The sequence below is a fragment of the Ochotona princeps genome, chromosome 4 (genome assembly GCF_030435755.1).
Source record: "Ochotona princeps isolate mOchPri1 chromosome 4, mOchPri1.hap1, whole genome shotgun sequence".
In the NCBI taxonomy this organism is placed as follows: Eukaryota; Metazoa; Chordata; class Mammalia; order Lagomorpha; family Ochotonidae; genus Ochotona; species Ochotona princeps.
In genome coordinates this window covers 53510721-53562231 of record NC_080835.1, presented here as the reverse complement: position 1 = coordinate 53562231, position 51511 = coordinate 53510721, and the positions used below count along the sequence as shown (strand labels likewise).

General features: G+C 51.5%; 3 protein-coding genes across 3 annotated transcripts; 2 read left to right on the top strand and 1 right to left on the bottom strand.

Annotated features, from left to right (window-relative positions):
* The first annotated feature begins 8106 nt into the window (after positions 1 to 8106).
* On the top strand, positions 8107 to 14379 carry UCP3 (uncoupling protein 3). The gene is made up of 6 exons (XM_058663573.1): positions 8107 to 8540; positions 8662 to 8872; positions 9146 to 9346; positions 11116 to 11217; positions 11565 to 11745; positions 13980 to 14379. Exons 1-6 carry the CDS (start codon positions 8415 to 8417, stop codon positions 14092 to 14094), a joined length of 936 nt encoding a protein of 311 aa, XP_058519556.1. The 5' UTR covers positions 8107 to 8414; the 3' UTR covers positions 14095 to 14379.
* Positions 14380 to 26299: 11920 nt separating this feature from the next.
* Positions 26300 to 32686, top strand: UCP2 (uncoupling protein 2). The gene is made up of 8 exons (XM_004589898.3): positions 26300 to 26438; positions 27061 to 27217; positions 29974 to 30198; positions 30316 to 30526; positions 31110 to 31304; positions 31395 to 31496; positions 31746 to 31926; positions 32298 to 32686. The coding sequence occupies exons 3-8, from the start codon at positions 30073 to 30075 to the stop codon at positions 32410 to 32412; spliced, it is 930 nt and encodes a 309-aa protein (XP_004589955.1). The 5' UTR covers positions 26300 to 26438; positions 27061 to 27217; positions 29974 to 30072; the 3' UTR covers positions 32413 to 32686.
* A 6400-nt stretch (positions 32687 to 39086) lies between these two features.
* DNAJB13 (DnaJ heat shock protein family (Hsp40) member B13) lies at positions 39087 to 48169 on the bottom strand. The gene is made up of 8 exons (XM_004589899.3): positions 48034 to 48169; positions 45135 to 45238; positions 44262 to 44423; positions 42228 to 42385; positions 41353 to 41466; positions 40385 to 40498; positions 39810 to 39886; positions 39087 to 39371 (listed from the first exon to the last, which is right to left on the bottom strand). Exons 1-8 carry the CDS (start codon positions 48099 to 48101, stop codon positions 39218 to 39220), a joined length of 951 nt encoding a protein of 316 aa, XP_004589956.1. The 5' UTR covers positions 48102 to 48169; the 3' UTR covers positions 39087 to 39217.
* Positions 48170 to 51511: the final 3342 nt, after the last annotated feature.

The window sequence follows — 51511 nt, the reverse complement described above, 5'->3', positions numbered from 1 at the left end:
GGGATGGTTTCTAGTGAAACTGAGACTTCAGGAAGTGCTAAGTGCTTGGCTTCTGTTTTTACCTCTGTATCCAGAGGTGTCACAAGGCTGCCACACTCGGTGGTCAAAACAGCACAGCTGTGAAGTACTCTGAATTCTGGGAATCCCTGGGAGAAAAACCATAGCCCTTCAAGCAATCAGGGAGGTCTTCCTAGGAGAGACTGGTCTTGGCGAGCCCAGACAGCGAGGCCAAGGACAGTTGGAGAGAGGACCAGAAGAGTGCCATGGGCCACACACAAGCCGAGGATCCAGAAGTGAGTGACCAGGCTGTTACTGCACCTCTATGGCCTCCGTATAGCGTGCTCCCTCTGACAGCCCCAGCTGTGTTCCCGGGGTTGTGGTGGAGATCAAATGAGATACTTGTCAAAGTGCTTTTGCTGCACTTGGCACTCAGAGGGAGCTTGGGAAATGTCAGCTCCACCCATTGGGCTGGAGCAGACCAGTAGAGAGGCAGGTGCAGGGGCCAGAGGCAGAGCCTGCTAGGCTTCAGGGCGCATAGTGATTCCGGAACCTGGAGGAGGGGTGGCTGCCCTTCGCCTGCTGCCCTGCATCTGTTTATCCTGGCTCTCAAAATCTCAGGCTGCCTGTCCTCCCTCACCCCGCACCCCAGCTTCTCAGCACAGAGCTGTCAAGGTCAGGGGCTCCACCTCCCTTGGGGCTCAAGGAACCTACAGAAGGTCAGGCCTGAAAAGTGAAGCTCAGGTGAAGAACATTCCTTCCCACTCCCTGCCTCAGCTCCTGGAAATAGCCTGCCAGTGTCAGGGTAAGGTCACGGGAGGACACAGGCCTAGAGCCACCGAGGAGACAGGCAAAACCCACTGCCCAGTTAGGAAAAGGGAGTGACTGACCAGGATGGTATCCTGTTCTGCAGTATGGATTAAGGCACTTGTTCCAGAGCTGCCCAGCACTCCCTCTACACAGGCATGGGGAAGGGGTGAGAAATAAGGGTGTTTCTGGTCACCCTGACGTCACTGGCATCCCACCCCTCACAGCCTGCTCCAGCCCTGCTTCAGGAAGCTCCCAGGCTGGAACAAACTTAGCTCCCCTGCCTACCCTGGGGTTCCCCCAGGACCTGTTATCCCCTAGTTTGGGTTCCCACAGTGTATTACTCCCTTGTAAGTTCCCCCACCACCTCCAGGTTGGTAATTCCAGGTGGCCTTCAATAGCCCCAGCAGCTACTGCCCTTGTCGCAGTTACACAGCAAGGACATGGCCTGGTCCAAGGGAACGGGACAGGTACAACCCAAACTTCTCACTGGGGCGTCTGGATTTCAGATCACTTGCCCTGTAACCGGGGCTGCATGCCCAAGTACAGAAATGGCCTCTACCGAATGTGCTGCACAGACACCCCCAACTCCCTCTGCTTCCTGCCCTTCTCCCCACCACCCTCCATGCAACATTCCTGGGTCACTTGAGCAGCAGGTATCCCCAGCATTTGTGGACCCCAACCCCCTGTGGTTCTGAGACTATCCAGGCCTACTGAGGTCATGGCCACACCTTCAGGTGGGCGGCCAAAGTATTGCCCACCCATTTCCTAACTGATTAAGAGACCACCAATGGGGAACATTTACCTGTAGGCTCTCATCCAACAAGGGTCAGAGAAGGTTTAAAACCCCAAGATCCTTCCAAAGACCCCTTTGATATCTGTTTCTCCCTCCCCCTTTCGAGAGGCACCCCACCTCCTGGCTTTCCCTCCAGAGGAGATTTCCCCTTCCCTGCTCCCTTCCCTGCTCACCTGGTTCCTTCGCAAACTTTTCTGTCTGCAACTAATTCCAGCTTTTTATTTCTATAATAAGCTGAGGAAAGAACCCACCAGGCTTTTCTGGTAACAGTTCCAGCAGCATCCATCCATGCTGCAGGCTTCGTATCAGACCAGGCTGTGCTGTCTGCCAGCTGGAGGCCTGGGGAAATCTTGCCCTTCCTGAAGTTCTCTTCTCCTTTGTGAAATAAGGAATAGCATGATAGATTCACCAGCAATAAAAAAGGGAATTCTGACACACACTGCCACATGGGTAAGATGGGATGCACTGCTCAACTAAAGAGAAGATGCCAGTCACAAAACAGCACATGCTGTGACACTGCTCATATGGAATACTCAGAATAAGCAGCCACCAACATCCCATGTGGGCGCCAGTTTGAGTCCCAGCTGGTCCACTTTGATCCAGCTCCCTGCTAATATGCCTGGTAAAGAAGAGGAAGATGGTCCAAGTGTTTGGGCCCCTGCACCCAAAATGGGGGACTTAGACAAAGCCTCAAGTTCCTGGATTCAGCCTGGCACAGCCCTGGCCCTTGCAGCCACTTGGGGAATAATTCAGTGGATGGAATGGACAGATTTCTCTACTTATCTCTCTCTTCACTCTCTCTGTGTGTCCTGCTGCCTTTCAGCTAAATCTTTAAAAAAAAAAATGTTTTTTTTAATAGGCAAATCTTCTGACTAGGTCATAGCATCAACTGGTGTGCGTGAAGTCTGAGCCTGTGGCAGACTCGGCTTGGGCTCGGCTGCAGAACCCATCAGTTTCTGTGAGAGATGGGGCTGGGGCAGAACTGACCAGGCAGCTGCATTCACTGGTATGTGTGTTGGCAGTGCAGGTGATGGAACATACTAGAATCAAGTCTGAGGTCACCTCAGGTGAGGTTTCTTGGAGAACTCCCGAACTAGATCGCTGAACTCAAATCCTGGCCACAGGGAAAATCACAGGTTATATGGGCCAACCTTGGAGTGCATGTATCGGGACTGCGCCTCCTCAGTTGCTGATGCCTGTGCAGTGGTCAGCATGCCCAGATGCACACTGGGGACATGACAGCCAACTCCTGTAGGCCAGCAGAGGACATTCTGTCAAAGGATGGAGAGCAGCACAGATTAGACAGCTCTCCTGACCAAGTATACAGCGTGTTCCTGGATCTGTGGGTGTGCATTGAGGTGTACTTGGTCAGTAAACAGACCTTGGAAAGATTTTCTCAACCTTGGTACAGTGAAGCTGACAATGAATGTCTCATATCTACCAAAACTATTCAAGAAGCACCCTCAGAACATTCTTCCCCACATCAGCGTCTCTAAGGTGTCATCAAATAACTGTCTCCCATCCTTGAATGCTAATTCAGTTGGCCCGCAAGGAGCAGTCACCTGCCCTCAACCAGCAGACTGGGAGAATAAAAAGAAAAGAACTGAAACACACATCCCACCCATCTTCCTCCATACCTTGACTCTCTCAACCCTTTTAGGAGGCCCTCTCAATTATGTAAACAATATTAAAAATAAATTAGGCCTGCTGCTTTGGTATAACTAGCTAATCCTCCTCCTTCAAGCCCCTACATCCCATATGGGTGCCTGTTCATGTCCAGACTGTTTCACTTCCCATCCAGCTGCCTACTTGTGACCTGGGAGAGCAGTAGAAGATGGCTCAATCTTGTGATCCTGCACCCACATGGGAGACCCAAAGGAAATTCCTGGCTTCTGGCTTCAGACTGACTCAGCTTTGGCCTTGTGGACATTTGGGGAGTGAATCAGCAGATGGAAGATCTTTCTGTCTCTCCTCTCTATAAATCTGCCTTTCAAATAAAAGATAAGTAAAAATAAAATTTTTAAAATGAAGAAGTATGTAAATCTCAAGAAGCAGAAAGGAGATTTGCAGTCCCCTGAGGCTGGGGTAATGACGCTATGGAGTTTTGGGGAGTCCAGAAATTGTTCTAAAGTAGATGATAGCATTGGCTGTGTGAGTCTTAAGATAACTAAAAACTATTTGAATCTACACACTTTCTTTTTTTTTTTTAAAGATTTATTCATTTTATTACAGCCAGATATACACAGAGAAGGAGAGACAGAGAGGAAGATCTTCCATCCGATGATTCACTCTCCAAGTGAGCCACAACGGGCCAGTGCGCACCAATCCGAAGCCGGGAACCAGGAACCTCTTCCAGGTCTCCCACGTGGGTGCAGTGTCCCAATGCATTGGGCCGTCCTCAACTGCTTTCCCAGGCCACAAGCAGGGAGCTGGATGGGAAGTGGAGCTGCCGGGATTAGAACCGGCGCCCATATGGGATCCCGGGGCTTTCAAGGCGAGGACTTTAGCCGTTAGGCCATGCCGCCGGGCCCGAATCTACACACTTTCAACAGGTACTTGTACCACACATGAATTACATCTCAACAGATCTGTCATTTAAAACATCAAGGGGCCCAGCGCAGTAGCCTAGCGGCTAACATCCTCACCTTGAATGCGCTGGGATCCCTCATGGGTGCCGGTTCTAATCCCAGCTGCTTCACTTCCCATCCAGCTCCCTGCTTGTGGCCTGGGAAAACAGTTAAGGATGGCCCAAAGCCTTGGGACCTTATATCCACATGGGAGACCTAGAAGAGACTTCGGGCTCCTGGCTTCAGATCAGCTCATCTCCGAATGTTGTGGCTGCTTGGGGAGTGAATCAGCAGATGGAAGATCTTCCTCTCTGTCTCTCCTCTTTGTATATCTGACTTTCCAATTAGAATATATATATATATATATATATATATATATATATATATATATATAAAAATATATGGCCAGTATGGTGGCCAATTCACCTCTACACATCTACACCTCACATCAGAGTGCCTGGTTCAGTCTTGGCTTCTCCTCTGGGCTTCCTGCTGATGTGCACCTGAGGAGGCAGCAGGTGTGGACAACCAGGCAGGAGCTCCTGGATTCTTGCTTTGGCCCAGGCCCTATGTTGGAGTTAGCTGATGGAAGATTTCTCTCTTAGCTGATGGAAGATTTCTCTCTCTCTCTTTTTTCCCTATCCCCTGACACTCTGCCTTTCAGATAAATATATCTTTAAAAACAATTCCGAGTCCTACTAGTGCTGACTCCCAAAAGTGGGAGGGTATGTGAATTAGCTGGCACATAGCAGGCATGGAGAGATGACACTTGTCTTCCTTCCTTTGATGAAGAGGAGGCCAGGAGGCCCAGCAGAGCCCTGCTCAGCCCAGGTGGGAAGCCTGAGATGACCAGTCGGTCCCCAGGTGCCCCCCACATGGAGGGGACTCTCCTCTCAGCCTGAAAGAGCTCCATTTGAGGGCACCACGTCTAGGGAACTTAAACACATGTAGATGTTGCCTCCCTGCCCCCACCAGCCTGCCTCTTGTCAAGTGATCAGACTGGCACCTGGCTGCTCTGGGATATGGTTTCAGGTCGGCCAGTCTATAAAGACCAGTGCCAAGCTGGAGGCAGCAGAGACCGCGGTGAATGGCAAGGAGGGGCCCTCGGAACCCAGCTGCCCACCCCAGTGATGGAGCCCTAGGCGGCCGCTGTGCTGCCCCTGCCCTGGCGAGGCCCTCAGGTAGGACCCCCTTCCACTGCCCCCCCAATGTCCTTCTCACCCTCCCTTCTCCCTCTGCCTGTTTATCTCTCATCAGCAGAAGCTGCAGAGGGGCAGGGCTGCCAAAGACCACCTACCCAGGCAGCACGGCAGGCCCGACCAAGACTCAGCCCAGGCCCCCATCGTGTCAAGGTGGGAGCTGCAGCACAAAGGGCACTGGGGCAGACTTAAACCCCAGCACTCATCTTCCTGTCCTCAGGCTGCCCCTGGCAGGATTTCATGATTTCCCATGAACAGGAACTTGCCCATAATCTGCAGAACAGGAAACCTTCTCCCTTGAGGGTCCTGGGACCTCCTTCCGGACTGGAATGGTGAGGGCTCTCTGTAGGACCTAGCTCAGCAGAATTGTGCCTATCAAGTAGCTTGGCAACCCTGAACGTGGAGTCCAGGAGCCTTAGGTTTGGAAGAAGGGACCCTGCTTTCTCCAGCAAGAGACAGGAGGAAGCACAACCCCCAGGGCCTACCAGTGGAGAAAGCAGCGGTAGGATGCTGGGGCCCCAAGCAGCCCAGCTCACTTCACAAGCATGCCAGCAGGGGAATGCCAGGGACTGTGGGGAGCAGGAGGAAGGCTACCGAGACATGCTGCTGCAGAAAGTCAGCTGCTCTCACACATACAAAACCCTGCAGGCATTCCAGCTGTGGCCAGGAGCCAGCGCCTCCCTGCTGGGAAGGAGCCAGTCACCTGGCAGCCACTCTTAAATAGGGCAAAGGGGAACGGGCAGCAGCAGGTGGAGGGTGGCCTAGGGAAGGAATGCATACTCTGCCCACACCACAGTTTTTTTTTTTTAAGATTTATTTTATTTTTATTACAATGTCAGATATACAGAGAGGAGGAGAGATGGAGAGGAAGATCTTCCGTCCAATCATTCACTCCCCAAGTGAGCGCAATGGCCGGTGCTGTGCCGACCCAAAGCCAGGAGCCAGGAACTACCTCCAGGTCTCCCAAGCGGGTGCAGGGTCCCAAATCTTTGGACCGTCCTCAACTGCTTTCCCAGGCCACAAGCAAGGAACTGGATGGGAAGTGGAGCTGCCAGGATTAGAACCGGTGCCCATATGGGATCCCGGCACGTTCATAGGTGAGGACTTTAGCCACTAGGCCAAGCCGCTGGGCCCTACACCACAGTTCTTGAACTAGCCCTGGCCCAAGGGGCAAAAAACACCACCGCATCCAGGACCTCACTGCCCCAAGGATGGAAAGGGAGTGAGCTGGGGTGCCAGTGAGTGTGAACTGCTAAGAGCTGAAAACCATCAGCATGAGGGCTTGATGTGTGCGAGGCCAGGTTGTACAGCACAGGGCTGCCCTTCACCGTGGACCAGCTGCCCAGTGGTACCCAAGCTAAGCCAATTGCCTCATAGGTCAGATACCCTTAACTGATTGGCAGTAATAGGGCACAGGCGGGGGGTGTGTGTGTATGTGCATGCACATCAGCACCTGTGGCAAATGTTGGTTCTGGCAGAACAAGGGGAGAAGGCACGTTGCCGTGACCTAAGACTGATCCTCCCTAGTGTTTTCACACTGGAGAGAAAGGCAAGTGGGCAGCCAGGGACATCCACAGCGACAGGCCCAGGCAGGGATGGGCAGAGCCACTCCTCCAACCCCCAACCACACCAGGTTCTATCCTTCCTCCAGGGGCATAACCCTGGTCCAGGAAGCCTGCAGAGTTTGAAGACGCTATCTTTACACACATAGAAGGAATCAGGCACTGGGAAGGCTTTTGTTTGTTCCAGATAAAGTGGTATATGGGATGGGGACTAAGGCAGTGGAGAAGATACAGGCCTGTGTCCTCTTCTGGCAGCGTCTGAATTCAAGTCTCACCTCAGCTGCCAATTCCAGCTCCCTGTTAACATGCACCCTGGGAAGCAGCAGGTGCCAGCTCAAGTCCCTGGGCGACTGCCACCCACGTGAGAGACCTGGTTATAGCTCCTAGCTGCTGGGTCACTCCTGGCTTGGCCCAGCTCTGTTATGGCTATGGGAGAGTGAATCAGCAGATAAGAATTTTCTGTGTATATATCTGACTTTCCAATAAAAATAAATAAATCTTTGAAAATTTAAATATGTTTTAATGTAGATTCAGATGGCCATAAAATAAAAAGAAACCATTCCGGAGGGACAGCAGCTGGGCTGAGTCACAAGGAGGGGGTTTCACTTAGGTAGGGGAGAGGGGTCTGAATGCATCAGGGAGCAGGCTGAGCATTGGTTTTGTAAGGAGTTATTCGAATATCCCACCCTGGACCAGGCACTGTTTCTTCTTCCTCACAGCTTAACGAAATTCGCCCCAGTCCAGCCATCCACCAATCACATGTAACTCAGCATTTCACCTGAGAATCCCACCCCAATCTTCCAGCCCCTTCCCCAACCCCGCCCACTCACCAATCATCCCTAGGCATTCACCTGCAGTCGCCAATAGCCTGGGGCCTGCCCTAATCCCTCCCAATCCCCGCCCCCCACACCTTGCAGACAAAAAGGCCCCCAGGTGCAGCTCGCTCTCTCTTTTCTTCCGGCCTCCCTTCCCATTTCCCTTCCCCTTTTCCTTTTCTCTCCACCACCTCCACCCCGTTCCTGCCCGCTGGAATAAACCTCCTAAGATACCTCGTTGAGTCTGGTGTTTTTGGCTCAAGGTAAAGAACCAGGCTGCGGGAATTAGCTGCGAGTAAAAATATTGTAATATTGCAAGAACTAGAACTCTTTTAAATAACTAACAGGTTTCCTAGGAAACAGCCAGCAACCCCTGCCTGTCCCCTGGTACGAAGGAGAGAGGCGGGGGTAGGGGCAGGATGGCAAGATATGGGAGTTGAGAGAGTGACCAAGTCCACACAGTCTGTAGTGTGGCCACAGCCCAACCCTGACAAGAGGGTACAAAGGGGTGGTATGGGAAACCACGCTTGACCCTGCCTGCTCCATGAGCCTCCCTGCCAGGCCCCCTCCCTCCACAGCATCTCCCTGCACACAAGCCTGGGACCACCAAGCAGCCTGTCTCTGTGGATCTCACCCGGCCCTGGGGCACTAGGGCAGAGCCTTCAGGGACCATGGTGGGCCTGAAGCCCTCTGAGGTGCCCCCCACCACAGCCGTGAAATTCCTGGGTGCAGGCACTGCAGCCTGCTTCGCTGACCTCCTCACATTCCCGCTGGACACAGCCAAGGTCCGCCTGCAGGTAGGTGTCCGGCCAAGGCTCAGGGCTGGCTCTCTACGGTGGTACCCCACCCACACCCACACCCACACCCCACTCTCTCCCAACCTTTCTCCTTGCCCCACCCCATCCTCTGCCGGCTCAGATCCAGGGGGAGAACCCAGTAGCCCTGGCAGCACCGAGTATGCAGTATCGCGGCGTGCTGGGCACCATCCTGACCATGGTGTGCACCGAGGGCCCACGCAGCCCCTACAATGGGCTGGTGGCCGGCCTGCAGCGCCAGATGAGCTTCGCCTCAATCCGCATTGGCCTCTATGACTCCGTGAAGCAGTTCTATACCCCCAAGGGAGCTGACCGTGAGTGCTGGGGGTCGGGGGGAACCCCAGATGCTCCAAGGCCAGAGTGGGGAAGGGAAAGCAGAAGCTGGCATGGGAGTCAGGGGACCTGAGTAGATCCCATGCCAGGGCAGAGCTGTGCTCAGGGTTGTGTTGTGGGGTGTGCGGGGCAGTGGAAAGCCTGTCCCAGCTCAGGGGAGGAACACAGGCAGGAGTGAGCACGTGCCAGCAGAGAGCACCAAGGCCCAGCGCCAGAGGCCCACACTCTGTCCCTGCCCCTTCCTCCCACTCCAGACTCGAGTGTCACTATCCGGATTCTGGCAGGCTGCACCACAGGAGCCATGGCAGTGACGTGTGCCCAGCCCACTGATGTGGTAAAGGTCCGTTTCCAGGCCAGTGTGCACCTGGGGCCCCGCAGTGACAGGAAGTACAACGGGACTATGGATGCCTACAGAACCATTGCCCGGGAGGAGGGGCTCAGAGGCCTGTGGAAAGGTAGGCCTGGGCTCCCAGAGGCTGAGTGTACATGACCTGGCTGCAGAAAGAACACCCCTGGCTGCTAGCCTGCCTGCCTCAGTTCCACTGCAGATGCCCTCAGCCTGTGCAGGCGCCCCCTGGGGTGGAGGCATGGACAGGATCACTCCTGCACTCTGAGGCTGGCAGCTTGGCCTCAGGTAGGATGTGCTAGGTGTCCTGCCAGATGCGGAAGAGACCAGACTGACCTCCCAGGCTGAACTTCAAAGGCTGAGGAGGCAAAAGCTCTGGGGTGTGAGACTGGGAGGGAAGGGCCTCCATGCAGGGCTGCCAGTGTTGCTAAGCAACATCCCAAACTGGTTGAGGTGTTGTAGAATTCCCAAATTGTATCAGTTCACCTGATGCACAGAAAGCCAGTCACTGACATCCGGGTGGTGGAAGGAGGGTAGGCATTTCTTCAAAAGCACAAAGCAAAGAGCTGGGCAGCTATTTCTTAATTCTTAGGCTCCCTGAGTTAAGGGTGTCTTTGCCTGTTCTCTGAATTCACTACCTTAAGGAAGTGACCCAGCTGGTCTTCCAAGTTTCTTACAGATTGAAGCTGGGGCTAAGAGGTGCGTGATCAGCTCATGTTCAAGTTCCTGGTTGGCCAGTGGAGCTTGTAACCTTTCCTTTGATTGGTCAGTGATGCCATGCTCTTTAGCAAATTGATGATTGCCAGGTGGGCTCCAGCTGTTCTGGGGTTTACATGGAGGTGGCAGTTACATTCTGCCCATTCCTTGGATTTCTTGCACAAATCACTCCAGGACACACTGGCCATGACATTTCTTATCTATTGGAGGTTCAGTGATTAGAACCTTAGGAGGCTAGCTGAGTCACTCCCTTGAGGCAGTGAATTCAGAAGACAGGCGAAGATAACAGAGACAGACAAGGGGCTGGGTCCTGCTTTTCTATGATGGGGGTTCAGTTTCAGGAGGATGCTAGAGGTACCCAAGGGAAGCTGCTGCAAGGACTGGGGTACAGGGACATGCAGGTAGCACAAGGTGGGGAGCTTCCCTGTACCTGCAGAGTGACCACCTCAACACCTGTCTGCCTTCTTTTGCAAATGGACAGGAGTTCTTTTGAGTCTTGTCAGGACAAGCAGTGGCCTGGGAAGTTTCGGGCAGACACCACGGTCCCTGCCCAGCTCTGTGCTCACTTGCTGCATGTCCACCCAGAGCACTCTTTGTTTTTTTTTTTTTTTTTTTTTAAGATTTATTTTATTTTTATTACAAAGTCAGATATACTGAGAGGAGGAGAGATAGAGAGGAAGTGGAGCTGCCGGGATAAGAACCAGCAGCCATATGGGATCAAGGCGAGGACCTTAGCCACTAGGCCACGCTGCCGAGCCCGAGCACTCTTTGTTATTCCACTCCCTCAGGACCTTGCCAGCGCTACATTCTGTCAGGCCCCGCTCTTCCAAATAATGAACAGCGTTTCCTGACAGTAGTCCGGTCTCACAGAGGCAGATTTTAGGTTAACAGCTACTGCAGATTACCTCCAAAGTGTGCCCCCACTCCATCCTGCACAAACGGGCATCCGCATGTTCTCTCTCCCTGAAGAGATCACAGCTCATTCAGAGTTGCTAAGCCTGGGAGGCAGATGTGGCTCCTGCTTAGCAGGGATTAGACTCCTCCAGCTGAGAGCACCGCACTGGCGGCACTGCCTATCCCATGCCAGGGCCTGTGGTCTGGTTAATTAATCCTGTGCCCTACTCATTAGTGTCTCACCTACCCCTGCCACTCTCCTAACAGGCACTTTGCCCAACATCACGAGGAATGCCATTGTCAACTGCGCTGAGATGGTAACCTACGACATCATCAAAGAGAAGCTGCTGGACTCGCACCTGCTCACAGGTAAGGCCTGGGGCTCCTGGTACACAGCCCTCCCTTCTCATTTAAAAGAACTGGGAGGTACTTTCCAGTACAGCATGGGGTGGGTAGGATAGAAGCACCAGTCCTCGCAGTGATCTTGAAGTGAGGGCTTCTCACCTCCAGCAAGGTGGTTGAGCTGGATAAATCCGGCTCCAGGATGGCCCAGCTCTAGCTCAGCAAGAGCTTAGACAGAGCTTTGGTCCCCAGGCACTGTGAGAGGGAGGATGGGCAGAGTTCCTGGTGGCCCTGGGAACTAATGCTTAGCACAAGGAACAGCACAGGTGTCTCCCTAATGCTTTGTCCTTCCCCTCCCTCCCCACACGCCACAGACAACTTTCCCTGCCACTTCGTCTCCGCCTTTGGAGCCGGCTTCTGTGCCACGGTGGTGGCCTCGCCAGTGGACGTGGTGAAGACTCGATACATGAACTCCCCTCCGGGCCAGTACCTCAGCCCCCTGGACTGCATGCTCAAGATGGTGGCCCAGGAGGGCCCTACAGCCTTCTACAAGGGGTGAGTCACCTCCTCCAGTGTCTAGCTCTCCCTGTGTCCCCAGTGACACCCCTGACAAAGTCTGTCTGGGGAAGCGTTAGCGAACAGGCCAGCTGCTACGCCACCAAGGAGAAGTACTAAGAGCTATGACAGTGAAATGGGCAGAAAATGAGCCAAACCTGCCTTGGGGAACTAGGGAAGCCTTACCAAGAGGAAGGAGCCTAGGGATAGGGACAAGAACTGTCCCCTCTGAAACTTCCTGGGCAGGAGTGGAGGAGGGAAAGGAAGTTAGCGCACCCAGTCTCTGCCCACACCCTGGAGGCTGCTGAGGTGCCTTCTTCACCACCGTAATGCTCCACCCACTCTCCTGCTTCTATGCCTGCGGGTTACCCCACCCTCTGCCTGCAGGAACAGAGAGGCCCCAGAACTTGAGCCATTCTCCACTGATTTCCCTAGCCATTAGCATGGAGCTGAATAGAAAGTAGAGCAGCCAGGACTAGCACCTCGGGACGCAGGTGGAGGGTTAACTTGTTACATCAAGTTGCCAGTTGCCAGCCCCTATTTGGTATCATTTTATGGTGTTATCTCAGCAACCTCCCTGGGCTGGGCAGCTGTCTCCATGCTTACTGAGGAAGTAGCCGAGTGCTAGAGAAATTGAGTAGCTTGTCTAAGGTGGCAGAACCAGGGCTCCCCCTCAACCTGGGGCTTCTCCCACAGGTCAGCTCTCCACTGGCCTTTTCACCTCCCACCATGTCTCCATCAGATCATTGTCTGTCTGGGACCCTGACGTTAGATCGCGTCCAACAAGCCAACAGGAACAACTCTGGGCATCCATAGTCAAACTGTCTTCCCATGGAGAGGCTGCCTGACAGGTGCTCCACCGTGCCAGTTATTAGGTGGAACACTTGTCTCAGTTTATTCTTTCACTTGTCAAAATGTTTACTGAACATATATATGAGTGCCAGGCCCTGTGTCATGCTCCCCTCAAACAGGAGCAGACAGTGGGTGACCTGTATTGGGTGTTGGTGGACCACACAAGGAAATGGGCTCAGAAAAATTAAGGAGGATTTTTTGTTTAATTGCTTGCTTGTTTATTGAGCTGGTACAAACTAGTAGACCTAGGATTTACTTATATACATATAATTTTTGTTTACATGTATGTTTTGTTTTTATTTGAAAGAGTTTCAGAGAGAAAGAGACAGAGATATCTTCCATCCACTGGTTCACTCCCCAAATGAGCGCAATACCCAGATCTGAGCCAATCCAAAGTCAGGAGCCAGGAGCTTCTTCTAGGTCTCCCACGTGGGTGCAGCAGCCCAAAGCCTTGAGCCATCCTCCATTGCCCTACCAGGTCACAAGCAGGGAGGAGCTGGATCAAAACTAGAGCCATAGGAACACAAACTAGTGCCCATATGAGATGCTGGTACCATAGACAGAGACTTTGCTTGCTACACCATAGTGCAGGCCTCTAGAGCTAGGATTTTAACTCAAGTTAAAAGTCTGACTCTAGAGTTCACACATGCTGTCGACCCTTGTGAGCTCTTGGAAAAGGCCACAGCTTGATGCCTGCCAAGCTGAGTCCTTCAGACTGCAGAGTGCCCAGTCAGGCAAGGCAGGAGAAGGTGGAAGATGGTCCAAATACAGGAGAAATGGGCGATGGTTAGAGATCCTGGTGTGGCTGGGGAAGTGTTAACTAGCTAAGCCCATCAGGGACAGAGCGCTAGAGAGAGGATTATTGGGGAGGGAGACTGGGGGTGAGGAGGGAGAGTGGCAGGTCATGGCCAGAACACCAGTGCCTCTCTGGGTCTGCGATTGGCAACCATAATGAGGACCACCTCCTTGCTATGTATACTACCATTACCCTGACAGGCTTCTGGGGGCTGGGAGGATGGAGTCACATTGGGCCTCTCAGTTGAACCCTGAGTCTGAAATTGACTGGCTATGAGGTTTGGGTTGAGCCACTTCATCTCCCTCTGCCTGTTTCTGAAAAAACAAGCAACCTGGCAACAGTGTCCCTAGAGAGCCTTGCATAGTCATCTACTTCAAAGTCAGCTCATTTCTTTCCTCCCCTGACTCCAATTTCTGCCTGAACCCCACCCCCAGAAGGGATGAGAAAGACACAGTGAATTGCAGGAATGCTGCTGGCTTCAGTGAAGGTTCCTTGGCAGCGCCAGCACTGGCTGCCGGGCAGAAGAGGGGCAGGAGTGCTCTCTGTGCAGGCTCTTGGCTGATGTATGGGTTGTCTTTCTCATCAGATTTACACCTTCCTTTTTGCGTCTGGGAAGCTGGAATGTGATGATGTTTGTCACCTATGAGCAGCTGAAACGGGCCTTGATGAAAGTCCAGATGTTTCGGGAATCTCCGTTTTGAACAAACCCCAGTAGCTCACGTGGGACTGAACTTGCGCAAAGCCAGTTAACAGCACAGAGCATGGATGCACACAGGTGCAGACACTGGCCCACACGTGTTTACATGAACTGTTCACTTGTTGCTGATTCAAGAGCTAGAAGCCGTGGCAAGCATTCTTGTCTTCAGTGCTTGGTTTTAAGAGCACTTTCATTTGGATTGACAAGATGGAGACTAAATTATATTAATTTTTGAAGACCATTAAGTTGGATGCCTAACATTTAGGCAAGAGAAAAATAAATAAATACAAACATCCATTTGGATAAAACCAAAGATGGCAAGCTTGTGTGCCCTGGAAAAGCTCATGAGGACAGGACAGGGGTGTCCCATGAGACAGTTGGCCATCAGCCATGATGTCTAGAGGGACGCCATGAATGCCAACACAAAGCTGCAACCACAGCCTTGAGCGTCATCGCACACAAAGCACCTGCTTGCTGGCAGTGAGTCTGTCACCAGACTCGACATGCATTCTGGAAAATGTCAGAAACAAAAGGGAGAACCCATGCCCAGGGGCACCATTGTGTCATCACAACAGACTCTGAGGATGCTGGAGACCCAGAGAGCAGCCTCAATCTTGTTTCCTGCAAAATGGGGACTGTTGAGCCCTTGCCTATCTACCTCCCTCAGGAATGTTCAGAGGGAGAAGTGGGAAACTGAACAAGAAAGCACTTAATCGGAGCAGAACACCATTGAAGACATCTGCATCCCACATTAGAGTTCCTGGTTCAATCCCCAGCTCCACCTCCTGCCTCTGTCTTGGTGCGAATTTGTACCCTGGGAGACAATGGGGCTGGCCCAAGAATTGGGTTCCTGCCATCCATGAAAGGGACTAGATTTGAGTTCCTGGCTCTCAGCTTCAGCCTGCCCATTTGGGGTATCTAGGGAATAAAGTAGCAGATGAGAGAGAGAGAAAAGAAAGTTCTCTCTAAACCTTAAATGTAGGTACTTCAAAAAGAACCATGGGAAAAATGTATGTAAAAGATAACATTTTGGTGCAAAAACAAGTTTGAACTCCATACATGGCCTTTTAATAACCCCCTTTTCATGAACTTTGTGGAGTGCCCACATGGAAGGACTAAACCTTGGGATAGATTTTGTCAGGGGGAGACATTTTGGAAAGTCATAGTTGCCTAGAGGTGAGATGGAAGGAAACAGGGCCTGAGGCTGGTGTGGACAGCTGGTGGTGCCAAGAAGCTACCGGAGCCCAGTCCCTCACAGCCCCTGCTCCCTGGCTCTAGCAAGAGGTGTCTGGAAGAGTTGTGGGACTTTGGGAGTAGAGGATGGATACCCCACTGGAGCCAGAACTAACAGGACTTGGGTTTTGTGGAAAATGACTCATTAAAGGAACTCACACCTTGGCGTGGCAATGAGAACACTGGTTTCATAGCTTCTCTTTCTAGGACAGTTTTCCTTTTTCACCCCGGGCCACCTGTGTGTCAGGGTTGGTCCAGGTCTGGTCCCCGCTGCCCTCTTTCCCTCACTCCAATCGCAGGTTCTGGGAGCTTCAGCTGCACCAGCTGCAAGAGCTAGATTCGAAACAGGTACCCACATCCATGCTGAGTGCTATAACATGATGCCAACTGGCAGCACTTTTTTCCTGCTGCTGCTTCACAGGGTGATCAGCCCAAAACCTCAGCTTCACACTTCCTAGCTTGTGGCCCCTCAGTGCCCTAAAGGAACACAGGCTCAGCTAGCCCCACTTTGTCTGCTTCCTGAAGTGCCAGTCTAAAATGCTTCCCCTGATGGGCTGCTCCTTCCCTGACTATGGTTGCATCACATGGAGCAATAGGAGATCCACCCACCCTCAGCCCTGGCTTCATTTCAGTGACCTCTCCCCCCATGCACATACTCAGACTGGAGAGTTCAAAGCAAATGAACAGATGAATATTTTGATGTAGTGTCTGGCTTGGCTTCCTTTTTTTAAAGAATTTTAAATATTTATTTAAGGCAGATCACCTTTACAGAGAAAAGGAAAGACAGACAAGAAGATATTCCATCCGCTGGTTCACTCCCCAAATGACTACAATGGCTGGAGCTGAGGCAATCTGAAACAAAGAGTTTCTTCCAACTCCCACGTGGTGCAGGGCCCCAAAGCTTTAAGCCATCCTCCACTGCCTTTCCAGGCCACAAGCAGGGAGCTGAGTGGAAAGTGGAACATCTGGGACACAAATTGGTGCCCATATGGGATGCCAACACTCATAAGATGAGGATCTAGCTATTGAGCCATTGTGCGTAGCCCTGGCTTGTCGAGTAAAACCCATGTTGTGAAATTTCTTTTACCTTGACCAGTGCGGGCACATCACTAGCAGTCCCATTCTCGGTATGTGACACGAAGGACCAGGAACTAAGTCTTCTAGGAATTTCCCCAGGAACATGAACATATCACCTCCCCTAGGTGCCATTCAGAGAGGAGGGAGTAAATCCATGTCCAACATATTTTTGATTAGAATAGGTGCTCAGGCACCTCTGAGGTCAGCCTTTCAGAGAAGGGAAAGTAGGACATGTGGGAGTGTTCTGGGACTTACTGGCCAAAACGCTAGATCTCTTTCCCTACCTTTTAAAAGCAAAAGTTGAATCAGACAAACATAAGGTTCTATCATTCTGTGACCGCAAGAACTGAGTGACTGTTCGCTCTAAGGCACAGAGAGCATGCTCTTCCTAGTCCTAGTCTGGAGGTCTGCCCCAACTAGGAAACCAGGGATGAGCGATCACTCCGAGATCACCAACCAAGGGCCCCACAGGGAGGGTGACATTGGAGTTCTGTGGACCTATCCCCCCATAACACACATTCAAAGAAACTTTCTTTTTTCAAACTCTTCTAGTACATCAGGCAAAAACGGAGATTGTTGGAAGCCTTAGTCACATCAGTGACAGAATGGATCACAGACTTCACAGAGATCATTTTTGAGGAGAGGTAATATTCTTCAATTTTTTTTTGCAGAAAGAGGGAATGCTAAGTTAGGAAAGATAATCATCTCTATAGATGAGTGAGTTTGTGACAATGCATGTTAAAAATGATGGGATGCTACACAAACAAAAATACACTCATTTGACAGCCACTAAAAGCCACATTCTGTAGGAACCAGTGTTGTGGCCAGCATCCTGTGTGGGTTTGTGTCCCAGCTATTCCACTTTTCATCCAGCTTCATGATTATGACCTGGCAAACAGAGGAGGAAGGCTCAAGTCCTTGGCCCCACATGGGAGACTCAGAGGAAGCTCCTGATTCCTGGCTTTGTCCTGGCCCAGCCCCAGCTGTTGTGGCTACTTGGGGGACTAAACAAGCAGAAGAAAGATACACTCTCTAACACTGCCTTTCAAATATATACATATATTTTTAAGCCACACACTGTGTTATGTGCTGAGGTAAACAAGACCAGTCTCGTTTTCAAGGCGATCATTGGGTGGAGACTGGTGGGGCCTGAAACATAGACCACAAGCCACACTGTTCATTACACAGGGTGAGAAATCTACAAACAGAGATGCGGTGTGTCACGCCACCTCCAGTGGAGCCTGTGTGAGAAATCACCAGGCCAAGGCAGAAGCTTCAAGGAAGGATGCCTCCTGGATTCGGCTGCATCTCTAGTGGTCCTGGCATTCCTGGCTGTACTCTCTTTGCTCTTATCTTTATGGCTGGAATAATACTATTTATGTGCCACAAAGGCTCAATATTCCTGTACAGTTCTATGAAGCCTTCTGACAGGAGACTGGACAAGGACTGCAAGCAGTATGGGATAAAAACTATCAGGTCACTAGCTTTAATAATCCTACTTGGGACTATTTTTGAGAATTCCTAAAAAGAAGATTATAGTAGAAATGTATAGCTTAAAAAAAACATACAGGAAGAAAAACTAAGAAAAATAGACAGGTTAATATTAAAACCAATGTAAGGCCCAAGGCACAATGAGAACTAACCACTTAATGATTAAAACTGCAACTGGTGCCAAACCGCGTCCACAAGAAGTACCAACTGCAGTCTGTCACCAGGCTATTAGAGAACAATCTTTTCTCAACAGCCCCACTTACCTCCCTGGAATAATTGTTTGTAGAAATGTAACCACATGAATAAACAAAAAAAAAGTTCCTTTGCAATAATCTATTGTATATAAGTTGATGCCTTGCTTTTGCAAAAGGCACTCAGATACAACTGCCTTGAGTTGTCGTGTCTGTCACTTGCTGAATCCTTGCCCACCGTTCCCAGGTTCCTGTTCCCGTCGGACTGATTGCTCCCGGCCGAGCCGGTCCATCGCAGTGGTGCACAGTTGAGGGCTGCCTGGCCTGATCTGGGGACCACCTAGAGGACAAAGAGGAATTATTCATGCTGAGATGGCTGGGTGAAGGTCATTCCAGGCAGAGGAATGGCTTGTGCATGGTTTGTACCAATGCACAGAGACCAGACAAGATGCATTCCAGATTCTGCAGCTGTCAGTACGATGGCTGGGATGCAGACTTAAGGGAAGCAATGGGAATGATGGAGATAAAGAGGGCAAGAGCTGGAGAAGCCATGAGTTACAGACCGTATGCCTGTGTGTACCCCTCACCCCAACTCATACAAGCTCTAAGCCCCACCTGACAGTGTACAGAGGAGGAGCCTTCAGGAGGGACTTAAGGTTAGATGAGGTCATCAGAGTGGGGAGTCTCCATAACGGTTAGTGCCGTGGTAACAGGAAGAGACCACAGCTCGCTCTCCTCACTATGTGAGGACATGACAAGAAGGCAGGAAGAGCCTCCCTGTCCCAAACAAAACCAGCAGCAACCTTGACCTTGAATTTCTCAGCCTCTAGAACCGAAAGTAAATCCCCATCTTTCAAGCCGGTCTACGGTGCTTTGTAGTGGAAGCCTGAGTCAGGCACACATGCAAGATAGGCAGCAGAGTTATTTTATTTTATTTTATTTTTTTTTATTTTATTTTTGATGATGTTTACATAGTTGATCAGGGTGGGAAGAGTCAAGGATCAGGGGATGTGGGTGAGAGCATTGTTTGCACAGCAGCAGAGCGCTTAATAAAAATGAAGCTCTGCTGGCTTGTAAGCCTCTCTCACCAGAGAACCCAGCCCCTCAGAGTAGGACAGCTCACCCCCAGAAGTCAGATCCCACTTCCTTGACTGTCCCTGGGTACAAAACTTCAAAAACTGTCAGCTACCTTTCAAGGTTGTCATCATCATTATTATTACTAAATTGTTATGTCTTGGAATCACAGTCCTCAAGTAATTCCTCTGTCATAGGTGCTCACAGAGCTGAGCAAGAGAAGTCTTTCCCATTGGGTAAAATGGAACTAAATCGTAGGAAACTTGGCTAAATGGCTTCATAAAGCACTGGAAATATGAAGGCACCAACGTGGCCTGCAGGGATTTGGGTGGCTGCATCATACACTGTTTGTCACTTCGAAAGCTCCAGGATGCCCCTGATGAGAAAGCAGAACTGACTTGACTTCTGGCTTAGAACAAACAGGAGTCATTTAGAACAGTCACCAAGGAAGTAACTGGGTTCCAAAACCAAACAGAACTCTGCTGTTGCCACAACAGAAGTTGACCAGGCATCCCCACAGCTGTGTTTTGGAATTCCTCAGTCTAGTTTTGAGAAAGTTTGTAGACAATCTCCTACACACCACGTTTTGAGAAAAGGAAGCCTTCCAAAGTTCTCACATTCCAGTAGAAAATACTACCCACATTTCCTTAACTTTGCTGACTTAAAAAAAAAATTATGCAGTTTTATTTGAAAGGCACAGAGAAGAGAGAGAGGGGTTGACGGAGAGATCTTGCGTTCCCTGATTCACTCTCCAAATTGTGGCAATAACTAGAGCTTTGCTTGGCTGAAGGGAGGAACCAAAAACTCCATCCATTTTTCCTACATGGGTGGCAAAAAACCAATCACTTGAGTCAAGTAGGAAACCAGATTGGGAGCAGAGGCACTAAGACTCAAACTGGTGCCCTGGGATATGGCACGCAAGTCTCCCAAGTGATGCTTTAACCTGCTGTGCCACACCATCTGTTCCTTGTGCAGTCTTTTCTAGGAAGGGGTTTTGACATTGAAAATATTCACACTGAATCCTATTTTTCAAGTTTTGTTTATCATCTTAAATTTCCACTTCCTGAATTAAGCTGCAGCTTGATCCCAAAGTGCTTTTTATGTTTGTTTTTAGCAATTACCACTGTAATTTTGCCTTGAGACAATTTGTACTTTTTAACATATTAAGAAAATTTTAGGCTTTAATAATAATGTACTTGATAAATAGTCGTTGTTGTAATAGTGATTTATGTATTTGCCGAATATGTATCTTGCTTAATTTTATATTTTGTCATCTACATTTCAGAGAAAAATGCGAAGAAATTTAATTCTTCCTCTGAAAAAGTTTCTTAGGGCCTGTTGCAGTAGCTTAGTAGCTAAAGTCCTCACCTTGTACGTACCGAGATCCCATATGGGTACTGGTTCGTGTCCTGGTTGCTCCACTTCCCATCCAGCTCCCTGCTTGTGGCCTGGGAAAGCAGTTGAGGATGTCCCAAAGCCTTGGGACCCTGCACTCACACGGGAGTCTCAGAGGAAGCTCTGGGCTCCTGGCTTCAGATCAGCTCAGCCCTGGCCATTGTGATCACTTTTTTTTTTTTTTAAGATTTTATTATTATTGGAAAGCCGGATATACAGAGAGGAGGAGAGACAGAGAGGAAGATCTTCCATCCGATGGTTCACTCCCCAAGTGAGCCGCAACAGGCTGGTGCGCGCCAATCTGATGCCGGGAACCAGGAACCTCTTCAAGGTCTCCCACGCAGGTACAGGGTCCCAAAGCTTTGGGCCATCCGCAACTGCTTCCCAGGCCACAAGCAGGGAGCTGGATGGGAAGTGGAGCTGCCGGGACCAGAACCGGCGCCCATATGGGATCCCGGGGCATTCAAGGCGAGGACTTTAGCCGCTAGGCCACACCGCCGGGCCCTTTTTTATTTTTTTAAGATTTATTTTTATTATAAAGTCAGATATACAGAGAGAGGAGGAGAGACAGAGAGGAAGATCTTCCGTCCGATGATTCACTCCCCAAGTGACCGCAACGGGCCGATGCGCCGATCCGATGCCAGGAACCAGGAACCTCTTCCAGGTCTCCCATGTGGGTGCAGGGTCCCAAAGCTTTGGGCCGTCCTCGACTGCTTTCCCTGGCCACAAGCAGGGAGCTAGATGGGAAGTGGAGCTGCTGGGATTAGAACCAGTGCCCATATGGGATCCCGGGGCTTTCAAGGTGAGGACTTTAGCCACTAGGCTACGCTGCCGGGCCCCATTGTGATCACTTTTGGAGTGAACCATCAGACAGAACATCTTCCTCTCTGTCTCTCCTGTTTTTATATCTGCCTTTCCAATAAAAATAAATCTTTAAAAAAAATCTTATTGGTATTAAAGTAGCAAAACTATAAAGCAATAAACATCCTCTATTGAGACAGGATTTGATATGGTATTAAGTATTCCTAAGGAACTGGTGTGTAGACTAGCAGTAAAGACACTGCTTGGAATAGCCGCATACCATAGCAGAGTGCCTGTGTGTGTCAGCCCCAGCAGCACTCCCAGTTCCTCCCATGTGGAAGACCAGCATGGAGTTCCCAGCTCCTGGGTTTGTCCTGCTTCGGTTCTATATGATCCAGACATCTGGGGAATCAACCAGCAGATAGGAGATAGGGTGTCTGTCTCCCTCTCTTTCTGCCTTTCTAATGAATAAAATAAAACATTCTAATTAATTTAAATAATAGGTTTAATGATCTTATTTTTCTAAGTATGGATACTTCTAAAAATATTTTTAATTTTTATTTGAAAGGCAAGTTTACACAGAGAAGGAGAGACATTGAGAGACAGAGAGACAGAAAGATCTTCTACCTGCTTGTTCACTCCCGAATTGGCCGTAATAGCCAGAGCTAAGCCAACTTGAAGCCAGGAGGCAGAAGATTCGTCCAAGGCTCCCATGGTCTACAAGGATTTGAGCCATCCTCCGCTACTTCCCCAGTCCATAAAGAGGGAGCTGGATTGGAAGTGGGGCAGCCAGAATCTGAACTGGCACTCATATGAGAGGCCAGTGCTACAGATAGAACATTAGCCTATTGAACCAATACACTAGCCCCCAAACTGTAGGTACTTTTATATTTTTTGTTAGTGCAGAAAGAAACTAATATAAGGGTACTTCAAACAGTTTGTAAAGACATGGAATTAGAGGAAGTTTAGGTGTGGGCATTGTGCAGCAGCACATAATGCTGCCACTTGGGATGCCCACATCCTCTCTCGAAGTGCCTGTTGGAGCCCTGGCTCTGCTTCTGAATCAGCTTCCTGATAATACACCGGGGAAGGCAGCAGGTCATGGTTCAGTCCTTGGTTCCCTGCCCATATGGGAGACCTAGGTTGTGCTTGGGATCCTGACATGGGCTTGGCCCAGCCCCAAATTGTGGCAAGCATTTGGAATATGCACCAATGACTGAAAGCTCTCTCTCTCTCCTGTGTTTCCCATCATCACTTTCACTGTGTCTTTCAAATAAATAAATATATCTTAAAGCTAAACTGTGTGCATTTTTTGTGATACTCATTTTCCATAAACTGTTTGAGAACACACGTACAATCTACTTGATATTTTTGGGAATATTAACTTCTCATCACCTGATGTTTCCCGTTTCCTTTGACATTTCTTGAACTTCCCCTTTTCAATGTTTCAAACCCTATGTATTTGCATTTAACAATCTTAAAGTTTGAAAAAATGCAAATGTAGTGGATTTTCTGGTATGAGGTTAAAATAACAAAATGAAAAGCCTGAAACTTCATCATTTTAATTATTGGTACTCACCCATGTTGACAAAGAAACATATGCCATTCGATGACATGGGTGATCAGTAAGTTTTCAAAATGCACTTGTTTGTGCATGCATTCCCCAATTTATCTGCAGGATATCTTATGAAGTGGGCAAGCTGCTTACTAAAAATACAGAGAAATGCAGTGTCTGTAACCTTACTCTGATCTGTCTGACTGCATAAAAAAAACAGGATTTAACAGAAACCCAGTGATCAGTGATCTCTACTTCCCTTATGTGTTCTTTTTTTTTTTTAAACTTTTTTTTAAGGTTTATTTTATTTTATTTTTATTACAAAGTCAGATATACTGAGAGGAGGAGAGACAGAGAGGAAGTGGAGCTGCCGGGATTAGAACCAGCGGCCATATGGGATCAAGGGGAGGACCTTAGCCACTAGGCCACGCTGCCGAGCCCCCCTTATGTGTTCTTACATCATCCTTTCAACAGCCTCTTCATCTCATGCGTGCATACAGTCTTTTGGAATCCAAATTTTTCCATTTTGACAACCAGGGTTACTTGCATACTGACACGTTTGTTGAACAACACCAAAAAACTGGTTGGAGGCATTGTTGTAGAATTCCCAAACTGGGTCAGTTCACCTGATGCACAGAAAGCTAATCACTGACATCAGGGTGGTGGAATAAAGCAGGCGTGTATTGCAAAGCACAGAGCAAGGAGCTGGGCAGCTACTGGCTAATTCCCAGGCTCCCTGAGGAATTAGGGGTGATGATTTTTTTTTTAAGATTTTTTTAAAAGATTTATTTAATTTTATTACAACGTCAGATATACAGAGAGGAAGATCTTCCGTCCGATGATTCACTCCCCAAGTGACCACAACGGCTGGTGCTGCACCAGTCCGAAGCCGGGAATCTGGAACCTCTTCCGGGTCTCCCACGTGGGTTTAGGGTCCCAAGGTTTTGGGCCGTCCTGGTCTGCTTTCCCAGGCCACAAGCAGGGAGCTGGATGAAAAGTGGAGCAGCTGGGATTAGAACCGGCACCCATATGGGATCCTGGGGCACGTTCAAGGCGAGGACTTTAGCCGCTAGGCCACAGTGCCGGGCCCAGGGGTGATGATTCTTACAGATTGAAGCTGGGGCTAAGAGGTGCGTGATCAGCTCATGTTCAAGTTCCTGGTTGGCCAGTGAAGTTTGTAAACTTTCCTTGGATTGGTCAGTGATGCTATGCTCTTTAGTGAATTGATGATCGCCAGGTAGGCTCCAGCTGTTCTGGGGTTTACATGGAGTTGGCGTTAGATTCGCCGTTTGCAAAATGTTAAATTTGTAGACTACCAAGGAAAGAACAACTCAGCAAAATATATGAAAATCATTAAATGGCCTTTATTTCAGGGAACCACCGTCACGGGCTTCCCTTCCCCATGCAGCAGAAAGACAGACGTGAAGGAGTGAGCTGCCTAGGAAGAAGAGTGTGCAAAGACGGGGGAAGGGCCCTTTTAAACTCTCCTTCACCTGGAAGCCGAAACGGGGTCACCTCTGCCCTTATTGGTGGGGCGATATAGGTCTGTGCCTCTCACTGGTGCAAGGATGGTCTCACAGCCTGCGGGGATTCCGCCATCCGTTTTGGGTCTGGTTGGAGGCAAACTCCACCTATATGCGGTTATCGTGGTACCCATCAGATGGCAGTTACATTTTGCCCATTGCTGGAATTTCCTGCACAAATCGCCCCAGGGCCCAATGGCCATGAGGTTCTTATCTATTGGAAAAGCAAATGACTCCTTGAGTCCACTTATAAGGTCTTATAAGGTCAGCTGGATCACTGAAGTCAGTGAATTCCTTTTGATAGAGGACAAGGCTGAGGGGGAGGGACAAGAGCTGGGTCCTTTTTTTACATGATGGAGGGTTCAGTTTCAAGTTTCAGTTTTAGCAGTCTCACCCCACATTCACTGAGCAAGTTGGGAATCAGTTCATCACAGTCAGGGATAGACGCTTCCACCCAAAAACTAGACCAGCCAGAGTCCCCAACAATTTTCCACTTTGACTTGAGTCTGGGCTCTTGTGTTCTGCCAGGACTGTGTACTCAGTGTGTTTGTCTTTTCCGTTGTAGTTATCCACTCCCAGGCCCCTGTTGTGCCCAGACAATGACATCTGCATGCAGACAATACAAGAAACATACCCATGGTGCCAGACTGGCAAGGGCAGAGGTCAGAGATGGCCACTAAGGGGGGGTTGGGCTGGTGATTTCACCTCTTTGGAACTCTGTTTAAAATGTCCGTGAACTCGGCCCTCGCAGAGCTTCCTGAAGTTTCCATCTTGACCCCGACACTAACGCTCATCCCCACGGGTTCCTCCTACTGTACTTTCCACAGAGCACTTTCCTCAGCAGCCACAGCTGCCGCCCTGGGGACTTGTACCAGAAACACAGGAAATCGTTTCCTGCTTTTGAGGAGCTGACAAGGTAGGGGCGGACACAAAGTCCCACGTCCTCCTGACCCTTAAAATACAGTGAGGCAAACAACGATGAGAAAAGGCAGAGTTAGTCCAAGAGCTGGGCGATTCCTAGTTCCTTCTTTCCAGTTGTTGCTCTGGCTACGGGACCGGCTTACTCTTGTGTTTGTGTCTGTCACCCCCACGAGACAGTCAGCCATCTGACATCCCACCTAACCCGCCCTGTGCCGGCTCTGCTTCCCCCTCGCTGGGCGCCAGGCCATTTGCTCTTCGGCGCCTGGAGACAAGGGGGGGTCACGCTTGATGTCCCTGTCATGTTCAGGCCTTGAAGTCTCCCGGTCCCAGGGCGAGACGGGCGCTTCCGGAAAAGGCGGGAACGCCACTTGCGCCCCTAGACCCACCGACCGTTGCCGGGCCACCTGCTGCTGCAGCTCGGATTGGTTCCTTCCCTTGACGACGTGGGGGCCTTAACCAATCGACAGCGGGAGCCGGCGAGCGGCCCCGCCCACCCCGCGGGAGCCTGGAGCTCCCGCCCAGTACTGAGCGGGTGGGTTTCCCGCCGAAAGCAGCCCTCGGGGTCCCCTGGGCCCCCGGGGGAGCTGGGCACTGAGCCCCTCGCCAGCCGCTAAACCGCAGTTAGAATGTTCCCTGCCTGAGAGGCAGTGCGCGTGTGTGTGTTCCCTAGCCTAGTCTCTCCTGCTTTCCGGGCATCCATCTTGCCAACCTCAGGGAACCGGGGAGCATGTGGGAGGGGTGACTGGAAGGGATGAGGTGAGGGGGAGTCATCGTCTGGGGCGAGGAGGAAGGGGGTAACGCAGGCTCGGCCCGCAGCGAAACGCAAGCGGAGGACATTGCGGAATGGCTCCTAGCTGGAATTCAAGGGTCCCCTCAGTCCGCGGCCGAGCCAGCGGGCCCCGCCCCCGCCCCAGGCCCCGCCCCGCCCCGCCCCGCCCCGAACCTAAATGCAGCCGCGCGCCTCCTCCGACCCCACTGCAAGGCTCGCCGGCCACGCCTTCGCGTCGGGATCGTCAGCGCTCGCAGCCTTCGCCTACCGTCCTCCGCACACAGAGCCGCCGGCCCTTGGTGTTCTCCCTACGGCCCGGTGAGCTCGGAGCCGACGGGCCCAGGCCTGCACCTGCTCGGTGCCCTCTCTCCCCGCGCGCTTCTCGCTGCTGAGTTTCCCTTCTTTCCTTTCTAGTTTGTGTTTTTGCTCTCTGTCCTCGGTTCTTTTTCCTTATCTTTTTTTCCTGACTCTTGCACATTCCCTCTCGCGTCCACTTGGAAGGAAGTTCGATGGCCAGAATGACCTCATGTTTCCCAAATGGCTGAAGGCCCTGGGCCCCCAGTGTCTCTCCTGGGGCTGTTGGTGCAGGAAGAGGCTCCCAGTTGCTCTATCGGGCCCCTGCAGAGCAGGTACCCAACCCCTCCAACCTACTGCTGCCGGGGCTGGGGCCTGGCCAGGGTGACCACTTCACAGCACCCTCGTGTCACCAGATCTGCTGACTGTTTTGGGAGTGCTTATCTAGAGTGTCAGGAAAACAGAAGCCCCAGTGGCCTTCTCTCCCACCTCTGGTGTGTGCGCTTGATTTACCCCTAGCTGCCCTGAGTGAAATGAACCCCACTTTCCTGTCTCCCCGCGAGGCAAGGACTGAAGGGGCTTTGTGCTGGTGCTTTTGGGGGTGGGGAACTCTCCTCTTGAGCTCTTCCTGTGCCCTCATCCACAGGTTACATAGTATGAACTTGAGGTGTTCCATCTCCGGACCATTTTCTATGGAAAACCCAGGGGACTGGGCCATGATAGCCACTGGCAGCTTTGAAGGGCGAGACACCTTTAGAGAAGCTTGATCTTGGAAGCCTCAGCCTGAGACCTTACGAAGCCGGGTAAGAATCCAGCCCTGGACAGTGGAAGGGGATGCTCCTCTGGTGCCCCCTAACCCTGCGTGTGGGGGGCCAGAGTCGGCCCTGCCCTAGAAAGTGACTGGTCACAGTTCACAAGCACCTTCATACACAGTGCCATCACATCTGGCACTTCTGTTCATTTTAATCACCAAGGGTGGTGGGCCTCCTGTAACAGAAGGAAACCGTGGCCCAGAGGGGAGGCCAGTCAGGCCCACAGGGGACCCTTGGTGTCGGCAGCAGAGCCAGTGCATGGGAACCTGTTGTAATTTCATGTTGCTGACTGTCCCTAGGACTGAGATCAATAACCAGGTGTACTGTTGGGGTTCTGAAATGGGTTATTTGATAGGGGCCTTCAAGTACAGTGACTTCTTTCTAGGCCTGAGTTTTGCTCACTCTTCTTTATTAGGGTTGTTGACATAGGGGTCCTTGGTCCCCAGGCTCACCCCTCCTCCCCAGGACCCAACTTTTGCCAAACCCATAGCACTGTTCAGCATGTTGGCTGAGCCTCCAGGCATTTGTTTTTGAGCTGGGCAGTGACTGGGTCTTCTTGTGACATCCTACAGTGCAGCTCTGGGTTAGGCATGCTACAGATTGATCATTGCATCTCTGATATCCAAAAAGGGTACACTAACTGCCTGAACCTCCTTAGAGCCATCGAGTTGGTGTGAGAGAACCTGCCTCATGAAAGGCCTAGCCTCTACCTGGGGACAAAACTACAGGGAGACAGACAGTAGTGCCCAGCGAACAGTATCAGCTTTGGAGCCACATCCCTTTCCTGCTAATGCAGTGCCCCCAGCAGCCAGACCGGGAGTGAAGTAGAGCTCCTCCTCCTGGGGAAGAGAGGGTGTCAAAGCAGGGAAGCTGGCAGTTTAGGAGCTCCTTGATCCATTGTGCTGCCACCTGCACCCAGAGCCTCTAGGGCCCCCCCCCCCGCCCTGCAGCTGGAGTGGAGTTAGGCCCTGCCCTGTTAAGAGCTCTCAGTGCCACTTGCCATAGTGAAAAACCTCTCGATTGCCTTGTTTGCCCCAGCCACCTGGGTCTGGAACCCCAGAGAGGAAGTAGCTGGGAAAACTGTTTGTTTCTTGGTCTCTGGGTTTACTCTCCCACCCTGACAGGTCCTTCATCCACAGCCCCAGCAACAGCAGCAGCCAATCAGGCTGAGACTCTGAAGCAGCTGCTCCTATGAGCTTGGGGAAGGAGAAGCAGGTGGCCTGCCCTCTCTCCACTCCACCCAAGTGGGTGCTGGGCTCACTTCCTCCCCACAGTAGGGGAGGAGGACAGGGCGTGTTTTCAAGTCTTGAGAACAAAATGGAGCTTTGGGTTTCCTGTATTGAAACTAAAGTGTACTGACCTACCACTCTGTCTCCCTGCCTCTGACTGTGAAGGTGGGCATTCCCCCCACCCCACCCCTGGTGACAGGAGAAAGAAAACTGGCCACAGATGGAGAGCACTTCCTGGCATCATGGGGCAGGCAGGCCAGGAGGAGCCCCAGGGTCGCTGCTTCCTACTAGCTTTTGGGAATTCCCCAGGCATCCTTTCTAAGACCTACTGCCAGGTTACTGCCTAAGAAGGCTTTCCTGACCACCCATGCTTCTCTTCCACTACCGTGAGCTGTTACACCTACTAGTTTTTGTGGGGTTTTTTTTTTAAGCCTAGATCCTGCAAGCACCCCATGTGTCTAGCTGTGCCCCATCCTGCCTCCCCCCAGCACCCCGCTTCATCCCTGGGTAGATGCTGCCCCCATGTCTTGGTAAATCAATGCCCTGCTGAGTAGTCCCATGGGAAGAGGACCTCTATAGGGAATAACAACAGTGCAGGGGCCCTGGGGACAGGCTTTCTCAGGTGGACTGGCAAGGGATTAAATTCATCATCTGTCACTGTCCTGCAGCGATGGGCTTGGTGCACAGTAGTAACACGCATGGACTACTGACTGATCAATAGCCAAAATTTATTAGGGGCAACAGACTTTATACACTGAGGGTCATATAGGATTAGGGTAGAGATACTTAACTCATCAACAAACCCATAAACTGTTTCTATGCCTTTGTTTGGAAGTCCTTTTGTCTTGTATATTCCACCAAGTGTTCTCATACACATACTTTCCACTCAAAGGTTCTTATACAAATGATATCCCATCAGGTATACAAAAGGCAGTCATTCAGTTTTTCTCATGCAAAGGATATCCAGTCAGTCACACAAAAGACACCCATCCAGTTGTTTATCATACAAATATTGTCCAATCAACTGTAATCCTGTGCTCACTGACCTAGGGTCACAATGTCTGCCTACAATCATCTTGTCCTTTTGTTTTCTCTCCAGCTGGAGTAAATTCCAGATCTAGAGGAGTGCAGAACACAGGCCTGCGGGGCTGGCTGGGCCTGCTTTCAGCTCTTTGTGCCACTCAAACTGTGGCCTGTCCTGCCGGGAGACCCCTCCCCCCCAACCCCCACTCCAGAAGCAGGAATGTGGGCAGTGGCAGGCCAAAGGCTGGGCTGGTGGCTTAACAAGCCACACACCAGGACAGTCGGGACCCCATACTGAAAGGGGACAGCCTAAGCAGAACACCACCTCGCTGCTTCTCCAGCCACTGCTTGGGCACCACACTCCTGCTTTCCCTTGTGGGCTGCCCAGAGTCCTGCTGAAGGACTTGCAGCTGTCTGGGAAGGCAGGGGTGACATTGTGAGCAGGGTGGGTCTTGGGCATCATTGCTGATGGAGTGTCTCTCCTCCTGGGTTCAGATTCCGGCAGAGTTCGTCTATCTCGTCTTACTGTGGATTGAAGGCACCCCTTCTCCAACTTCTTCTCCGTCTCCTGGGAGGTAGCAGGGAAGTAGCGCCATGGTTGGGTTCAAGGCCACGGATGTGCCCCCTACCGCCACCGTGAAGTTCCTGGGGGCTGGCACAGCCGCCTGCATCGCAGATCTCATCACCTTCCCCTTGGACACTGCTAAAGTCCGGCTGCAGGTGGGCACATGAAGCCTGCCCCTCTCCCAGCACAACTGGCACATTGGAACCTAGGGGCAGCAGGAGATGGGGAAGCCAACCTGCCCATCCCTGTAACACGCTCTCCTGGCCCTGCAGATCCAAGGAGAGAGTCTGGGGTCAGCACAGGCCACAGCCAGTGCCCAGTACCGTGGTGTGCTGGGCACCATCTTGACCATGGTGCGCACCGAGGGCCCGCGCAGCCTCTACAATGGGCTGGTGGCCGGCCTGCAGCGCCAGATGAGCTTCGCCTCCGTCCGCATCGGCCTCTATGACTCCGTGAAGCAGTTCTACACCAAGGGCTCTGAGCGTGAGTATGCAGTAGCCCTTTGGGCCTAGGCTCTTGGCAACGATCCATTCCCAAGGCAGATCAGAGGAACAGAACTGCAAGGAGCCCTCATGGTCCCTAGTGTTCCTTACGAGAGGCTCTGAGCAGGGCCTCGTATAGTGACAGTACTCATGCCCACTGGGGCAAGAGGCAGTGTCATTGTGGGGTACAGCTACAGAGGAGGAGACTGGGCTGGAAGTGCTCCTGCACACAGTGGGGAGCCAGAAAACACACCTCAGACACATGTCTCTGAGACTTGATTCTCACCCTCATCCAGGGGAAACAATTCTACTTTCCCAGGGCAGTGGGCAAGGACACCCCAGAATGTCCTAGGGAAGACAGGAAGACAGCACCATTTCTTTCCTGCTTTACTCCTTGCTGTATCCCGAGCAGATGTGTACAGTGACATTAGGCAGGGATTCCTCGAGAGTGAAAGCCGTTCTGGATCCTAGTCCCAAAAGGCAGGAGATGACAGGATCACTAGAGATGAGATCAGGTGGGGGGGATGAGAGCTAGCCCCTGCTGGCCGCTGCTGACCACCCCCTCCCCTGCGGTACACCCACAGATGCCAGCCTCGGAAGCCGCCTCCTGGCAGGCAGCACCACAGGTGCCCTGGCTGTGGCCGTGGCCCAGCCCACGGACGTGGTAAAGGTCCGCTTCCAGGCTCAGGCACGGGCCGGAGGAGGCCGAAGATACCACAGCACTGTGGATGCCTACAGAACCATCGCCCGAGAGGAAGGGCTCCGGGGGCTATGGAAAGGTGCGTGCTGGCCGGCTCTCTTCCTCCACCTCCCCCTGCTCCCAGCCCCCACCACCACCAACGCTCTCACACGGGCTCACCCTCCCGCAGGCACCTCTCCCAATGTGGCTCGGAATGCCATTGTCAACTGTGCTGAGCTGGTCACCTATGATCTCATCAAGGACTCCCTACTGAAGGCCAACATCATGTCGGGTGAGCTAGGGGTCCATGATGCTGGGGCTCTCTCTTGCCATGCCCAGGGTCCCTCCTGTTCACCCCCAGCTGGCAGAATGCCCTTTCAGCTCCCACTAGCCTAGGATGCAGCTTCCAGCTTACACATTGAGGAACCAAGGCTAGAGACTTTCTGAGGTCTGAAGAGGGTCCAACTGCATAAGGCATGTTCTTCCCTTGGAGAGGGGCAGGAAGATCCCTGACCAACCTGCCTGTTCCTCCTCCTGGCAGATGACCTCCCGTGCCACTTCACGTCTGCCTTTGGAGCGGGCTTCTGTACCACTGTCATTGCCTCCCCCGTCGACGTGGTCAAGACAAGATACATGAACTCTGCCCAAGGCCAGTACAGCAGCGCCGGCCACTGTGCCCTCACCATGCTCCAGAAGGAAGGGCCCCAAGCCTTCTACAAAGGGTGAGCCCCTGATCTATCCACCAGCCCCCCTCTCCAGGCCTCCTGGCTACCTCCTCCCATTGCACAGGTGGGAGAGGAAACGACCACCTGGAAGTGGGTAGAACCACGTGTGAGGCTGTTTTCTTTACGCTGGTCCTGCTGCTTAATCTCAGAGCCGACATCCCTCCTGCTTGTGCCATGCTCCGTGGGCACTCAGGGAACCTCTGGCCACAGCTCCACAGCCAGGAACCTTTGATCCCTGGGCATACTCCATCTCCTTTGCAAACAGAGCAGCCAGCTTGGACTGGATATCTCAGGCCTGGTGGAGAAGCGGGAGGTACCCAAGGGGGTTACCAACTGCTCCGTGTGTGACCCGTCCTCTCTACCCCTAGGTTCATGCCCTCCTTTCTGCGCCTCGGTTCCTGGAACGTGGTGATGTTCGTCACCTACGAGCAGCTAAAACGGGCACTCACAGCTGCCTGCACTTCGCGGGAAGCCCCCTTCTGAGCCTACTGCTGCCCTCGCTGCCGCTGGCCTTACCTGCTCCCTGCCTTTCCCTTCCCTCTTCCCACCTACATTCTCATCCCACCCCCACGCAGTCTCCTCAGTTATGTCTCTGGGCTAGTGTTGTTGATCCCATGTGACAGTGAGAAGCCTAGCACCAGCCAGGATACTAGGCCCTCAGTCCCTAGGAAAGCTCAGCTGGAATCTTGGCCTCAGCCCCCCACCCTTCCCAGCTAGCCTGTCACTCATAAAGCAAGCGCAACCTTGGTGTCTCTTCCCTCTGTGTAGCTGCTGCCAAAACTCTTGGTCTAATGGGCCCTGTGTTTGGGGCATCTCGTGGGTAGGGGAGGAGCCACCTTGTTATAAGAAAGGGTGTGTCACCCATCCAGCACCTTCAGCACCCAGCCTAAGGCATGTTGAGGTCCATCGATCCGTATTTGTGGCTCATGCACTGGGTAGGGAGTCCAGTGAACAGGCAACCCAGAGAGCAACAGCAGTGGTTCCACTCTCACTTCCACTTCCTTGGCCTGGCCACTTGAGCTTTCACTTGCCCAGCACCTGATATTCCAATACCTGCCATTCTAGTCCCTTACTGGTTCATTCCTCAAATGCCAAGATCAACCAAGGTTTGCCTAGGCTGAAACCAAGAGCCCAGAACTCAATCCAAGTCTTCCAAAGTGGCAGGGACCCAAGTATGTGACCCATTACCTACTGCCTCCCTGGGTGAGCATTAGCAGGAAGCTGGATCCGAAGTTGGGGCAAGGGTAGCCAGGACTACCACAGAATCCCAAGCCCACAGCACCAGATGCCCACCCCTAGTCCAATTTACAAATGAGAAAACTGCGTTTCCATCATCACCCAGAGCAAGCCTGACCACTCCCGACTCTGCAGGGGCAGATAGGAGGAAGTGCTGCTGAACTGGGGGAGGCAGTCCTGACTCAGCAGAGGTCCCAGGGCAAACACCCATTCCCTGCCCTGCCTGAGGGTACTTTCAGTTTGCAGTCTTACTGACTCCCAGGGCTGGGAAGCCTTAGGGGATGATAAGCAGGGCTGCGGCTACACAGTGGTGTCAGCGTCTGCCCCTGTTCCTGCAGCCTGTCATATAGCAAAACAGGTGGGCAGGTGATTTTTTTCTTTATTGTATTGTTGTTGACAATATTTACGTAGTTAATTGCGGTTAAAAAAAAAAAGGTTCAGGGGGTATAGGGAAGTGGGTAATACTATTATGTCCATATTGTTTCCATCATGTATCTGAGGTAAAGGGGGATATTGAGGGAGAAGCCCCACCTGGTTTCCCGCCCACCCCAAGTCACGGATGTGGGGCATGCTCTGAGATATTTGCTCAAATGGTTTTAATAGTTCTCCGGTTATGAATCACTGCCAGTTTTGCTCAATGAGGTCGTCCACTGATTGATATGGTCCATCATAAAGTCTCCATTTGCCCCATATTTCGCTGCCAACATATAGCTGAGATGAATGATTGACCTGTTCTGCCTTTGTCCTTTCCTGGTTAGAGTTCTGAGTCCAGCAGTTCGACTGGGGAGATCTCCAAAGAAACCTTGAGGTATTTCCAGACCAGATTCGTGTATGTTCTAGCAAGTACAGGGCCCAGCACAGTCCATCACCCCGATCAGCTGGTGGTTGCAATTGCTGGGTTGGTTCTGTTTTCAGTCCCGAGTTGCACTGGAACCAATGGGTGTTGCAGTCCAGTCTGGTTCTGCCCAGCACATACTCGGCCATTACATCAACCAGTGGGAGCTGCAGCCTAGTCGGGGCGACTCACAATAACCCCCATCAGGCCCACCCCCTACCCTGGTTTGCCAGTATGTGTAGCAGTAGACCAGTCTGTCTCCCATCCCATTTGGCTCTTGTACGTGTCAATGGGTGGGTATTAAAGCTTAGTTCCATCTAACCAACTCAACCATCCAGCCCTCATGGATGTTGTTGAGTGCCTTTCTGTCTAGCCACCCCAGCCCCTATCCTAGTTTTCATGCCCTCCCGCGGGACTAGTGACCCAGGAAGGGGGAACCCACTTTTTCTCTCCCGGGTCTCTCAGTCCCGGTTTATGCACTCTTTAGGTGGTTCTGTGATTTGACTTGACAGAATTAGTCCCCAGTGCCAGCTTCTGCCAGCTGATGCTGCGGCCAAGCCCAAACATCCCTCACCCGCTCTAATTTATGCTTGCACCAGTAGGAATAATCAGCCCAGCCTGGCTTTTCCCTGATCTAGTCCACATGCAGCACACAGGTGTTGCAGCCTTGCTTAGTCTGGTCTGTCCTCATCCCAGCCCACGCTCTCAAGTGGGAGTAGCTGTCCAGCGAGGGGACCAGCCCCTCAATCCCCCTGCCAGCTCTGTCCCTTCCTGGATCTCACGTGTGCTGGTTGGGTGCTGCAGTCAAATCCAGTACAGGCAACCTCACCCTGGCATTCCATAATGTGTACTGGTTTTGTCGCAACCAAACCCGGCTCAACCCACACTCTGTTCTGGTGTTCTGATTTGCCAGTGAATGACATGAACTGATTCAGCCTGGTCTTTCCCTGACCCATGCCGAATGTGTGCCAGTGGGAAACTTTCTTTTTTTTTTTTTTTTTTTTTTTTTTTAAGATTTTTTCATTTTATTACGGCCAGATATACAGAGGAGGAGAGACAGAGAGGAAGATCTTCCATCCGATGATTCACTCCCCAACTGAGCCGCAACGGGCTGATGCGCCAATCCGATACCGGGAACCTGGAAACTCTTCCAGGTCTCCCATGCGGGTGCAGTGTCCCAATGCATTGGGCCGTCCTTGACTGCTTTCCCTGGCCACAAGCAGGGAGCTGGATGGGAAGTGGAGCTGCCGGGATTAGAACCAGCGCCCATATGGGATCCTGGGGCTTTCAAGGCGAGGACTTCAGCCGCTAGGCCACACTGCAGGGCCCCATCAGTGGGAAACTTTCCATGGCCTATTCTGGGCTGTTTCCTATCATGCTTCTTGTGCTTACCTGCAGGGACTGTGTCCTGCCAGAGGAGTTGCCCAGGCTCCTCCATCAGAACTCCTCCCAATGCCAGATTTTGCGCATACCAGGGGGTCCTTGAGCCAACCCTACTCTTTTCCCGGCTGGCTTTCACCCCATTTTGGTTCTTGTTGTTGGATGTTTCAGCCCAGCCATGGCTCGTCCATACCCACATAGAGCTCACACATGGCTCAGTATGGGGTTGAGACCCAGCCTAGTCAGTCCCACATCTACCCTAGTTCTCCATGACACCAGATGGTGTTGGAGTCTGAACTGGCCTGGTGCATCCAATCCCAGCCCACACTAGTGCCTCGGGTGACTGCAACTGTTTCCTAGATAGAACGCAGCCCCCATTCCAGCACACGCGCCCCTTGGTGGGAACCTCAACCCTGTTAGGGTGTCCAAATAGGAGAACTTGTATTTCCACAGGGTTGGGCCCACACAACCCCATAGAGTCTACCCCTAGACCAAGTTCTTTCACATGCTGGATACAGTCTTGACCCTGCCAAATGTGACCACTCCACCACTCCACCAAACAATTGGGTAATGGTACCCATCACTGCCAAAGAGGCCCCCATCCATAGTATTGGTGTGGGCTGCTGTGTGACGATCAGTGATGTTCTAGGCAAACAGGCCATTTCTGTCTTCCGAATTGGGTTGGTGTATAATTGTCTCCTGGGTACTTCCCTCCAAACCGCCAGGTCTCAGTCCCCACGCATGCCTCCATGACCCTGTCACTGGGAATCACCCAAGATTCACTACTCACCTACGCTAAAATTGGACTTAGTCATGGGTGTCCCCAGGCAGCAAACATATCTTAAGAAACCCCAGAGCAGGCTGCCGGGCTGCCAGCAGGCAAAGCCTGGCACCACATGGTGCACTGGCCGCCCTGGGTGAGGCCGAGGACTCATTCACTCCCTTGCGGCAGTGTCTTTGGCATAATCCCCCAGCATTGGGTCCGACCCGGCAGGGGCACCCCCCACAGCCGCCACACTGTGAGGAGCGGCACTTGCCCCCAAACCCAAGGCCCGAACCTTGATTTTTCAATTTATTGTTGTGGGAGGCAGAGATCTAACATTCTGTGAATCACTCACTCCCTAAATGGGTGCACTTAGCTGAGGCTGGGCCAGCCAGAGCCGAGGACTCCATGTTGGGAGCAGGGACTGACAGAAGCACCTACACCATCAGCACCTGCTGCTTCCCAGGTGCGTTAATAGCTATACCCTGAACCAGCACTCAATGGATGCTGGCACCCTAAGCTGGAGTTTAACCCCATGCGCTACAAATACCCCAGGGAAGAGCTACTTCTACTTCTGGGAAGACCCCAGAACTCCAAGGCATGCTGTGTAGGGCTGAGCCCTTAGCATGGAATCACCCAGACCCATTTTGTTAAAATGGGAAGAAGCTGAGGGCCATGACAGGTCCTACAGGTCAGGGCACCCAGAAGGACCACAGCTAATAGGACTAGACTCACTTCCCTCTTGCCACTGGACTGCAGCCCAGGCACCAGGACTGGGGGTTGCTGGGAACTTGTGTGGCAGCTGTGGGGTCAGCTGAGAGCATAAGAACTTGCTGGCTCCTTTCCCCTGCCTGAAGCATCTGCCAAGTGGAGCTCTCAAGGGAATGCTAAGTACAGGAGGTTACATGCTGTGGGCCTGCAGCAGTTGGCATACATGGAGAACTGGACTCTGTTACATTAGCTCTGGGAGGCAGACCCTTAACTACTTCAAAGAGAAGGACATACTGCTCCAGCGGGCAGCAGTCAGCTGGGTCAGTCCCCAAGCTGTGTTGCAGATTTCCTGGTTCTGAGCTGGGATAGTTGGTAGGAAGCCCTGCAGGTTTCAGTGGAGCCTGGTCCTTTCTCTCTCTGATCCTCACACATAACTTCCACGATGTGGGCAGGCACTGCTTGGCCTTACTCCTAGGTAGCACTGAGGGTCACCTGGAGCTCACAGGCCTAGCAAGCCTTCCTTCAGAGTCTCACCATGAGGGTGAGGTGCAGGCTTTCCTGTTGCCCTACCCAGGACAGGGAGGCTGCCATTAACCCTCCGTCGGGGGCCCAGCCAGGCCAGGCAGAGCCCACTCATCCAAATTCCACAGAGGCTTACAAGCTGGGCTTGTAAACACAGGCTCAGAAAGGGGAAGGGATCTGCCCGGGAACATACAGCTGGTTAGTAATGTACCTGAATGAGGCCTTTTGTCTGACTCCATAGTGTATTGCTGGCTTTTTTTTTTTTTAAGCTTACAAAGACTTATTGGGAAAAGTTACATAGAGAGGAGAGATAGAAAATTTCCACCTGCTAGTTTACATCCCAAATGGGCATAGTGACCAGGACTAGGCTAAGCTGAAGCCAAGGACTTCATTTGGGTCTCCTGCATGGGTACAGGGTCCCAGGCATGTGGGTCATCTGTCACTTTTCTAGAGCACAGGCAGGGAGTTGGACTGGTAGTAGAAGAGCCTCTGGGACTTGAACTAGTAATCACATGAGATGCTGGTGCCACAGGTGGCTGCTAAGCCTGCTACACCACAGTGCTTTCTAGAATCCTAGGTCCAGAGCCTTCATCTCCAGGTCTTCCTGCTGCTGCCTTTGTGGTGACCTAAAAAATGGCAGCCGTTGTGGCATAGCAGGGTAAGTGGTTGCCTGTGATGCCAGCTTCCCATATGGGTACTGGTCTATGTCCTGGCTGTTCTACTTCCTACTCACCTCCCTGCCAATGGCCTAAAAATGCTATGGAGGATGGCCTAGGTGTGTGGTCCCCTGAACCCATATGGGCAACCCAGAAGAAACCCCAGGCTCTTGGCTTGATCCTGATCCAGCTCTGGCTATTGTGGACATCAAGAGAGTGAACCAATGGATGGAAGATTTCTGTCCCTCTCTCTCTGTAACTGCCTCTCAAATAAATAAATCTGAAAAAAAAATTAAAAATAAAATTTAAAAAGGCTGCCCAGTGCCACCAAGCCCTCAGTTAAGAAAAACACCTGACACTAATATGCTTTGGACGGTGGGATTCCAAGTACCTCAGATGACCTGGAGCCTTTTATTGTCACCTCTAACCACTCCAGAGGAACAGCCACCCAGTCTCATCAGCCAGACTATATATCTCACACTCGGGAAGGTAATGTGGGCTGCAGCTGCCCACAAGGCCTGGAGCCTTGGGCCTCCTCCAGGCCACATGGCCAGTGATGCTGGAACTCTCCATGAAGTCACCAAGCACTTCCACTTAATCTTCATAGCAAGTCAAGAGGGCAGAGGCCCAACCTGGTCTCGTGTCTCCTAGTCTACCCTGTCCAGAGGCAGTCCTGGGACTGCATTGCAGACAAGGCAGCTAAGGCCAGGCCAGAGCTTGTGTGGTCTTGCTGCTGTTACGAAGAGCAGTGTGAGTGGGAAGTAGCTTACCAGGTTCTCAGGCTGGCTTTGTCACTGAGGACAGAGTGACAGGGCACACGAGTTTGACTCGTGCGACAGTCTTCCTGTGCTCACACCATACCACAGAGTCCACCCTTCCAGCATGGCTCCCCTGTGCCAAGATGGGATCCCAGAGACTCCGAGACCCTCAGGCACTGCCCACATCATGGTGCCAGGACAGGGATCTTGGTGAGTTCACTTTTTCCCTCAGGCCCCCACCAGAAGCGAGGTGGGAGGCTCCTGCCCAACACAATCTTCTGCGTGCAGCTACAGGATAGAAAATAAATCTTTATTATGTTGATGTGAGTCCCCACTTGCATCACAGCTGAGCATAGCGTGGCTGTGGGAGCAGGGCTCATTCAGGCCTAGCTGGCCTCATCCAAGCCCCCGGCCCAAGCCTGTGGAGCTAGGTCAGCAGGGCCTGGCGCAGCATCCGCTTCTTCTGGGGTGTGAGGTGAGTGGGAAACTGAATGTCGAAAAAGATGAAGAGATCTCCCTTTTGCTCTGGGTCCTCAGGTAAAGGCATGCCCTCGCCCGGCACCTTCTTAAAGTACTTGGGACTGAGTTGGGAGGATGGAAGAAGTGGACTCAGCAAGCAGGGCCCAGGCCCCCTACTCACTGATCCCAAGGACAGAGTGTGGGGCTCACTGGGACACCTATTCACAGGGGCCCCTGGGTGAGCAAAGGATGAGCAGACCCTGGGGTGGAACGAGGGTGCCAGGCTGAAGGACAAACTTTCCCATGCCGAAGGAGACAAGTGGCTCAGAGGCAGAGACAGCAGAGGGCTATTACAACACTGGCAATCTCCAGCCTCCACAGTGGCTTTGTGCAAGTCAGGCAGTCCTGAGCATCTGGGCTAGCGAATGGGCTGTCCCTCAGTCCTCTCCTCCCCTCTCAGAACAGGACTCTAGGACTGACTACAGCCTGCACACACCGTCCCTGAAGCCCCAGGCCAAGCCTGCCTCTTCGCTACTGGGGCTCAAGGCAGATGAACTCACTGGATGATGTCATTGATAGGGATGTTGAGCAGCCGGTCATCTAGTGTCTTCACCTCCACGGTGCAGCAGGTGAGTGCCTGGAGAGGCGCAGGGAGGTAGGGAGGGTCACCGTGGCCATCCTTCTTAGGAAGTCTTGCACCAGGCTATCCAGTAACAGGCCCTGAATCGGGCACCAGGGTGACAAACAACCACCAGGTGAATGACCCAGCCCGTGACCTCCCCTCCAGGGCTCACGGAGTGGCAGGTAACCCTGAGGCTAATGTAGGAAACATGGTGTGACCGAGATGGCAATAAAAAGTGTGTATGGGAGCTGAGGCCCCTGGACCGTGTGCTGGGGCACAGGTGTGATGCCAGGTGATAAGGCCCCTGTGGGACTTGGGGGGAGTGTCCATAGCAACACGAGGATGGAGGTTAGGCAGCAGGGCAGGGCAGGATGTGGGCGGGGCAGAGCTGCTGAGATAGGAGTGTGGGTTTGCACGCAGGCTTGTGCAGCAGGGAGGAGGGAGCAGGGAGATTGGAGGTGGAGACCCCCACCTGGAACAGAAGCCCTCCCCGCCGACCTCCTGCCTGCTCACCTTGCCCAAAGGGATGGGGTTCACAAAGATGAGGTTATCGTTCTCCCTGCGGAAGCGAGGGTGCAGCTTCTCCTTCACAATGAAGATGATGTCGGCTGGGGTGACGTTGGGGCCCTGGGCAGGGGAGGACAAGGAGGGAGAGGGACTAGTGGGCTGGATGTCCTGGGCAGCTTCTTGCTTCTTTAATCTCCAGGGCCCCAGCTGCACAATGGGAGGATTAGAGCAGGTTTTCCAGGAGAGCCTTTCTGGATAGATTGTGCCCTGGACCCACGACTTCTCTTCTACTGAGCATGCCCAGAACAGCCACCCTCAGGTGATGGATGGAGCACAGGGTTCAGCAAGTCCTACTCCAAACTCCTGGACTCGCCAAGCGTAAGTTGACAAAACCCTGCAACAGTCCCTTCTAGGAAATCAGCCTACTTCCCACTACCTCTCTACAAGGGTTCTGGGTCTAATGAGGCCAGACACATTGTGAATCACATTCAAGGCTAAAGAGAAGCCCCAGAGGCTGAGGGCTCTGGGGGGAACTGACCTTCAAGGAGAGGTCAGAGAAGGCTTCCCAGAGGTGGCAAGCATGGCAGCTGGGCCTTGCAGGGCGTTTATTTTTATGGAAACAACTTATTTTTGTAAATGACAAAGGGGGCAAGCAGTGTGGGGAGATGAAGTCCTTTCTCTCCACCCCAGACACTCAAGCTCTTGGCCTCATCTTGGCGCTTCAGTTCTCTTTTTCTTAAAATAAGTGTCTGACTCACCAAGGCTGCTGAGCAACTTTTGTAGCAAGGCTTATTCAGAGCAGTCCGGCAACCAACCGCATGAGGTCAAAGCTTGCCTGTTCTTTTCCCCTGCTCTGCATGAGGCCCCTCCCTCTCTGGCCTTGGCTCCCCAGAAAGACACCAAGGCCGCATCAGGGACTGTCCTTCGTGCTCTGCATCCTGGTCTTCCCTCCTTTGCTTCCCTCAGCCCCTCACCTGGTCCCCTTCCTTCTCAAAGGTAATGCGTGTACCCTGCCTCCAGCCAGGCCGCACGTCGATCGTCAGGATCTTGTCCTTGATGGTGGACGAGTACCTGTCCTCATTCAGCACCTGTGGCAACAGGAGCCAAGAATCCAAGGTTCCAGGTGGCAGGGGTGTCACGGAGCTGAGGCCTGAGAGGCCAAGCAGCTGGTACAAGTTAGCCAAACCCACCACCCCAGCCCTCAGAAGCTCCCGGGCTTAGCCCATCATGCACGGGAGAATGTACTCAGCTCTTCCCTCCAAATCCCAGAGATGCTGTTCCTGCGTAAGTTTCTCATCCCAGAGGGATAAAGCACACAGAAGCCAGCACATCTGAGCCTCACCCAAGCAATCGCCATTGTGCTGTCTGTCCACCCTTGCCCCAGCGGCTGGTCCACAGTATCGCAGTGGCCAGTATCCACTGTACTCTTCCCAGCAAGCATGGGACTCTGGGATCCTCAACCTTGGTCACCCTGCAGACTCTCTGCCCACATGTCCTTCTTACTCCATCAGGCACACACCAGTGGGAACCCTGGAGGTGTGGTCTGGTGATGACCAGAGAGCAGGATTCAAGGAGTCTCCTCCCCCTGGCAGCCCTCCAGGTTCTCTCTGGAAGGGGGTTAGGCAGGTGGGAGGGGCTGAGGGGAAGGAAAATGGATGGCGCAGAGGAACTGATGCCCTGGGCAAAAGAGGCTAATGCCTTCAATGGTCCTACCCAGCTTTTATATCTGGTAGCACTAAGGACTGTCAAGCTAAGAGTGCCTGATCATTCTATCCAGCCACATCTTAGCTGCTGGGATGAGAAAGGGAGGTGGCTCTGGGCTCCCATCATGCACCAGCCCAATACTCACCCGCCGAGAAATCTTAATTTTTTTGGTGCAGCCAAAGAATAAGTCCTCCAGTGATAGATACAGATCTCGTTCAATTGGAGGTTCCTGCTTCTTAACCCCTCGGCCCCGGAGCCCTCCAAAGTTCAAATCCACCTCATTTCCATCTGTGTCAAAAAACTCTATGGGAGGTAAGGAGAGGAGTAACAGAAACCGTGTCCTCAGACTCGGATTCAGGGATACACACATCTCCCCCATCCTGCTCTCACCTCCTCTTCAAGGCCCTAAGCGTAATTACCACCAGCATTCTAGCCCCACCTCTCAGACTCAGATAGCCTAGGCCCTGCCAGATCCTACTGCTTCACCCACTACCTTAGAATCTTCTCTCCCTCCTTCCCCGCAACCCCTCCTGCGTTCCACAGCCAGCTTCCCTGATTCTTCCTCCTCCAATATGGGGAAGTACTTCAACCATCAGCCCACTGCTCTACTGCAACGTATCAGGACAGAGAGCTGCACCCTCTAGTGGTGGCACCAGGGAGTGACAGAAAAGACTCCTGCTGTGCAGGCATATGTGTGCACTGCTATTGTACCTTGAAGGCAGCAGATCAGGAATCCAGTGCTTGGGCCCCTGCTACCCATGCGTGAGACCAAGATGGAGCACTAGGTTCCTGGTTTCAGCCTGATCCACTCTGCCTATTGTAGGCATTAGGGAAGTGAGCCATTGCACAGTCTTCCTTCTGTTTTATCTCTGCCTTACAAATGAATGAAACTAAATCCAAAATAGACATTTCAAAATACTCAGTTATAAACTGCCACCTGGTGGATGCACCAGCACCTGGCATTCCGTCCGTCCTCCCTGGGTACACTCTGCACTGGAGAAATCTGTAGAGCTAATATTTCCCAGCCTGCCGTTGAATTGTGTTCATTGGGTAAACTCTGAGCTATTGGGAAGGCAGGAAGAACCAAAGGAGGCATGTGCCTGTGGCTTCAGCTGGAGCTGTTTAACACTGTCTTGGAGACAGGGGTCTTCTGGGCAGCAGTATTTCCGTGGGCCCCACTCGTTCCATATCTGTCAGAGGCAAGTCAAGCACCATTGGCATCAGGGTTGACCTATGTGATTGCGAGAAAGAACAGCCCTCTTGATAGGCTAATTTGAAACAGCAGTTTTCCAAGGACTTTTGTTTTTTGTGTGTTTTTGTTGTTGTTTTGAGATTTACTTATTTTTATTGGAAAGTCAGATGTACAGAAAGAAGAAGACACAGAGAGAAAGATCTTCCGTCCACTGGTTCACTCCTCAAGTGACCACAACAGGTGGAGCTGAGCCGATCTCAACCCAGGAGCTTCCTCTGGATCTCCCACATGGGTACAGGGTCCCAAAGGTTTTGAGCGTCTTCTATTGATTTCCCAGGCCACAAGAAGGGAGCTGGATGGCAAGTGGAGCAGCTAGGACATGAACTGGTGCCCTTTTGGGATCCCGGTGTGTGCAAGGCAAGGAGTTAGCCACGAGGTTACTGCATCAGACTCCGGCCTTTCAGTTCTTTTTTTTTTTTTTTAAGATTTATTTCTTTGTAAAGCAGAGTCACTGTGTGTGTGTGTGTGTGTGTGTGTGTGTGTGTATGTGTGCTGGGGGTGGTTAGAGAATCCTCTATCTGTGGGTTCACTTCCCAAGTGGCCTCAGTAGTTTGGCAGAAGACAGGAACTTGAAATTCCATCTGGGTTTCCCACATGGGTGGCAGGGGCTCAACATTTGGGCCATCATTCACTTGCTTTCCCAAGCACAATCAGCAGGGAGCCAGATCAGAAGTGGAGCAGCTATGACCAAAACTGGTATTCATATGGGATGCAGTCATCCCAAACAGTAACTTAACTGGTTCTGCCACAATGCCTGTCTCCTGTTTTACCTTTTAAAAAACAAAACAACAAAACAAAAAACAAACAAACAAAAAACACCTATTCTCTGTGTGTGTGTGCATGCGCATTTCAGAGTAATAAAGCTATCCAAAGAAAGCTGTCTTTTCCAGTTGTATCCCATCAGGCAAGGTAGATGAGCTCTCTCACCACTGAAGGGGTTGTCTCCACCAAAGAACTCGTGGAAAACCTTGGTAGGGTTGCCATGGAAGACGTAACCAGTTGTCCACGGGGTCTGGGATCCAAACTCCAGGGGAACGCCGCCCTTCAGGCCCTCCTCTCCAAACTTGTCATAGATGCCTCTCTTCACAGCTGTGGATATGGAATGAGAAGCTGGACGCTCAGGGTCAACTCATGCAGGGTATACATGGGTATGTCCCCCTCCCCATCCAAACCGCTCTTGAGAGTGGGCCGGGAGTGGATCGGCTGGAAGAGGTGAGGCCAAGGTCAGAATCCAGGCCTGGGATTTGCCTTCGGTCTGTCCACATGGCTCCTGGCTTTGCTGGGATCATGAGAAGCGCAGAAACTCATCATTTTAGAGTCTAAGAATATTAGCGTTTTAATATCCTAGCGTCTGTGAACCCTGAAATCTTTAACACTCAGGGCTGGAAACTAGAGAAGCCAGCCACTTTGCTGTCCAGCACCCTCAACTCCAGGACAAGCCCTCAGAGAAAGCTCTAGTCCACCAGGGATCCCCATGTCTCCCCGCTCTTCTGATTTCCACAGAAGAGCCACTCTCTCCGCTCCTGGCCTCTCCCTGCCGCTCTGCCCCACTGCTTGGACACGTGACGCGCATGCGTGGCCCCGCCTTCTGCCCCGCGGGTGCGGGCTGCTGCCAGTCGCCCTCCCGAGGTGTGTCGACAGGGAAGGCGACCCTTTGTTGTTTTCCTCGCTGAGGTGGTTTTATGAGGAGCGGTCACTCTCTCAGAAAACCCACCCGTCTAGAGACTTCCCTCAGAAACCCGGCCGTCTAGGCTGCAGGTGGGCCCTGGATGAAGCTTGGGCATCGCCACAGGCACTCACGGTCGCTCAGCACGTCGTAGGCCTCGGCTATCTGCCTGAAGGTTTCAGCTGCTGACGGCTCACTGGATTTCAACGGGTGGTTCTTCAGAGCCAGCTTCCGGTACCTGCAGGGGAAAGGTAGTGTGCGCCTTGTCACGGTGGGCGGCTGGGCTGAGCCGTGCTGTGCTTTCCCGCCAGGCTTGCAAATCTGGGGTGACCTGGGCAATGCTCATCTTCCTGGACAGAGACCAGGAGAGAGCAGGGTTGACTGACAGCCTGGTAGGTACCCCAGCCAAGGCCAAAGCTGTCCCTCACCCCCAACCCCCATACAGGCATACGGGGGAGTTGGGTAGTGCTGCAGAACAGACATATTAGAGTGGGAGTGGCTGAGGGCATGTTTTGACAAGGGAGGAATGACTTCTGGGGTCTTCCATAGACCTGGCCACTGTACCTGCAGGTAGGCAAGAGAGCTGAGACTGGTTTAGAGGGGATTAAATAGCATCATATGCCTGTTGGTGTTTGCAAAAGGTGGGATTGAGGGAATGCCTGGCTAGGCTAGGCCAGAATACCTGTCTGTGAGAGTTGCAGCAGGGGGTGGGCCATGTCAGGCTGTGCCACAATACCCACCAAAATGAGAGAGACCTGGATCTGGGGGCAGATTCTGTAGTGAACTTGTGGTCTCATCTTTGTGGGATGCACAAATGCTGACAAGTGCTGCAACCTTGCCTGGCCTAGCTCACACTCAGGCCTGGCTCTTGTGCTATGATCCAGCCTGGCTCAGTCTGTTACCACTTCTAGCTCTCCAAGTGAACCTGCGGGTGCTGCAGTCCCAGCATCCCACAAAGATGAGACCACAAGTTCACCACAGAATCTGCCCCAGGTACTGCAGCCTGGCCCTGCCTGGCCTCCTCACAGCTTCATCTCCCATAGTCAGGTGGGTTCCTGTCAGGTGAGTTCTATGATCCAGCCTGGCTCAGTCTGTTACCACTTCTAGCTCTCCAAGTGAACTTGCGGGTGCTGCAGTCCCAGCATCCCACATTTGTGCATGCCAGGTGTAAGGGGAGGGAGGCAAGCCAGGATGGGCTAGGCTGCAGCATCCATGAACTGGCCCACATGAGAGCCAGGACAGGGTATAGGCTGCAACTGGCTGGGCTAGACTGCATAACCCACCAGCGAGAGCTAAGACAGCAGGTAGGCCATACCAAGCTAGGTCAAAGCATCCATCAGCAGGCACAAGACCCAGAGTTGGAATGGGCCTAGTAGGGGAACTCTGGGAACTCCCTTGTTGGGCTTCAGCTCAGAGTGTGGGAGCTGGAGTTAAGGGAAAGACCATGCTGGGCAAGGCTGCGGCACCCATCAACATATGTGTACGCTGGGACTAGGGTCAGGCCATATTGGACTAGGCTCCAGCCCCTGTTGACACTTGCAGAAGCCACAAAGGATGTGGCACGGGCCAGGCTGGGCTGCAATACCTGCCAGCATACATGAGAGCTAGAATAGGTAGGGACCAATCAGGCTAGGCTGCAGTACTCACTGGAGGGCCAGCCATGTCAGTTTAGGCACAGCACCCACTGGCACATGTAGCTGGCCTGGTAGGAGGACTTGGGGAACTCCCCCTGTTAGGCCATAGCTCCTGTTGGTGGGCCTAATGAGCTAGGCTGCTGCACCTGCTAGTGAGAGCTGGGGACAGACTGGGCTGAGCCAGGCTGTAGTACCTCCTGGTGAATGCCAACGCTGGGGATGGTCCATCTCAGATTGGGCTACAATACCTACTGGCATACATGGAGCTGGGAGTGGGCCTGGTTGGAGAACTCTGGGGACTTCCTTGTTGGGCTGCTGCTTCCGTTGGTGAGGATGAAAACTGGGACTGAGGGTGGGCTCATCAGGGTTGGGCTGGGCTGGGCTGGGCTGGGCTGGGCTAGGCTAGGCTGCCGCACCCACTGGTACACACAAGAGCTGGACCACAGTACCCTTTGGCAGGTACTGGGAGTATGCCTGGCAGCGGACCTGTGGGTACTATTCTGCTAGGCTATCCCTGTTGCTGGTGAGCATGAGCAAACAGGGATAGGGACAGGTGGGACAAGATGGTGGCAGCTGTTGGTACACGTGAGGGTGGGGTCTGGGGTAGGTCGGCTGAGCTACGCTGTAGCATCCATGGGTGTGCACAACAGCCAAGCAGGATGCAAGCTGGCCTGGACTGGGCTTAGCAGAGGTTGGCATGCTCAAAAACCAGGGCTGGGAGAGGGCCTGATAGGGGCTATTGGAAGTCACCCAGACTAGGCTGTAGTACCCACAAGTGTGTGGTGGGCTGGCTGGGCTGGGCTACAGCACTTGTCAGTTCATGTGAGATATGCGCTGGGTGGAGCTGACCAGGCAGCTGCATCCACCGGTATGTGCACTGGCTGATGCAGATGATCAAGTGAACCTGACCCTGCACTGACAGCATATGCAAGTCAAGTCTGAGATCACCCAGGTAAAGTTTCTAGATTCAGACCCAGCCACAGGGAAAATCACAGGATGCGTGGCTGGCCTTGGCATGCATGTATTGGGACTGAGCCTCTTCAGTCCCATTCAATACTTCACTCCTCTTGGTCCTTTGGTTCTCTGAAATACTGTATCCAGGACAAAGTTCAAATGGTGCTTTTGTCCCTATTTCATGCCAGGAAAACTAAGGGACCAAGGACAGGAGATAAAGCATAGATCATAAAGAGTGAAGGAGTTGGGACAGAGTGAAAACTAAGGTATCCAAATTTCCAGCTTGGGGCCTGACACAATCCAAAGCCAGGGCACAGTATGTAAGATGTAAAAGCGTCAAGGTTTGCTTTGCTTGCCCTAGCTGTGCTAGAAGCTGGGTTTGGAAAAGATGAGGGAAGCACCTGCTCCGACACACCATGAAGCCCAAGACCCCACCCCAACTTACGCCTTCTTGATCTGGGCATCCTCTGAGTTGCGAGTGATCTGGAGCACAGAGTAGTAATCCTGGCCCATGGCTGACTGACAGTGAGCCTGGGATCCTCTTCATACTCCAGCAAGGCTGTTGGTCTGTGTTCCTTGGTTGCTCCTGACAACCGCACAAGGCACTCTGGGAGTTGTAGTCCTTACTTAGCAAACAGCCTCCTTGGTTCTTGAAAGGATCCAAACACTGGGGCTGATTCTGTGCCTCTGACAAAGATCTCTCAGTTCACAAACCTCAGAGTTCAGCAGCTCTGTTTTATTTTGAAGGAGTGCAGCAATTTAAAAATTGTTTTAAAATAAGTTTTTTGCTATTCATTAATTGATCATCTATAAGAGAAGGATTGCTTGTAACATCTGAGATTGCAAATGTCCCTTACAATATGGCTTTGCTACATCTCATGAAAAAAAATTATCTCTTTGAAAGGTAGCTTTCTAGAAAGATTGTCTGCAGATGCACTCCTCAAATGGCTATAATGTCATAAGCCAGGAACCAAGTTTCTTCCAAGTCTTCCACATAGGTGCATCAGCCCAAACACTTAGGCCATCCTCCACTGTTTTTCCAGGCTAGTAACAGGGAGCTCGATTGGATGTGGGACAGCCCAGACTCAAGCCTGCACCCATATGGGATGCGAGGATGCAGGAGGTGGTTGAGTTTAGGCCCCAGTGAATAATTTTAACTATGGTTTTCAGAACAGATCCATTTGCTGATTTTTGAAAAAGATTTATTTAATTTTTATTGGAAAGGCAGATATACAGAGAAGAGGAGAGACAGAGAGGAAGACCTTCCATCCGATGATTCACTCCCTAAGTGGCCACAACGGCCAGAGCTGAGCCGATCTGAAGCCAGGAGCACGGAGCCTCTTCCAGGTCTTCCATGCAGGTACAGTGTCCCAATGCACTTTGGGCCGTCCTCAACTGCCTTCCCAGGCCACAGACAGGGAGCTGGATCGGAAGCAGGGCGGCCAGGATTAGAACTGGTGCCCATATGGGATCTCGGCGCGTTCAAGGTGAGGACTTTAGCCTCTATGCTATCACGCCAGGCCCTATGTAATTTTTATTTTTTTGGTATCAAGAGGGAAGTTTATTTTGCCACCCCAAAAATGTTGAAATTGTATACACTGAGGAATAATAAGAAATTATGCAGAAAATGCATGTGATATAAAACTAGATGGATTTCAAAGAAATGTTTTGCACCGAGTAACCTTTTTTGTCCATTTTGCATGACATTTTTTAAAAGCATTCATTGTCTTCCTGTGACCTTGGCTTTGGATCCTAAGAGTGAATGTTATTCAGCTATTAAGAAGAATGATATTATTCTATTTAAAACCAGGTGGTCCCAACTAGAAACCATTATGCTCAGTGAAATGAGTCAATCACAAAAGAACAAATACCATATATTCTCTCTCATATAAGGAAGCCAACATGGAAAGGATAACTCCAACAGTCCAATGTATACTGTTTTTTGAGTGTCTGTTTGCTCTTTTGGCTGTATCTCATATGTTTTGATGTTTTTATATCAGTTTGCTTGCTTCGAAATAATCTTTTCTCTAATAGAATTCATCAAGTGCCCATGAAGTATACGATGGCATCATAGTTCCTAAGAGACTTCTGTGTTTCCTTTTAGTTAAGCATGTGTTGCTTACTCAGTGGCACATTATTTTATCAAGGTGCTACAATTTGTTTCTGATGTTGTTGTTATTGTTGCTGTGATCGATGTGGCTGTTATGAAATGAGGTCAATCCAAAAAATAGTAAAAAAAAAAGTAATTTTTTTTGATGGTTTAATCATATTATGTCCCGTTAATAGGAGTATTTTCTTTTTTAAAAATGATGTGTTCAAATTGTATGAAAGGCCCTTTCTTTGATGATGATGGTCATGGTTTTTATTTGCTAATTTATTATGATAATATTTCTGTTGATTAGATAGGTATTAGAAGATGAACTAACCTTCCATTTAAGGGATATAAAATATATTGTCTTTTTTTTTTTTTAAAGATTTATTTATTTTATTACAAAGTCAGATATACAGAGAGGAGGAGAGACAGAGAGAAAGATCTTCCGTCCACTGATTCACTCCCCAAGTGAGCCGCAACGGGCCGATGCACGCCGATCCGAAGCCGGGAACCAGGAACCTCTTCTGGATCTCCCATGCGGGTGCAGGGTCCCAAAGCATTGGGCCGTCCTCAACTGCTTTCCCAGGCCACAAGCAGGGAGCTGGATGGGAAGTGGAGCTGCCGGGATTAGAACTGGCACCCATATGGGATCCCGGGGCTTTCAAGGTGAGGACTTTAGCCGCTAGGCCACGCCGCCGGGCCCATAAAATATATTGTCTTGATGTATTATCATTTTAAGTTTTGCCAGGCAAGACTTAACAACATTTTGTCAAGAATCTTTCTATCTTTATTTATGTGTTAAGCTGCTTTATAATTTTACTTTGTATGTTGCTTCTATCATTTTTGGTATTTGAGGTATAATAATAAAATATGTTAAATAAAAAAAAAAGAGTGAATGTTAAGGTATTCACAGCCTCAGTGAAGGCGTGAAGATCAGAGCCTTGACAGACACCTGCTTTCTTCAGATGGCATGGAATATTCCTGATTCTAGCTGTCATCTGCCTGGCACACTGTCTGTCAAAACTAAAATTTATTTATTTATAAAATTTTCAATGATGTTTGCATAGTCTATCAGGGTGGGAAAGATCTAGGGTTAGGGAGAAGTGAGTGTGTCTTCCTATTTCTGGGGTGGGGGGAGAGAGAAGGGCATAGGCCATACCCAACCTCCCCATAGAAGGGATTTTACTCATCTACAACTGTGGCCATCATCCACACTTGCAGGATGATGCACTTTGTCTTAGAATACATGCCTTTTATATCCCTAAAAGCCAAGGTGCCAAAGCTCTCCTTACAAAAGCCCGGATATGCAGAGCTCTACTTAATCATTATTAACATAGCTGTTTGCAACATGAGAAAGGTGAAAAGAAGAGATAAATAGCATTGGGGTTAGGGATGCCTTCTGTTATTTACAAACGGAGGGAGGAATGAAGGAGAGATAGAATTGGGACTCAGTTGTACAAAGACAAATCATTGCACCAAGTGTTCCTGGCTCGTGATAAGCCTCCTTGTCCACTGACACACTCAGCTCCTTCACTGTCTCCCAGGGTTACAGTAATGTTTTTTGTTCAGGCTCCCATCCAGGACACCATGCTGGGTTCAGTTGTGATTGATATCTCACTAGGCCCCTCCAGTCTGGGACTGTTTCATGGCTTTTCCATGTTTTTGATGAGCCTTTGATTGAGATTGGTTTGATGCCTTCATTATGATTACATTGAGATTCTGGGCCGTGGGTAGGAAGATGACAGAGTGAAGTTCCAGTCTTGCCAGAGCACATCCAAGGTACTTTTGGGAAATGGACTTAAAAGATGAGTTTATCTGAGTGCATACATCT

Excerpts from the sequence above, each read along its gene's own strand:
- UCP3 (XM_058663573.1), top strand. The coding sequence starts at position 8,415 with ATGGTGGGCCTGAAGCCCTCTGAGGTGCCCCCCACCACAGCCGTGAAA. Across the intron at positions 8,541-8,661 it reads CAGCCAAGGTCCGCCTGCAG|ATCCAGGGGGAGAACCCAGT; the intron begins GTAGGTGTCCGG and ends CTGCCGGCTCAG. Across the intron at positions 9,347-11,115 it reads GCTCAGAGGCCTGTGGAAAG|GCACTTTGCCCAACATCACG; the intron begins GTAGGCCTGGGC and ends CTCTCCTAACAG.
- UCP2 (XM_004589898.3), top strand. The coding sequence starts at position 30,073 with ATGGTTGGGTTCAAGGCCACGGATGTGCCCCCTACCGCCACCGTGAAG. Across the intron at positions 30,527-31,109 it reads CTACACCAAGGGCTCTGAGC|ATGCCAGCCTCGGAAGCCGC; the intron begins GTGAGTATGCAG and ends GTACACCCACAG. Across the intron at positions 31,305-31,394 it reads GCTCCGGGGGCTATGGAAAG|GCACCTCTCCCAATGTGGCT; the intron begins GTGCGTGCTGGC and ends ACCCTCCCGCAG.
- DNAJB13 (XM_004589899.3), bottom strand. The coding sequence starts at position 48,101 with ATGGGCCAGGATTACTACTCTGTGCTCCAGATCACTCGCAACTCAGAG. Across the intron at positions 41,467-42,227 it reads AAATTAAGATTTCTCGGCGG|GTGCTGAATGAGGACAGGTA; the intron begins GTGAGTATTGGG and ends CTGTTGCCACAG. Across the intron at positions 39,887-40,384 it reads ACCCCATCCCTTTGGGCAAG|GCACTCACCTGCTGCACCGT; the intron begins GTGAGCAGGCAG and ends GCGCCTCTCCAG.